Source organism: Rutidosis leptorrhynchoides, chromosome 8 (genome assembly GCF_046630445.1).
Source record: "Rutidosis leptorrhynchoides isolate AG116_Rl617_1_P2 chromosome 8, CSIRO_AGI_Rlap_v1, whole genome shotgun sequence".
In the NCBI taxonomy this organism is placed as follows: Eukaryota; Viridiplantae; Streptophyta; class Magnoliopsida; order Asterales; family Asteraceae; genus Rutidosis; species Rutidosis leptorrhynchoides.
The window spans coordinates 154,783,480-154,855,568 of record NC_092340.1 but is presented as its reverse complement, the minus strand read 5'-3'; positions in this window follow the sequence as shown (position 1 = coordinate 154,855,568).

Genomic DNA, 72,089 nt, shown 5'->3' with positions numbered 1-72,089 from the left:
ACCATCTATGAGAAACCCATATCTCTCAGGAGGATTGCTAATCCTACCAGATCTACGAATGCCTTGTGTATTTTGATCATTCATTTGATCACTATCAACATTTTCATGTTGAGTGCTAGTGTCAACCAATTGTGTATCATCTACTTGATCTTGAACCTCTTCAAGATCTATCTTCCTTTCACTATTTCCTTCCATTAGGAACTTAGTTTCAAGGAATTCCGCCTTTCGAGCAACAAATACATTCTGCTCGTATGGATCATAGAAATAGTATCCCATATCATCCTTGGGATATCCTATGAAGATACACTTCGTGGATCGTGCATTCAACTTATTAGGGACGTAACGCTTAGGATAAGCTTCACATCCCCATACCTTTAAGTATGATAGAGAAGGAGGTTTTCCAAACCACATCTCATGAGGAGTTCGTTCCACTTTCTTGGTTGGGGCCATATTTAAAATACGAGCCGCGGAGCTTAGACAATAACCCCAAAATGACAGAGGTAACGAGCTTCTTGCCATCATAGATCGAACCATATCCATTAGGGTTCGGTTTCTCCTTTCGGAAACTCCATTAAGTTGGGGTGTTCCGGGTGGAGTAAGTTGTGAGATAATCCCACAACTCCTAAGATGATCTTGGAAGGCATCGCTTAGGTATTCACCTCCTCTATCGGTACGTAGTACCTTAATTGTCTTATTGAGTTGATTTTGTACTTCGTTTTGATATTCTTTGAATGCTTCAAACGTTTCGTCCTTGTGTCTTAATAAGTAGACATATCCGAAACGACTAAAGTCATCAATGAAAGTAACAAAGTATCTTTCACCTTTCCTAGTCATGGGTTTAAAGGGTCCACATACATCCGAATGTATTAATCCCAATAAATCTTTAGCCCTTTCATAGGTCCCTTTGAAAGGTGCTTTAGTCATCTTGCCTTGTAAACAAGATTCACATACTTCAAACGAATCCATTTCATTTGATTTCAAAAGTCCATTCTTTTGAAGTGTATGTATTCGGTTCTTGTTTATGTGACCAAGGCGACAATGCCATAAGTAGGAATCACTCAAATCCCTTTTGAGTTTCTTGGTGCTTGTATGGTACATTGAGCTACTAGATGATGTGTCATCATGAACCAATTCATAAATTCCATTTGAAGGCGAAGCCTTGAAATAGAATACATTATCTTTAGAAACATGAATATCATCATCAATAAAATTAACAACGTAACCACATTGTTTTAAGCGAGAAATAGAAATAATGTTTCTACACAAATCCGGAGCATACAAAACATTTTCTAAAATAAGTTCCAATCCGCTTGGAAGCTCCAAAATAAAATCTCCTTGAGCTTTAACATGCACCTTTGCACCATTGCCTATATAGAGACTTGATGTTCCCGCCTTATGATCACTTCTTTTGAACCCCTGCAAAGAATTGCAAATATGAGTTCCACATCCAGTGTCTAATACCCATGTATTAGAAGAAGTAATACTTAGCTCTATATATACCATATATATATTACCTGAGGTTTGCCCTGCATTCCTCTTGTCCTTCAACTCCTTAAGGTAGACCGGACAGTTTCGTTTCCAATGACCCATCTCACCGCAACCGAAACATGGGTCTTCCTTGGGGTTTGCCTTCTCGGTGACCTTTTGCTTCTTGGCCTTGTTGATGGTTGTGGTAACCATCTTCCCCTTCCCTTTGCCTTGATAGGCGGGTGCTTTTCTCTTAGCCACCTTTGGCTTAGAGGTGTTACCCTTGGACCCACCTTGATCGATTGCTAACACGGGTAAAGCCCTTTTACCCATGCTAGTTTCCGCCGTTCTAAGCATACCGTGAAGCTCACCTATGCTCTTATCCATCCCATTCATATTGTAATTAATTACAAATTGATCAAACCTTTTTGATAGGGAATTAAGGATAAGATCGGTGGCTAACTCATTTGATATGTTTAGGTTAAGACGGTTAGCACGATCAATAAGGCTCTTCATTTTGAGGACATAAGAGGAGACGGATTGGGTGTCATCCATACGACATGCATGTAGCGCTCGAACCGTTTCGAAGCGCTCGACACGTGCTTGTTGAAGGAACATCTCCTTCAATTGCGTAATCATGTCATATGCACTATGATGTTCGAAATCCTTTTGGAGTTCGGGTATCATAGTCCCAAGCATTAGACAAGCGACTTGCACCGAATCGGCGCAATACTTGTCATAATAAGCCATGCCCTCTATATCTTCCTCATCCGGTTGGTCGGGAATAGGGTCCTCCAACACATACGCTTTGTCCTCAAGTTTGAGGACAATCCTAAGATTACGGAACCAATCCATAAAGTTCGTATGGTTGAGTTTGTCTTTCTCGAGGAGAGACCTTAATGATAGGTTGTTTAGGTTAAGTGGTGCATTTTGCATGTTGTTGTTATTTGCGGCCATCTACAAAATTTAACAAAGTCCTTTTAAGTATCGATTTTAAATTTAATAAACAATACCCTTTTATTTTTAATTGTTTTATTAAATCTTAGAATCCAACGGTAAATTAAATTTCGGTTAGGTGACCTTTATCCCGTTATTTGATTTAGCTAGGTAGTCATTTATGTGACAATTGCAATCCTTTTGCAACTTCTAAGTTATGGGATCATGCAATCCTTTTGCATGGCATATTTATCCCATCAACGCCTATTTGTTCATCATGCTTCGGTGACCCTAAGTTCATGATTCCCAAATCAAGTCGTCCTACTTGTGTAAACATGTAGACTTAACATACAAGTGGTTAGGTGACCTTTATCCCACATGTATGCGAAGTGCACCTTATTCATATTAGTTCGCTCATGACGGTTAGGTGACCTTTATCCCATCAAGAGTTTCCTAATACGTCTAAGTGTTTCCACAAAAGGATGGCGTTTAACTTGTTTACCTTGTTTTAGTTAAGGGATTTTAAGTTTTCATAAATTCTAGTTTAAGAAAACATTTGCCATACACCAACATGCATTTGGTGTATAGTTCATTATGAAAAGCCAATTTCATGTCTATAAACCATTTTATATATATGATCCTAATCATGATCTTAATAACCGTTTATTAATGTCCTTTTAGCCATTTTTAATTTAACCATTTAAATTGACGTTTTGCATGTCGTTAATAATGTCAATTTTAACCAATTTAAATTGCCATTTTAGATTGTTGTTAACTTGTGTGATTAACTTGTAGCATACAAACATACAATCCACATAATCATACAAAACAACCACGCATGCAAAATCATATGTTCACAATCAAGCCATTTTTGGTAGACATTTGTTTAGCCGAAAACAAATGCCACCGGTTAAGGGTAATTACACAAAGTAGGAGATTTCAAATCTCCCACTTAACCTTGCATCCAAATGCTTCTTCATGTGTTCTTCAAGTCTTCATCATTCTTCATCATTTTACAAAATATATCCTAATACATTTTGTCTAAAAAATGAAATTACAACCTAATCTATTTTACATACCAAATATAAAATAAATTACATAACCAAATGAATTATTACATGCCAAATGAATAAATATTATTACAAACCAATTGAATAAATATCAATCAACCATGCATGCAACCAAACACAAGGTCAAGGCTTAGATTGTGAACATCATCAACATAAGTGACAGGCAATACAGAATCACAAGTGATTGGAAACACAGAATCACAAGTGATCTGCAACACAGAATCACAAGTGATCGGAAACACAGAATCACAAGTGATCGGCAACACAGAATCACAAGTGATTTGCAGTACAGAATGCAGAATCACAAGTGATTTTGGCCAAAATGACAACCACCCAAAACCGAAAATTTTACATTCTACTTCATGCATGTTCATAGAATGCAAAATTATAGTGGGTTTAATAACCATCTCGAAGCATATTTCAACAACTTCGGCTCTAGATACCATTGAAGGGATTTAACAAGTTCCATTATACTTAAAACCATTTAAGAATCAATTAAAAACGGAAGCGTGTAATTATGAAATTTCACTTGTTATCTTTAAACCAATTTAAAGTTAATTCCCACAAGGATCAAGTTGTTAAATATACTCTCAAATTAAAGAGAAGGAGAGAGTTTATACCTCCTCAAAATGGATTTTGAGGGCTGTTTGGATGGAGCAGAAAATGGATGAAGATGATGAAGAAATAGGCTCCTAACTTGAACTTTCAAGTAAGCAAAACCCTAGCCTTTGATTCACCAACAACACCCTTGAGCTTGCTAATGTTTAAGACCCTTAAACACCTTAAACACTAGCTTGAAACCCTCCTGTACCTGCTGGAAAATTCGACCAGCTGCTACCTTAAAAGGATGGAGAATGCAAGTTCTAAAAGTATAGAACCTCAAGGGATAATACCCCAAACTTTGCCCAACACCTAATACAATGGTTAGGATTTATTGACACTTGAAAATAAGCATTCAAACAAGCTCAAGAACACTCCCTTTGCCCCAAAACTTTCGGCCAGACTGCAGCAAGAAAAGAATTGGAGTGGTTTTTCTTGTATCTTGATATTTGAATCCATGTTAGTTTCTCTTGTTACTTGAGTCAAACCTAGGTAAACATGTAGAGCATGCACCTTTGAAGTTGTGTCATCTTGGAGTTGCAACTAAGCATGGGAGACATCCTTTTGTTCCCCCCAAAACCGCCACCCTTGAAGGGTTTTATTAAATATGTGTTATTTTTATAAGACTTGTTAATTTGCTTAGTTACTTTTGTTTTATAAATCATTTTATAGAATGACACAACTTAATTATTTAAAACTTGTAAATAATCAAATCCTTATTATTTAAATTATCCAAGTAATTGATCTCAAGTAATAATATTTTAGAAAACCGATTTTCTAAAATCCAAGTGTCGCGTATTTGCTTAATGAACCAATCGTTAAGATCAAATACTTTTAAGGTGTCGGTAAGCTTGTTATTGGGTATGACCCGACTTGGATCATAACATATCAGCCACATTGATTTAATATGTCTCTCGGGCATACGAAATACCTTCAATATTATCATGATATTATGATATATTAATATATCTTAATATGATATATATACATTTAAATGTTGTTACAATGATAATCGTTACATATATGTCTCTTTTCGAAATCATTAAGTTAGTAGTCTTGTTTTTACATATGTAGTTCATCGTTAATATACTTAATGATATTTTTACTTATCATAATATCATGTTATATATATATATATATATATATATATATATATATATATATATATATATATATATATATATATATATATATCCATATATATGACATCATATAGTTTTTACACGTTTTAACGTTCGTGAATCACCGGTCAACTTGGGTGGTCAATTGTCTATATGAAACCTATTTCAATTAATCAAGTCTTAACAAATTTAATTGCTTAACATGTTGGAAACACTTAATTATGTAAATAACCAATTCATTTAATATATATAAACATGGAAAAGTTCGGGTCACTATAGTACCTACCCGTTAAATAAATTTCGTCCCGAAATTTTAAGCAGTTGGAGGTGTTGATGTATCTTCTGGAAATAAGTGCGGGTATTTCTTCTTCATCTGATCTTCTCATTCCCAGGTGAACTCGGGTCCTCTACGAGCATTCCATTGAACCTTAACAATTGGTATCTTGTTTTTCTTAAGTCTTTTAACCTCACGATCCATTATTTCGTCGGGTTCTTCGATGAATTGAAGTTTTTCGTTGATTTGGATTTTGTCTAACGGAATAGTGAGATCTTCTTTAGCAAAACATTTCTTCAAATTTGAGACGTGGAAAGTGTTATGTACAGGCGCGAGTTGTTGATGTAACTCAAGTCGGTAAGCTACTGGTCCGACACGATCAATAATCTTGAATGGTCCAATATACCTTGGATTTAATTTCCCTCGTTAACCAAATCGAACAATGCCTTTCCAAGGTGTAACTTTAAGCATGACCATCTCTCCAATTTCAAATTCTATATCTTTTCTTTTAATGTCAGCATAGCTCTTTTGTCGACTTTGGGCGGTTTTCAACCGTTGTTGAATTTGGATGATCTTCTCGGTAGTTTCTTATATTATCTCTGGACCCATAATCTGTCTATCCCCCACTTCACTCCAACAAATTAGAGACCTGCACTTTCTACCATAAAGTGCTTCAAATGGCGCCATCTCAATGCTTGAATGGTAGCTATTGTTGTAGGAAAATTCTGCTAACGGTAGGTGTCGATCCCAACTGTTTCCGAAATAAATAACACATGCTCGTAGTATGTCTTCAAGCGTTTGTATCGTCCTTTCGCTCTGCCCATCAGTTTGTTGATGATAGGCAGTACTCATGTCTTGACGAGTTCCTAATGCTTGCTGTAATGTCTGACAGAATCTTGAAATAAATCTGCCATCCCTATCAGAGATAATAGAGATTGGTATTCCATGTCTGGAGACGACTTCCTTCAAATACAGTCATGCTAATTTGTCCATCTTGTCATCTTCTCTTATTGGCAGGAAGTGTGCTGATTTGGTGAGATGATCAACTATTAGACAAATAGTATCAAAACCACTTGCAGTCCTTGGCAATTTAGTGATGAAATCCATGGTAATATTTTCCCATTTCCATTCCGGGATTACAGGTTGTTGAAGTAGACCTGATGGTTTCTGATGCTCAGATTTGACCCTAGAACACGTCAAACATAATCCTACGTATTTAGCAACATCGGCTTTCATACTCGGCCACCAAAAATGTTGCTTGAGATCCTTGTACATCTTCCCCGTTCTAGGATGTATTGATTATCTGGTTTTATGAACTACTCTAAGTACCATTTCTCTCATATCTCCAAATTTTGGTACCCAAGTTCTTTCAGCCTTATACCGGGTTCCGTCTTCCCGAATATTAAGATGCTTCTCCGATCCTTTGGGTATTTCATCCTTTAAATTTCCTTCTTTTAAAACTCCTTGTTGCGCCTCCTTTATTTGGGTAGTAAGTTTATTGTGAATCATTATATTCATAGATTTTACTCGAATGGGTTCTCTGTCCTTTCTGCTCAAGGCGTCGGCTACCACATTTGCCTTCTCCGGGTGGTAACGAATCTCAAAATCGTAATCATTTAACAATTCAATCCACCTGCATTGTCTCATGTTCAGTTGTTTCTGATTAAATATGTGTGGAAGACTTTTGTGGTCGGTATATATAATACTTTTGACCCCATATAAGTAGTGCCTCCAAGTCTTTAATGCAAAATCAACCGCGCCTAATTCCAAATTATGCGTCGTATAATTCTGCTCGTGAATCTTCAATTTTCTAGAAGCATAAGCATTTACCTTCGTGTGACAACCCGAAAATTTCCGAGTTAATTTAAACAAAAACTTTATATGATTTCATTAAACTTCGACTGTTTTCGACGATTCACGAATAACTGGTTATAAAAGATATGTAAATATAATTGTGTGTGTATATACATCATTATTATTATCAAGTATTATAATTATTAGTATTATTATTACTAATATTATTGTTATATACTTATTATCATTATTATTGATATTATTATTACTATTTATTAATATTATTATTAATTATTATTATTAGCATTAGTATATTTATCAATTAATATTATTAGGTAAAAATAATACAGATATATAAAAAAAATGATGATGATCGACATATACCAGAAATAGGTCTTCTGTATATTATTTTATTGATTGTGAATTGCTTTTATATTTTTTTTATATTTATCTGCCTTTAATTTATATTTTTTTCTGTTTAATTGCTTGATCGTGATTCATCCTCATCAATCCATTATCATTAAACAACGAAAATTTCTGCTTTACACGTTTGAATTACAACATCATTAGTGTTATATAATAGCTGAAGATCTCTGCAAATTGGAAATCAAAACAGAAAAACCATAAAGAAATAAAAAAAAGCCGTCGGTCTGTGTTTGTTCCATTTTTTCAAAAGCATCAAAACGAATCCCATTTTAAAATCTATAATTGCAGTCTTGTTAGGATTCCTCTAAGAAAACTTCCTGTAAAGTCTTAGCTCCCAATTTCTAATATCGAGTTCTAATTTTCGAGTCAAATTTAATTTTAAAAAAGTCAACTGTTTCTTCTTCCTTCGAATTCACGAATTAGAGGATGTTTCAGGTTCAATTGATAACGCTATCGTATTCTAATGATCCATTGGAAGATATTTCATGAAGATATCAAGGTCTCAAAACCTCTAAATTTCAAAATCAAATATTAAGTTCTTATTTGTTTTTATTTTTTTCGACACAGCAGGTTTTATTGTTCTTAATTTTTTTTCCTCTTTCATGACTGTTAAATTTACATTTACGTTTGTTTCTACTTCAAATCCATTACCAATTTAATCTGTAAAGCCTTGGATCGATCACTGGTCACCTAGTCGTTTTGAGAAGAAGAAAACAAAGAAAAAAAAAAGAAACAGGAAAAACAAATACGGGTTATATATATATAAAAACAAAATTCCATTAAAATTAGAAAAACATATATAGACTAGATGGTTGGGCGTGTTTGATTTAATCGAGAGGTCTCGGGTTCAATCCCGGGCAAGGACAGTCATTTTTTTTTTTGGAGCTTATTCTTTTAAAGGTAGACTTTTACTTTTATTATTATTATTATTATTATTATTATTATTATTATTATTATTATTATTATTATTATTATTATTATTATTATTATTATTATTATTATTATTATTATTATTATTATTATTATTATTATTGTTATTATAATTATTGTTACTAGTAGTAGTATTATTATTATTAAAAGTAGTATTATTAAGTAACACTAGTATTATCATTATTATTATTAATATTATCATTACTATGATTAAATAACATTAAGCACCATTATTATTAATATTACTATTAGAATTACCATTTAACATTAATGTTATTAATTATATGATTATTGAAATTAATATTAAAACTATCATTTTTATTTAAAATTATCATTTTTATTAAAAATTAACATTTCTATTATTACTACTATTATTTTATTTTATTTTCTATTATTACTACAAATAAAGTGACTAAGGATACTATCAAAATTATTATTTTCAATATCATTAGTAAATCTAATTATTAGTATTATTATCATTACTTTAGTATTATCATAATTACTATTTTAACAAACAAAAAATATTCATTACATATATCATAAGTATGTCAAATTTACTATGTTGATATGAAAATAACATATATAGATATATATAACATTTGAAATAACAAATACATACTAATTTAAATAAGTAACATATTATATAATTAATAAACTGGGTTGAATACCATTATATGCTCATTATATGTTTTAATATATATAAAACTGATATAGGTTCGTGAATCCGAGGACAACTCTGCACTTGTTCAGTGCCGCTCATAAGCTTAATTATTACGAAATACGAAATACAGTATCGTGAGTTCATCTGCTCCCTTTTTATCTATATTTTTGGGCTGAGAATACATGCACAACTTTTATAACTGTTTTACACATATCAACTATTAAACTGTAATATGTTGGGCTATGACCAGCAAGTCCCCAACCGACAAGTATAAACGATAACTTGTTACGGGGTAAACTTGAAAGTCTAGTCTAAATACAAGTACCAACTATTAAATTGTGATATGTTGGGCTATGACCAGCAAGTTCCCAACCGACAAGTATAAACGACAACTTGTTACGGGGCAAACTTGAAAGTCTAGTCTAAATATCAGTACCAACTATTAAAACTATGCTATACCCGGCTATGTCCGATTAAGTCCCTACAGTGATATTTTTAATTGCTGCGGCATTCTTAATTTTTGGGGATAGGCCTATCGAGAGTAACGTCCCAATACATTTGACTAAGTCTTTGTATTACTTGATAATAAAATTAAACGACAAGGACATAACAACTTGTCACGGGGCAAACAATGTTTAGTCTAAATATCACGCACTGGCATAACTTTTTGATCCTGCGGGAGATCAACTTGACTGGATCTGAGTGATCTACTTATGAAAACAAATCTTGTGGTCTAACACTATTACTGAAATCATTATTTATGACAAACCTATGAACTCACTCAACCTCGTGTTGACTTTTTAAGCATGTTTATTCTCAGGTACTTAAATATTGTTTCCGCTGTATATCTACTGCTTTGATGATGATTGCTTACTATGCTTCGAGTCTTCATTACATATCATATCAATTAAAGACATATTTATCTTCCGCTGCAAAACTCAACAAAACGTCTCATGTAGAGTCGTTCTCGTTTATACAACTGTGATTTGGTATAATTAGTCACAAATACCCCAGGCCCTATTTGAGGGTGTGATAGATTGGTATCAGAGCTGGTTTAACTGCGTCCAAAGCAACGACCGATTAACGTTCCCAATATTCGGGTTCGGTTAACGGTAACGACTTTGGGTGAGTTAGTCATAGAGGGGGCTCTCACAGTGTTACCTGTGACGAAGCATTGACTCTTACTCCTTGTGATCCTTTTATGGTTGGCCAAATAACTGCGGTGACGCGGGCTGTAAAATCAGAGTATGAGGTACGCTCAGTGGTCACTAGACACGGCACTGTTTGGGAATAAATCCCCAATCTGTTGTCACAGATTGGTATCAGAGCAGGTTATTGTAGAGAACCAGGATTGCATTTTATGTGTGCCTTATACAATTAGGTACCTTAGCAATGTAGGACTACAACTTTCCCTGACCATAGTGCCTTTAATTGTTGCCTTAAACTGTTAAATGCTATACTATACTTTAGAAACTTTACTTATCTTAGAATGCCGTGCCAATCTAAGAACTCTGCTCATTTTCCTAAATACTATCTAATTCCGCCACCACATTTAAATGCGACACCAAGATTTTTGAAATTCTTGACATTCCTATGTCATTTATCATGGTTTTATGTATTACATATATATTACATGAAATATTATCCATGATTTTTGAAACTCCTATATTTGTTACTATTCATACTCAAACGTATATAACTCCCTGTTATATCACGTACCTATATGCCTTATGCCTTTATGCATCGGTTAACGAACCGAAAAATGTCATTGGGTTATCAAGAATCTCAAAGACATTATAATGCCATCACTATTCATATTCATTACTTTCAACATCTTTGCTTTCTCGATATTTTGATCATTGAACTTTCTTGACGGATGACGTCTACGAAACTCTAAGATGGAAGGGTTTGGATTACCGATTTAAAGGATCCTATAGCTCAAACCTCTAGACATGAATAGGCCATTACGAATTTCTTCAAATCGAAAGATTATCTGATTACATACTTATCTCGACACGTCATACCGCCATTATTACATAAATGGAGTATAGACAAAAAATCATATCTTATCATATCTATCCCGACAGACTTTGTCTAACGCTTTTCCTAATTTCCCTCCGTAAATTACGAAAATCTTTTTGCTATAAATACGTATTTAAGGAGAAATCATTTAATATTCAACACCCATTTCATATCAAACCCTATTCCAAACACATAATATGAATTTCTCACCTGATTCCGCAAGTTCCTCTAGCTAAGAAGATAACGTGACGGGAGCACACCCACCGATCAATTACCGTAATTTCTTCAGAAAATGGGGATGGGTTCGCGAAATACTCACCCTATGGAGAAATGAAGAAGGTACTCCTTATCACGAGCCAAACTTACCACCAAACGTCGGAGTACTCGATCCGCTTACCGACGAACCTGTTCGTAATACCGTTTACACACTTTTGGCAAGGATTTTCTACCTCGAAGGTCGACTCGATGTAGCCCAAGATAGTATTCGTCCTCTACTCCCGAATTCTAACTAGATTGGGTTATTAGAAGAAGTTAGAAGACTTCGAACTAAATATCAAGAATTGACAAACCTTACTGAGGAATGGGTAGAACAAATCCATAGAGTCGAGCATAAAGTAGAAACCCTGGAAGAAACGGTGCACGATTTGGAAGCTAGGCTCACACCTACTACCCAAGTACCACAAGCAACACCAGTAGCATAACTTGCACCACCAGTACTAGTAATACCGCCAACATCACCAATACCACAAGCACTGAAGGCACCAGTATCAGCAACAGCAACACCAGTACCATCGGCACCATCAATATCACCACCAGCAGCATCAGCTTTATCAACAACAACATCCGCATCCCACGCCTCAACATCACACTCTGTACCTCGAATATCAACATCATACACCCCAAAGATACCAAGGAATATTAGCAATAATGAGTTAAGATGTATTGACTCATTCTTCAGTTATATATGTATACCTTATATATATATATGATTTGGAACAATAATAAATCTTGTCATACTAAGCAATTACGTGAGAATCTCAACTAGTATGTACTACTTGGTTAATTCATATCACTAATATGCTATGATGTACACCCTTCATTAATGACTTAACAATTGTTAATCACTGCTTTAACACAATAAACTCCATTTCATAATAAATCAAGTGTAACGATGAATGTATTCATTCATAACTTCATTAGCGAAATATTTCACGATAATTATGAAATCTCTAAGATTTTGGAGATTATTTACTCTCGTTCCAAACCGCAAATCAAATGAGTTTAATATATATTAACTCATTAAATCCATGATTACATCTGAAGAATACATATATGAACATATATCTTCATAAAGATTGTAAATTCTGTTGTACAAACTGTTAATTGTGAAAATATTTTCACGGGTAGGTAATACCCGAGAAATATTTACATCTCACATTAATACACTGTACATTCTTCAATTTTGATTCATAAATCATTAATTATACGCACTACCTTCACAATGATACACAATCATCTTCATACAAAATCAATTACACATTCTGAAATTAACATATCGGAATTCAAGTAAAGCTTTAGCAGGTGTTATCTTTCTAAAGATTACTACATTCATGAATTATATTCATTCGTATTCTGCAATGAATTATCACATCAAACCATCGAAATTATCATTCATTACTTTTGAAATCAACAACGCCTATTCGTTAACCATTAGATCCGTTAACGATTACAATCAGTGTTTAATCATCTAAAAAATAAAATTTCTTGAAACCATCTCGAATTGATAACCAATGATTCAGATATGATAGCATTAAATGCAGAGGAAATAGAAGAATTTTCCTAGTCATTGGATCTTAGGAATTCTAAGATATCACCGTATTTTTCGTTATAAATATCCTCTATATTTCTGAAGATATCTTCATAACGATTCTTGACCGCAATTAATTGTCTCCTTGCGATATCTTTATCACATCATAAAGGAAACTGTTTTAGTTTCTATATTATGTAAAATTCAAGTTTAAATTATGAATGATTTGAAGTAGTGTTGGGAATTGAAGAAGGAGTTAGTATAATATAATGACGTCAGGCCAACGTAATTATATTACAGTAAGTCATGCTAAATTTTTAATGGAAGATGATAATTCATATACTTTATAATCATCATTTGCCATGTTACATGACTCTTACATTCTATTTAAACTCTAAACATATCAAGAAAATATTTTTCTTGATTATTCGGTCTTTTTCGGATATTTTGGTAATTTGACAAATCAAATCGTGCTATTTCCTTTCCTTTCTACTTTATATATTATGATCATTTGAAACTTCATACCTACGAATTCCGGACCGTTACTTGCTTTACAAAAGCATGAAGCTTCGACATATAAGGGAAAATATAAAGCCCGATAACAACACCTAAATTACAAACCGTGTATATCAATGCGTATAGCAATATAAAGACACGGGAGAAATAAAAACACAATAAATCCTAGAGCATAATAGAAGTAAACAGACTCCTCTGGTGGGAGTTGGAAAAGAAGGAAGATTGTGGCGATAACCAATATAAGGTCAAGAACAAGAACTGGATTGAGCATATTAACAAATCTTTTGGAAGTATGAATTGAGGAAGAAAGTATAGAAGTGGTGAAGATAATGAAACGGAAGAAGCTAATTTATAGCGAAATTCCAGACACGTCAATCGAGACAATTTCAACGCATTTAATCAAAGAAAATCTCAATTTCCGTAATTACCGAAGAATCAAATCTTATACAGATTATGAAGATTTTCTTTAATCCCTTGAATTACGGAAATCAACTTTAACCATATCAAAAGTTAAAGCGAATATTTAATTTCCTCATTTCAATCTTTTGCAATAGCTTCGTTTATACTCTTTCTATAATCGAATCGTTTTATCCACATTATTCAAAGGTGATAAAACTCTATTTTTCAACTCATATTCATCATTACAATATCCATGTTGTAAACAATGACGATCTCTATCAAATTTCATGATTATGATTTTCATGAACTCATCTCTATTTTGTCTACCCTAATATTGTGGCATAAACGCTCAAGGTTTAAATAAGCTCACTATTATTCATAACACATTTCATGTATATTGAAATGCTTGTATAGCGTCATTATTTCTTTCTGAGAAAACCTAATAAATGACACTTTTGTTAAATCCTTTAGATAACCTCCGCATTAATAATAAAATGCACTTCATAAAATTTATGGATCGTAAGATTTAAACGCTAGAAACAAAACAATATTCTGTCATGTGGAATTCACGAAAGGCCCCGAGCATACCTGGGAACGTGAAGACCAAATAAAGCGAAAATATCCTCACCTGTTTACAAACAACGCCGACTGATGGCAACAACTAAAATTTCGGGACGAAATTTCTATTAACAGGGGGATACTGTGACAACCCGGAACCTTCCGAGTTAATTTAAACAAAAACTTTATATGATTTCATTAAACTTCGACTGTTTACGACGATTCACGAATAACTGGTTATAAAAGATATGTAAATATAATTGTGTGTGTATATACATCATTATTATTATCAAGTATTATAATTATTAGTATTATTATTACTAATATTATTGTTATATACTTATTATCATTATTATTGATATTATTATTACTAATTATTAATATTATTATTAATTATTATTATTAGTATTATTATATTTATCAATTAATATTATTAGGTAAAAATAATACAGATATATATAAAAAAAATGATGATGATCGATATATACCAGAATTAGGTCTTCTGTATATTATTTTATTGATTGTGAATTGCTTTTATATTTTTTTATATTTATCTGCCTTTAATTTATATTTTTTTCTGTTTAATTGCTTGATCGTGATTCATCCTCATCAATCCATTATCATTAAACAATGAAAATTTCTGCTTTACACATTTGAATTACAACGTCATTAGTGTTATATAATAGCTGAAGATCTCTGCAAATTGGAAATCAAAACAGAAAAACCATAAAGAAATAAAAAAAAGCCGTCGGTCTGTGTTTGTTCCATTTTTTCAAAAGCATCGAAACGAATCCCATTTTAAAATCTATAATTTCAGTCTTGTTAGGAATCCTCCAAGAAAACTTCCTGTAAAGTCTTAGCTCCCAATTTCTAATATCGAGTTCTAATTTTCGAGTCAAATTTAATTTTAAAAAAGTCAACTGTTTCTTCTTCCAAAGAATTCACAAATTAGAGGATGTTTCAGGTTCAATTGATAAGGCTATCGTATTCTAATGATCCATTGGAAGATGTTTCATGAAGATATCAAGGTCTCAAAACCTCTAAATTTCAAAATCAAATATTAAGTTCTTATTTGTTTTTATTTTTTCGACACAGCAGGTTTTACTGTTCTTAATTTTTTTCCCTCTTTCACGACTGTTAAATTTACATTTACATTTGTTTCTACTTCAAATCCATTACCAATTTAATCTGTAAAGCCTTAGGTCGATCACTGGTCACCTAGTCGTTTTGAGAAGAAGAAAACAAAGAAGAAAAAAAAGAAACAGGAAAAACAAATACGGGTTATATATATAAAAAAAATTCCATTAAAATTAGAAAAACAGATACAGACTAGATGGTTGGGCGTGTTTGATTTAATCAAGAGGTCTCGGGTTCAATCCCGGGCAAGGGCAGTCATTTTTTTTGGAGCTTATTCTTTTAAAGGTAGACTTATACTTTTATTATTATTATTATTATTATTATTATTATTATTATTATTATTATTATTATTATTATTATTATTATTATTATTATTATTATTATTATTATTATTATTATTATTATTGTTATTATAATTATTGTTACTAGTAGTATTATTATTATTATTAAAAGTAGTATTATTAAGTAATACTAGTATTATCATTATTATTATTAATATTATCATTACTATGATTAAATAACATTGAGCATCATTATTATTAATATTACTATTAGAATTACCATTTAACATTAATGTTATTAATTATATGATTAATGAAATTAATATTAAAACTATCATTTTTATTTAAAATTATCATTTTTATTAAAAATTAACATTTCTATTATTACTACTATTATTTTATTTTATTTTCTATTATTACTACAAATAAAGTGACTAAGGATACTATCAAAATTATTATTTTCAATATCATTAGTAAATCTAATTATTAGTATTATTATCATTACTTTAGTATTATCATAATTACTATTTTAACAAACAAAAAATATTTATTACATATATCATAAGTATGTCAAATTTACTATGTTGATATGAAAAATAACATATATAGATATATATAACATTTGAAATAACAAATACATACTAATTTAAATAAGTAACATATTATATAATTAATAAACTGGGTTGAATACCATTATATGCTCATTATATGTTTTAGTATATATATAATTGATATAGGTTCGTGAATTCGAGGAAAATTCTGCACTTGTTCAATGCCGCTCATAAGCTTAATTATTACGAAATACGAAATACAGTATCGTGGGTTCATCTGCTCCCTTTTTATCTATATTTTTGGGCTGAGAATACATGCGCAACTTTTATAACTGTTTTACACGTATCAACTATTAAACTGTAATATGTTGGGCTATGACCAGCAAGTCCACAACCGACAAGTATAAACGATAACTTGTTACGGGGCAAACTTGATGTAGTGACCCGAACTTTTCCATGTTTATATATATTAATTGAGATTGATATTTACATGATTAAATGTTTCCAACATGTTAAGCAATCAAACTTGTTAAGACTTGATTAATTGAAATATGTTTCATATAGATAATTGACCACCCAAGTTGACCGGCGATTCACGAACGTTAAAACTTGTAAAAATGACATGACGATATATATATAGATATACATATGGTTAACATGAGATTATGATAAGTAAGTATCTCCATAAGTATATTAACAATGAGTTATATACATATAAACAAGACTACTAACTTAAGGATTTCGAAACGAGACATATATGTAACGATTATCGTTGTAACGACATTTAAATGTATATATATCATATTAAGATATATTAATATATCATAATATCATGATAATATAATAATTTAACATCTCATTAGATATAATAAACAATGGGTTAACAACATTAATTGAGATCGCTAACTTAAAGGTTTCAAAACAACACTTACATGTAACGACTAACGATGACTTAACGACTCAGTTAAAATGTATATACATGTAGTGTATTTAGATGTATTAAAATACTTTTGGAAGACTTCAAGACATATATCAAAACACTCATACTTAACAAAAATGGTTACAGTTACTTTTCCATTCTTTTCTTTCATCAAGAATTCTAGTCGTATTCTTACCCGTATTATACACAGCTTCAAAACGTACTTACTATGAGTATATACCAATAGGAACTAGCATGGGATTCCACTCTTGATTATGTCATGTATGACTAATCAATTTTAACTTCTACCATGAGCTAGTCAACTAACTAGAACTCCTTTTAACCCCACTCACCACTCACCAATTACCACTCATCATTCACTCCATTTCACTTCCAATTCTCTTTCTAATTCTCTCTCAACACACACACACTATTATGAACGTATTTTTCCAGTACTTAATCATCATCTTCATCAAAAATCACTTCAAGAATCAAGCTATAATCATCATAGGAAGAACACTTCAAGAACACTTCAAAAATCCCTTCAAGTTTACTAATTTACTTCCAAGCTTTATAATCCATTCCAAATAATCATCTAAGATCAAGAAACCTTTGTTATATATAGTAGGTTATCTTTCTTATTCAAGGTAATATTCATATTCAAACTTTGATTCAATTTCTATAACTATAAACTATCTTAATTCGAGTAAAAATCTTACTTGAACTTGTTTTTGTGTCATGATCCTACTTCAAGAACTTTCAAGCCATCCAAGATCCTTTGAAGCTAGATCATTTCTTGTCACTTCCAGTAGGTTTACCTACTAATTTTGAGGTAGTAATGATGTTCATAACATCATTCGATTCATATATATAAAACTATCTTATTCGAAGGTTTAAACTCGTAATCACTAGAACATAGTTTAGTTAATTCTAAACTTGTTCGCAAACAAAAGTTAATCCTTCTAACTTGACTTTTAAAATTAACTACACACATGTTCTATATCTATATGATATGCTAACTTAATGATCTAAAACCTGGAAACACGAAAAACACCGTAAAACCGGATTTACGCCGTCGTAGTAACACCGCGGGCTGTTTTGGGTTAGTTAATTAAAAACTATGATAAACTTTGATTTAAAAGTTGTTATTCTGAGAAAATGATTTTTATTATGAACATGAAACTATATCCAAAAATTATGGTTAAACTCAAAGTGGAAGTATGTTTTCTAAAATGGTCATCTAGACGTCGTTCTTTCGACTGAAATAACTACCTTTACAAAAATGACTTGTAACTTATTTTTCCGACTATAAACCTATACTTTTTCTGTTTAGATTCATAAAATATAGTTCAATATGAAACCATAGCATTTTGATTCACTCAAAACGGATTTAAAATGAAGAAGTTATGGGTAAAACAAGATTGGATAATTTTTCTCATTTTAGCTACGTGAAAATTGGTAACAAATCTATTCCAACCATAACTTAATCAACTTGTATTGTATATTATGCAATCTTGAGATACCATAGACACGTATACAATGTTTCGATCTATCATGTCGACACATCTATATATATTTCGGAACAACCATAGACACTCTATATGTAAATGTTGGAGTTAGCTATACAGGGTTGAGGTTGATTCCAAAATATATATAGTTTGAGTTGTGATCAATAATGAGATACGTATACACTGGGTCGTGGATTGATTCAAGATAATATTTATCGATTTATTTCTGTACATCTAACTGTGGACAACTAGTTGTAGGTTACTAACGAGGACAGCTGACTTAATAAACTTAAAACATCAAAATATATTAAAAGTGTTGTAAATATATTTTAAACATACTTTGATATATATGTATATAATGTTATAGGTTTGTGAATCAACCAGTGGCCAAGTCTTACTTCCCGACGAAGTAAAAATTTGTGAAAGTGAGTTATAGTCCCACTTTTAAAATCTAATATTTTTGGGATGAGAATACATGCAGGTTTTATAAATGATTTACAAAATAGACACAAGTACCTGAAACTACATTCTATGGTTGAATTATCGAAATCGAATATGCCCTTTTTTATTAAGTCTGGTAATCTAAGAATTAGGGAACAGACACCCTAATTGACGCGAATCCTAAAGATAGATCTATTGGGCCTAACAAACCCCATCCAAAGTACCGGATGCTTTAGTACTTCGAAATTTATATCATATCCGAAGGGTGTCCCGGAATGATGGGGATATTCTTATATATATGCATCTTGTTAATGTCGGTTACCAGGTGTTCACCATATGAATGATTTTTATCTCTATGTATGGGATGTGTATTGAAATATGAAATCTTGTGGTCTATTGTTACGATTTGATACATATAGGTTAAACCTATAACTCACCAACATTTTTGTTGACGTTTAAAGCATGTTTATTCTCAGGTGAATACTAAGAGCTTCCGCTGTTGCATACTAAAATAAGGACAAGATTTGGAGTCCATGTTTGTATGATATTGTGTAAAAACTGCATTCAAGAAACTGATTTCGATGTAACATATTTGTATTGTAAACCATTATGTAATGGTCGTGTGTAAACAGGATATTTTAGATTATCATTATTTGATAATCTACGTAAAGCTTTTAAACCTTTATTTATGAAATAAAGGTTATGGTTTGTTTTAAAAATGAATGCAGTCTTTGAAAAACGTCTCATATAGAGGTCAAAACCTCGCAACAAAATCAATTAATATGGAAAGTTTTTAATCAATAAGAACGGGACATTTCAGTTGGTATCAGAGCGTTGGTCTTAGAGAACCAGAAAATTTGCATTAGTGTGTCTTATCGAGTTTGTTAGGATGCATTAGTGAGTCTGGACTTCGACCGTGTTTTCTTTAAAAATGATTGCTTAACATTTTTGTTGGAAACTATATATTTTTAACATATGAATATTATGTGATATATTAATCTCTTAACGTGTTTGATATTATGTGATAGATGTCTACCTCTATAACAAGTCCCATTGACTCACCTAATAATAATGAAGAGTCAAATGTAAATTGGAATGATTCGTAGACTGATTCACAAGTTCCCGAAGAGGAACCGGAAGAAGAATCGGAACCGGAAGAAGAATCGGAACCGGAAGAAGAAATAGAACCGGTGGGGGAAATAATAAAACGGTTAAGTAAAAGAGAATCCTCAACCAACCGACCAAGGTTAATTATGGTCAATGGTGTTTCCGCCAAGGAAGCAAAATATTGGGAGGATTACCAATTCTCCGATGAATCGGATTCCGACGAGAATTCCGATGATGTTATAGAAATTACCCCAACTGAATTTAAAAAGGTAAAAGAAAATAATAAGGGAAAGGGCATAAAAATAGAGAAATCTAATTCCAACTCCGATGAACTTTATATGTATCGTCAACCCCCGAAGTCCTCAAGTTGTAACAATGACCCGGGAACCTCTAAACCACCAGGTTTTTCTAAACCAATGTGGACAACGACAGCTCGTATTAGGGGAACATCATATATCCCTAGAAACTTGGCAAAACGAACCAAAACCGAACAAGAAGAAACGAGCGAGTCGGAATAAGATAGTTGTATTCGTGTGGTGTAATATATGTAATATAGTGTGCTTATGCTTTATGATATATGTAAAAATTGCTTGTATTAAAAAGTATTTTTTTTATGAATCTAACTCTTGTCTATTTTACAGTATAAAAACACAAAATGGATAGACAACCCAATATTTTAAGAGACCTACCCGGAGACATGATTGATGAAATCTTGTCTAGAGTCGGTCAGAATTCCTCGGCACAACTATTTAAGGCGAGATCAGTTTGTAAGACATTCGAAGAACGTTCCAAGAATGCCTTGGTTTATAAAAGGCTTTCGTTTGAAAGATGGGGGATATCACATTGGGAAATCCATAAGTTACGATGTGTTTACTTTGACGCATATATTGCGGGGAACCCAAATGCTATTTTACGCAACGGGTTAAGAAATTATTTTGACTCAGTATATCCGAATATAGGACTTCGTGATTTAGAAAAAGCGGCTAACATGCAACATAAAGAAGCATGTTATGCTTACGGATTAGTAATGTTCGCTTCTCACCAAAGTGAGAACAAGAACATCGGGCTACAACTATTAAACAAAACGTTCTCACAAGTGACGGAGTCGGTAATTGGGGTAAGAAATGAGGTTTTTAGATTGTTACGGGACTGTTGGACATTACGTAACCCTCGTCCCTTTGACGACGTTACAACACGCTGTCTTATCAACGGCCATAACGGTTATGTTCCACAAGACCAAGGATGGGAAGTAATCCTAGTAAAACCAGAATGCATGACTTGTTTCTGGACGTATGAATTACATGTCTTTAGTGCCTTTGCTGAACGACTTGTGTACTAGCTAGAATTATCTTCACAACCATCTTGTATCAAATTTATTGTGTGCTATATTTCATGCTATATGTAAATTAAGCGGTATTGTAAGTTTGTAAAATATTGTGTAAAAGTTTGAACGCGAAATATTATTGCAATCAGTTTTTCATATAGAATTGTAGTAGTTGAATTGTATATTAGCTACTAAGTATGAACTTAACGGGTAGGTACTACCCGAATTTAAACTTATAAAACGCTAATATGAAGAAAAAGCTTTTATAAATGAGTTCATATTATGCTACGAAATACTATTAACTACTCTTAATATTCTGTATGATTAACTTGTTCCATTTGACTATTTTGAAGGAAATGGCACCGACTACTCGACACACCGTGAATATGAATGAAGAGGAATTCCGTACTTTTCTAGCTTCAAACATAGCCGCAGTACAGGCTGCGCTACATACCAACAATAAACTTGGATCTGGCAGTACAGGAAATCGTGTAGGATGCACCTACAAAGAATTCACTGCCTGCAAACCTTTGGAATTTGATGGAACCGAAGGACCGATCGGATTGAAACGGTGGACCGAGAAGGTCGAATCGGTGTTTGCCATAAGTAAGTGTACTGAAGAGGACAAAGTGAAGTACGCTACGCATACCTTCACAGGTTCTGCGTTAACATGGTGTGTCACGACCCTACTTTTTCAGTTATCTTTTTCCGTTAATTATTTAACGACCGTTAACTGTTAGTGTGCCACGTCATTTCTATGACCTATATTATTATTTTTGTAATAATATATATATAATAATTATTATGTGTTATATGAATATATGTATTCATATTTTAATTTATACGTTTCTACGTCTCGCGGATTTCTATCCGGCGAATCTTTTCGATTTTAAAACCAACGGTCGAGCTTTCGGGATTTTTAAATCCTAAATATTTTAAATATGATATTTTATGATCATATTATTATTAGGTGTATTTATATTTATTTTTCGTCGCGCGTTTGTTATCTTTCCGGATTTTTAATCGCGTAAGCGTGTTTTCGCGTTTCGGGATTCGTTCGGGCTTTCGGGCCATCAGACTTTAAGCACTTAGCAAATTTGGCCCACCTTGGGGCCCACCCTACCCATTTTCCGCCGAAGCCACAAGGGAGGGGGGATACACTCCCTTGTTTTCCCATATTTTGATTTATTTTATTTTTACAAAATCTTATCTAAACCTAAAACCTAATTTGTTTGCTTTCTTCCTCCCTTTCTCTCTTTTGGGCGACGACCACCACCACCATAAACATCATCACCATCAATCAAAATATTACTTGGATCATCAAATCGTTTATACAATCGTGTTCCTCTCTTCGTTCTCTACGCGATCATATACTTTGATTCTCAATTTGGGTATAAACCCTAACCCTAGCTTTTTGATTTTTCATATATATTACTGATTTTATATGTTATATTATTAGTATGATGTATATTAGTTGTTGTAATGTTGTTTGGATGCGTAGAATTACTCGTTTGGTTATGATTTCGGTTTGTAAATTTTGGACAGCAGCATAATTCGTATTTTCTGACATTGTAACTGATATGAATGTTAAAATAAAGTACATAAATGAGTTCCTCTCATTAAGACATTAATTTTAGACTCCGGATTCATGTCGTTTCGATTCCCGGAGCCCTAGATATGCTTAATTTGATTTTTGGTTAAAGATTGAAAGGTGTTCTTGGCATGAACAAGGTTGGGTCCGACTTTGTGACCATCCTTGGTGTCTTTAGGGTGTGTCATTTGGTTAGGACTGATGGTGGGACAAATTTTCATGTTCGGGTCACCTAAATCCGAGCCACGGTTCACCCGTTGTGCCTAAATTACTGTTTTGAGTAAATTGATTTTCCCAAGTGTGGTCATGGCTGATATCCACTACCTAGGGACTGTTCTTGGAGTGTTCTTGAGTTCATAATTGTGTTGGGTGGTTTGATTAGGCGGAAATGCATATGTGGCTCGCCCGAAACCGACACCCGGGGCTCAAGATACGACCCGATGAACTTTTAAACTTAAAACTTATGGTTAATGATTAAACTTATATTAAAATTAATGGATTTCATTATTAATTAATTACTTATGATAAAAAGAAGTAATTATTATTATTTAAAACTTATGATATAAATATTTATTATATCATTTAATTATTAATTATGATTTAATTAACATTTTAATTAAACTTATGATTAATAATACTTTTATTATTAAAGGAAAATACTTATGATAAGTATTAAATTTGTTTTTGAGAAATTATTAAAAGACTTATAATAAGGATTAAATAATTATTTAATTATTATAAGACTTAATTATTATTTAATTATGATTTAATTATTAAATACTTATGATTTAATAATTTTAATTAGAAACTTATGATATGATTAATAATTCATTATTAATTAAAAATACTTATGATATAATTTAAAAATTATTATTATTAATAATACTTATATTATGATTAGTATTTAATTAATTTATTTAAATACTTATGTCGTACTAATTATAACATTTCAACTTATATTAACTTTAATAATTCATTTTATTTAATTAAACTTATGTTAAGACATTATTATACACTTTTGACTTTAAATAACATTATAACCTATGTTATTATTATAACTTACACATTTAAAATTAATGTTGACCATGTTTGACCAAGGTTGACTTTTGAGTTGACTTTCGGTTGACTTTGACTTTCAGTTGACTTCTGTTGACTTTCTAAATAAGGAAACTTTCCTAACTTCAAAACTTTCTAAAAATAGAAACTTTCCAAAAATAGAAACTTTCCAAAAATAGAAACTTTCCAAAAATAGAAACTTTCTAAAAATAGAAAGCGTGTGTCCTTATGCTGTACCAATCAAATCGATGCTTGCTGAGTAATGTTCTATGTCTACTTGCAACATGTACAATAGCTATCATACTAAGACTTGACCTAAGTTAGTTATTTATTTCGACCTGCTTTATTTATAGGTCGGCGTTGTGATCTTTCTTGATCACTTTACTTTACTTGCTGTTCGCTTGTTTGTGAGATTTCTTCAGTTGCTATTTAAGGTGAGTTCTAGTCCCGTTTTTACATACTCTTCAAAGTATACTTTTTGGGATGTGATTACATGCATATTTTTATTTACGGTTAGACACAAGTAACAGTTAAATTTAATTATTCATTGTGAGTTGGACAAAAATATTCCCTAGTCTGGTAACTGTAATCATTGGTTTCTACCGGTGAACGCGAATCCTACGGATAGATCTATCGGGTTTGACAACCCCATTTCGAGCTAGTCGCGCTAGCAATTTATAATCGGAATGTTTAGTACTTCGTAATTTGTTGTGGATACACTGTCCAAGTGTATATTTTTATTGTGTTTGGCAAGGGTAAATAAAGGGTTAAGTGGTTACCAGGTGGCTCATTGATAATGGAATAATGTTTAATGTTTTCTAACATTTTTAAATCTTGTGGTCTTAAGTTTACTTATTTATTTAAACCTATAATTCACTACCTTTGTGTTGACAGTTTACTTGCATGTTTTCACAGGTACTTGAGTTATTTGGTGCTTCCGCTGTCGTTAGAAGAGTCTGCATGCATTTGGGCAGATTTTATGAATCTATTTATGAAACTTAAGTTTGCATTCTATTTTGGATAATTTAAATTGTGGGTTTGTTGGTAATGTTTTGTGTCAACTTTTGGTTCATTACTATGGTTGGTTGATTTTAAACTACTTAATTGGGTTTGTTTCCTTTTTGGGCAACATTTTGAAATAAAAGAATGCAACTTTGTTTATTTAATTCATTTAAGTCCGATCAAGCTATGGGACCAACTGACGGATCCGTTAAGTGTTTTGACGGGGTCGTCACATGTGGTATCAAAGCTCTGGTTGTAGGGAACTAGGCGGTCTTAATGTGGTCAACCCGTGGTTATTAGGGTGCATTAGAGTCTAGTCTACAGCCCGACCTTTTTGCTATAGCATTATTATGCATTTCATTTCGTATAAGTTATATTATTAGCTTTCATATCTTTTTAGTATGTGGTTTGCGGTTTTGCTGTTTGCAGATGTCGACTTCGAGCGATAACTCTGTTGCTGCTCCTGCTCCACCGTCTCCTGCTAGACGTCGTGCTAATCAACCAGAGATCGATGATCCTGTTCATTACTATTTTTCTACCATTACTCATATGAACCGGGCTTATAATGAGGTGACACGTATTAACGCCCTTAGTGATTGTTTGCGCACTTTGCCACATAATGAAGTTATGGACGAGATCCGTGCCGACATGGGTAACTTTATCACTTTCAAGCATAGGGTTGAGGATGCGAACCGTAAGCGTGATCGAGAAGTTAATGCTAAGTTCGAGGCTCTCGAGAGCACTGTTCGTGTGTTGAAGGAAGAGTTGGATGTTGTGAAAGGGAAGTTGCGTAAGTATGAGGATCCTGCTGAGACTCATGCTGGACCAGCTTATCACACCCGCTCTAAGCGAATGTGATATGATTATTCATTTTGATTATCTATTTCATCAGACTTAATGTCCTTTTCATACATACATTTTGGGTTATGTACGGCGTTTTGCCGAGGATTTTATTAAGATTTTGTTATGGGATATTTTTTTTCATTATGTATGGATGGTTATTTTTATGACGTCTATTATCATGTTTTATTTCTGATATTATGGCTCTTGGCATGTTATATTATGCGTAATATATGTTCATGTATGTTAGGTGCTATGTATGTTGTATGATGTTATCATAAAATATGTATGCATGTGATGGTTATATCTATAACAATCATAACTATCATGTTATTACTCATAGTGTTAGTTGACTAATATCTTAATGGTTAGTCTTTTCGTGTTTTGATCTATTCCTTTATGACACTAGTATTATTCTTTGTACTAACGGATGTGTTATTCTATTTTGAAGATCATGCCTCCAAGAGAGTCCAATGAAGCGCGTATGCAACGCCTAATCAATGAGGGAATTGCTGCTGCTATGGCAGCAAATGCTAATGTTAACGCCAATGTGAACAACAACGTGGGATGCTCCCACAAAACTTTTATGGCTGGTCGACCCCAAGAATTCAGTGGTACGGAAGGACCAATAGGGCTTACTCGTTGGTTCGAGAAAATCGAATCTATTTTCAGGGTCAGTCGGGTCCGTGAAGAGGACAAAGTTAGTTTTGCTAGTTGCACTCTCAAGGATAGTGCCTTGGCATGGTGGAACAATCTGGTTAGTAGTTTGGGAAGCGATGTAGCTTATGGTTTGGCCTGGAATGATTTTAAGGAAAGATTGATCATCCACTATAGACCTCGGGGTGAGCTTAAGAAGCTAGAGGTTGAGCTCAAGAATTTGAAAATGCATGGCACCGAGTTAGATGCCTATGAACGAAGGTTTTTTGAGTTAACTTTGCTGTGTCCTAGGGTTTATGCGGATGAGGACCGCAAAATTGAGGCTTACATTGATGGTTTGTCCGAGAAGATTGAACACGGGGTTGAGTCCAGTGAACCCCAGACTATTGAGGCAGCTATGTCTATGGCCCACAAACTTAATGACAAGGTGTTGAGAAGAAGCAAGACTACAGTTGTTGAAAGTAGTGAGGAGGTTGTCAAGAAGGCTGACAATGGGAAACGAAAGTGGGATAACAACCGCAATCAAAACCAGGGTCAGCAGAAGAAACAGGATACCTCAGGTGCTAATAACAGAAATCAGCGTGTGTGTCCTCGTTGCTATAAAGCTCATGATGGTTACTGCACAGTTACTTGTAAGAGGTGCTCTAAGCAAGGGCACATTGCTAAAGATTGTACAGTGCTTTTGCCGGGGTGTGCTACTCCCGCGACTGGTGGTAATAATAATAATGTTGGTAATAGAGGTGGTAACGGTAATGGTAATGGAAAGTCTAATAATGGAGGTAATCCAAGGGTTTGTTATGAGTGTGGGAAGCCGGGGCATTTCCGAGATGCTTGTCCCAACAAGAAGACTGCAGAGACTGCACGCGGCCGAGCGTTCAACATTAATGCTAAGGATGCGGAGGAAGATCCTAAGCTTGTTACTGGTACGTTCTCAGTCAACGATTTATCAGTTTATGTGTTATTTGATTCAGGGGCTGATTTAAGTTTCGTGTCGAGTAAATTAAGTCCGAGAATCAAAACGCCGTTAACTCTCTTAGACAATACTTATGTTGTTGAAGTAGCTAATGGTAAAGAACTTACTGCTAAGACTGTACACCGTAAATGTAACATTAATTTGGGTGGTAGGGATTTTGACATAGATTTGATACCGATTGAACTTGGTAGTTTTGATGTTGTTATTGGTATGGATTGGTTGTCCGCGAACCGTGCCGAGATCGTCTGTTATGATAAGGCTATTCGTGTTACTGATGTTATTGGAGAGCCACTGATGGTCTATGGAGATAAGAAATGCGCACAGTTAAACCTTATTAGTTGTATGAAAGTTCGTAAACATCTCCGTAAGGGCTGTCATGCTATTCTTGCTCATGTTGTTGATCCTAGTAAAGAAGTGAAGAACGTTGATGATGTTCCCATTGTTAGGGATTTTCCCGAGGTGTTTCCCGATGATTTACCTGGCCTTCCGCCGCAACGCGCGGTAGAATTCCAAATTGATCTTGTTCCCGGTGCTGCTCCTGTAGCACGTGCTCCTTATCGTTTTGCGCCTTTCGAACTTCAAGAATTGTCGAGTCAACTCCGTGAGTTGTTAGACAAAGGTTTTATTCGTCCGAGTTCGTCCCCTTGGGGAGCTCCTGTTCTGTTTGTTAAAAAGAAGGATGGTTCTTTTCGTTTATGCATTGATTATCGTGAACTGAATAAGCTCACTGTTAAAAATCGTTATCCTCTTCCGAGAATTGATGATCTGTTCGATCAGCTTCAGGGTTCTTCTGTTTATTCAAAAATTGATCTTCGTTCTGGCTATCATCAGTTGCGTGTTAAAGAATCTGATGTTTCAAAAACTGCTTTTCGCACCCGTTACGGTCACTTTGAATTTCTTGTTATGCCGTTCGGATTGACAAATGCACCTGCTGTGTTCATGGACCTCATGAACCGTGTGTGTAGACCCTATCTGGACAAGTTCGTTATAGTTTTCATCGATGACATTCTTATCTATTCTAAGAGTGATGAAGAGCACGAAGAACATTTGAGGTTAGTGCTTGATTTGTTAAAGAAAGAAGAGTTGTACGCTAAGTTTTCTAAGTGTGCATTTTGGTTAAAAGAAGTTCAGTTCCTTGGTCACATTGTTAGCAAACAAGGAATACAAGTTGATCCTGCTAAAATTGAGGCGATTGAAAAGTGGGAAACTCCGAAAACTCCTACTCAAATTCGTCAGTTCTTAGGATTGGCAGGTTACTATCGAAGGTTCATCCAGGATTTCTCTCGTATAGCGAAACCTCTGACTGCTTTAACGCATAAGGGGAAAAAGTATGAGTGGAAGGATGAACAGGAGAATGCTTTTCAGATTTTGAAGAAGAAACTGACTACCGCTCCGATATTGTCTCTACCGGAGGGTAATGATGATTTTGTTGTTTATTGCGATGCATCACGACAAGGCTATGGTTGCGTTTTGATGCAACGAAAGAAGGTTATTGCGTATGCGTCACGTCAGTTGAAGGTTCACGAACAGAACTATACAACTCATGATTTAGAGTTGGGAGCTGTTATTTTTGCACTGAAGATTTGGAGACACTATCTTTTAGGTGTTAAGAGTACTGTGTACACCGATCATAAGAGTCTTCAACATATTCTCGATCAAAAACATTTGAACATGAGACAACGAAGATGGATTGAGACGTTGAATGATTATGATTGTGACCTTTTGTATCATCCGGGTAAAGCCAATGTTGTGGCTGATGCTTTGAGTCGTAAAGAAAGGGCTGAACCACGAAGGGTTAGAGCTTTGAATCTGACAGTTAGATCAAACCTCGTTAGGCAGATTCTTGAGGCACAACAAGAAGCCTTAAAGGAGGAGAATTTCGTGAAAGAGAATGTAGCCAAAGTAGCTAAGAAGTTTGAAGTTCGAGTTGATGGAACTAGATACTTTGCGAGACGTCTTTGGGTTCCGAAGTTTGGAGGTCTTCGACAGTTGATTTTAGATGAGGCTCATAAGTCTAGATACTCTATTCATCCTGGTTCAGGGAAGATGTATCAGGATCTTAAGGAGCTGTATTGGTGGCATAATTTGAAGGGTGACATAGCTAAGTATGTGTCTAAGTGTTTGACCTGTTCTAAGGTCAAAGCTGAACATCAAAAACCGTCCGGATTGTTGGTACAACCAGAAATTCCCGAGTGGAAGTGGGAAGGTATCACTATGGATTTTATCACTAAGTTACCAAGAGTTTCGGGTGGTTATGATGCGATTTGGGTGATTGTAGATCGACTCACTAAGTCGGCTCACTTTTTGCCGATTTGGGAAACCGATTCTATGGAGAAACTCACCCGTTTGTATTTGAAAGAGATTGTTTCGAGGCATGGTGTTCCCGTTTTTATTATTTCCGACAGAGATAGTCGATTTGTATCGAGATTTTGGCAATCGTTGCAAGAAGCCTTGGGCACTAGATTGGATATGAGCACCGCTTATCATCCTCAAACGGATGGTCAAAGTGAGAGGACCATTCAGACATTAGAAGATATGTTGCGAGCTTGTGTGATTGATTTTGGGAATGGGTGCGATAAGTATTTGCCGTTAGCTGAGTTTTCTTATAACAACAGTTATCACGCAAGTATTAAAGCCGCACCGTTTGAAGCTTTGTACGGTAGGAAATGTAGGTCTCCTATTTGTTGGAATGAGGTTGGGGATGCTCAACTTACAGGTCCAGAGATTATTCACGAGACTACTGAGAAGATTGTGCAAATTAAAGAAAGGTTGAGAACTGCTAGAAGTCGGCAAAAGAGTTATTCCGACAAAGGAAGGAAAGATGTTGAATTTCAAGTTGGTGATCATGTTATGTTAAAAGTTTCGCCTTGGAAGGGTGTTATTCGTTTTGGTAAAAGAGGGAAGTTAAGTCCTCGTTTCGTGGGACCGTTTGAGATCATTGAAAGAGTTGGACCGGTGGCTTATCGTTTGAAGTTACCACAAGAACTCAGTGCTGTTCACGATGTTTTCCATATTTCGAACTTAAAGAAGTGTTTGGCTGAATTTGATCAGACTATTGCTTTGGAGGAACTTCAAGTTGACAAGCAATTGCATTTTATTGAGGAGCCAGTTGAGATCATGGACCGAGAGGTTAAGACTCTTAAACAGAGCAGAATTCCTATTGTTCGGGTCCGATGGAACGCTAGACGCGGTCCCGAGTTCACTTGGGAGCGTGAAGACCAAATGAAGCAGAAGTACCCGCATTTGTTCTCAGATGCCGAGTCAACCCCTGCGCCTGCTTAAATTTCGGGACGAAATTTCCGTAATGGGGAGGTACTGTCACGACCCTACTTTTTCCGTTATCTTTTTCTGTTAATTATTTAACGACCGTTAACTGTTAGTGTGCCACGTCATTTCTATGACCTATATTATTATTTTTGTAATAATATATATATAATAATTATTATGTGTTATATGAATATATGTATTCATATTTTAATTTATACGTTTCTAAGTCTCGCGGATTTCTATCCGGCGAATCTTTTCGGTTTTAAAACCAACGGTCGAGCTTTCAGGATTTTTAAATCCTAAATATTTTAAATATGATATTTTATGATCATATTATTATTAGGTGTATTTATATTTATTTTTCGTCGCGCGTTTGTTATCTTTCCGGATTTTTAATCGCGTAAGCGTGTTTTCGCGTTTCGGGATTCGTTCGGGCTTTCGGGCCATCAGACTTTAAGCACTTAGCAAATTTGGCCCACCTTGGGGCCCACCCTACCCATTTTCGGCCGAAGCCACAAGGGAGGGGGGATACACTCCCTTGTTTTCCCATATTTTGATTTATTTTATTTTTACAAAATCTTATCTAAACCTAAAACCTAATTTTTTTGCTTTCTTCCTCCCTTTCTCTCTTTTGGGCGACGTCCACCACCACCATAAACATCATCACCATCAATCAAAATATTACTTGGATCATCAAATCGTTTATACAATCGTGTTCCTCTCTTCGTTCTCTACGCGATCATATACTTTGATTCTCGATTTGGGTATAAACCCTAACCCTAGCTTTTTGATTTTTCATATATATTACTGATTTTGTATGTTATATTATTAGTATGATGTATATTAGTTGTTGTAATGTTGTTTGGATGCGTAGAATTACTCGTTTGCTTATGATTTCGGTTTGTAAATTTTGGACAGCTGCATAATTCGTATTTTCTGACTTTGTAACTGATATGAATGTTAAAATAAAGTACATAAATGAGTTCCTCTCATCAAGACATTAATTTTAGACTCCGGATTCATGTCGTTTCGATTCCCGGAGCCCTAGATATGCTTAATTTGATTTTTGGTTAAAGATTGAAAGGTGTTCTTGGCATGAACAAGGTTGGGTCCGACTTTGTGACCATCCCTGGTGTATTTAGGGTGTGTCATTTGGTTAGGACTGATGGTGGGACGAATTTTCATGTTCGGGTCACCTAAATCCGAGCCACGGTTCACCCGTTGTGCCTAAATTACTGTTTTGAGTAAATTGATTTTCCCAAGTGTGGTCATGGCTGATATCCACGACCTAGGGACTGTTCTTGGAGTGTTCTTGAGTTCATAATTGTGTTGGGTGGTTTGAGTAGGCGGAAATGCATATGTGGCTCGCCCGAAACCGACACCCGGGGCTCAAGATACGACCCGATGAACTTTTAAAGTTAAAACTTATGGTTAATGATTAAACTTATATTAAAATTAATGGATTTCATTATTAATTAATTACTTATGATAAAAGAAGTAATTATTATTATTTAAAACTTATGATATAAATATTTATTATATCATTTAATTATTAATTATGATTTAATTAACATTTTAATTAAACTTATGATTAATAATACTTTTATTATTAAAGGAAAATACTTATGATAAGTATTAAATTTGTTTTTGAGAAATTATTAAAAGACTTATAATAAGGATTAAATAATTATTTAATTATTATAAGACTTAATTATTATTTAATTATGATTTAATTATTAAATACTTATGATTTAATAATTTTAATTAGAAACTTATGATATGATTAATAATTCATTATTAATTAAAAATACTTATGATATAATTTAAAAATTATTATTATTAATAATACTTATATTATGATTAGTATTTAATTAATTTATTTAAATACTTATGTCGTACTAATTATAACATTTCAACTTATATTAACTTTAATAATTCATTTTATTTAATTAAACTTATGTTAAGACATTATTATACACTTTTGACTTTAAATAACATTATAACCTATGTTATTATTATAACTTACACATTTAAAATTAATGTTGACCATGTTTGACCAAGGTTGACTTTTGAGTTGACTTTCGGTTGACTTTGACTTTCAGTTGACTTCTGTTGACTTTCTAAATAAGGAAACTTTCCTAACTTCAAAACTTTCTAAAAATAGAAACTTTCCAAAAATAGAAACTTTCAAAAAATAGAAACTTTCCAAAAATAGAAACTTCCTAAAAATAGAAAGCGTGTGTCCTTATGCTGTTCCAATCAAATCGATGCTTGCTGAGTAATGTTCTATGTCTACTTGCAACATGTACAATAGCTATCATACTAAGACTTGACCTAAGTTAGTTATTTATTTCGACCTGCTTTATTTATAGGTCGGCGTTGTGATCTTTCTTGATCACTTTACTTTACTTGCTGTTCGCTTGTTTGTGAGATTTCTTCAGTTGCTATTTAAGGTGAGTTATAGTCCCGTTTTTACATACTCTTCAAAGTATACTTTTTGGGATGTGATTACATGCATATTTTTATTTACGGTTAGACACAAGTAACAGTTAAATTTAATTATTCATTATGAGTTGGACAAAAATATTCCCTAGTCTGGTAACTGTAATCATTGGTTTCTACCGGTGAACGCGAATCCTACGGATAGATCTATCGGGTTTGACAACCCCATTTCGAGCTAGTCGTGCTAGCAATTTATAATCGGAATGTTTAGTACTTCGTAATTTGTTGTAGATACACTGTCCAAGTGTATATTTTTATTGTGTTTGGCAAGGGTAAATAAAGGGTTAAGTGGTTACCAGGTGGCTCATTGATAATGGAATAATGTTTAATGTTTTCTAACATTTTTAAATCTTGTGGTCTAAAGTTTATTTATTTATTTAAACCTATAATTCACTCAACCTTTGTGTTGACAGTTTACTTGCATGTTTTCACAGGTACTTGAGTTATTTGGTGCTTCCGCTGTCGTTAGAAGAGTCTGCATGCATTTGGGCAGATTTTATGAATCTATTTATGAAACTTAAGTTTGCATTCTATTTTGGATAATTTAAATTGTGGGTTTGTTGGCAATGTTTTGTGTCAACTTTTGGTTCATTACTATGGTTGGTTGATTTTAAACTACTTAATTGGGTTTGTTTCCTTTTTGGGCAACATTTTGAAATAAAAGAATGCAACTTTGTTTATTTAATTCATTTAAGTCCGATCAAGCTATGGGACCAACTGACGGATCCGTTAAGTGTTTTGACGGGGTCGTCACATGGTGGAATACCTATCTAGAGCAAGTGGGACAAGATGATGCGTACACACTACCGTGGTCAGCATTCAAGCACTTGATGAACGAGAAGTACCGTCCCAGAACCGAGGTCAATAAGCTCAAGACAGAACTTAGAGGGTTACGAACCCAAGGATTTGATATTACCATGTACGAAAGACGATTCACAGAATTGTGCCTATTGTGTCCGGGAGCATTCGAAGATGAGGAAGAGAAGATCGACGCGTTTGTGAAAGGATTACCGGAAAGAATCCAAGAAGATATAAGTTCACACGAGCCCGCCTCCATACAACAGGCATGTAGAATGGCTCACAAACTAGTGAACCAGATTGAAGAAAGAATTAAAGAACAGACTGCTGAAGAGGCCAATGTGAAGCAAGTCAAAAGAAAGTGGGAGGAAAACGGTGATAAGAATCACCAATACAACAACAACATCAATTACAACAATAATCGCAACAATTATCCCAACAATCGCAACATCAATCGCAACTACAACAAACAGCCCAACAACAACAACAACAACAACAGCAACTACAACAATCATCCCGACAACAATAATAGCAGAAACAACAACAACAATCAGAAGCAGCTATGCCAACGGTGTGAAAAGTATCACTCGTGGTTCTGCACCAAATTTTGCAACAAGTGTAAAAGAAATGGTCATAGCGCGGCGAAGTGTGAGGTCTACGGACCAGGGGTTAATAGAACGAAAGGAACAAATGGTGTCGGAACGAGTAATGGCGGAGCAAGTAGTGTCGGAGCAAGTTATGCCAATGTAGTTTGTTATAAATGTGGAAAACCGGGCCACATTATTAGAAATTGCCCGAACCAGGAGAACATGAATGGACAAGGCCGCGGAAGAGTTTTCAATATTAATGCGGCAGAGGCACAGGAAGACCCGGAGCTTGTTACGGGTACGTTTCTTATTGACAATAAATCTGCTTACGTTTTATTTGATTCGGGTGCGGATAGAAGCTATATGAGTAGAGATTTTTGTGCTAAATTAAGTTGTCCATTGACGCCTTTGGATAGTAAATTTTTACTCGAATTATCAAATGGTAAATTAATTTCAGCAGATAATATATGTCGGAATCGAGAAATTAAACTGGTTAGCGAAACATTTAAGATTGATTTGATACCAGTAGAGTTAGGGAGTTTTGATGTGATAATCGGTATGGACTGGTTGAAAGAAGTGAAAGCAGAGATCGTTTGTTACAAAAATGCAATTCACATTATACGAGAAAAAGGAAAACCCTTAATGGTGTACGGAGAAAAGGGCAACACGAAGCTACATCTTATTAGTAATTTGAAGGCACAAAAACTAATAAGAAAAGGTTGCTATGCTGTTCTAGCACACGTCGAGAAAGTACAAACTGAAGAAAAGAGCATCAATGATGTTCCCATTGCAAAAGAATTTTCCGATGTATTTCCGAAAGAATTACCGGGATTACCCCCACATCGATCCGTTGAATTTCAAATAGATCTTGTACCAGGAGCTGCACCAATAGCTTGTGCTCCTTACAGACTCGCACCCAGCAAGATGAAAGAACTACAAAGCCAATTACAAGAACTTTTAGAGCGTGGTTTCATTCGACCAAGCACATCACCGTGGGGAGCTCCTGTTTTGTTTGTCAAGAAGAAAGATGGTACATTCAGGTTGTGTATCGACTACCGAGAGTTGAACAAACTTACCATCAAGAACCGCTACCCACTACCGAGAATCGATGACTTATTTGATCAACTACAAGGCTCGTCTGTTTATTCAACGATTGACTTACGTTCCGGGTATCATCAAATGCGGGTGAAAGAAGATGATATTCTAAAGACTGCTTTCAGAACACGTTACGGTCATTACGAGTTTATGTTCATGCCGTTTGGTTTAACTAATGCACCAGCTGTGTTTATGGACCTTATGAACCGAGTGTGTGGACCATACCTTGACAAGTTTGTCATTGTTTTCATTGATGACATACTTATTTACTCAAAGAATGACCAAGAACACGGTGAACATTTGAGAAAGGTGTTAGAAGTATTGAGGAAGGAAGAATTGTACGCTAAGTTTTCAAAGTGTGCATTTTGGTTGGAAGAAGTTCAATTCCTCGGTCACATAGTGAACAAAGAAGGTATTAAGGTGGATCCGGCAAAGATAGAAACTGTTGAAAAGTGGGAAACCCCGAAAACTCCGAAACACATACGCCAGTTTTTAGGACTAGTTGGTTACTACAGAAGGTTCATCCAAGACTTTTCCAGAATAGCAAAACCCTTGACTGCATTAACGCATAAAGGGAAGAAATATGAATGGAATGATGAACAAGAGAAAGCGTTTCAGTTATTGAAGAAAAAGCTAACTACGGCACCTATATTGTCATTGCCTGAAGGGAATGATGATTTTGTGATTTATTGTGACGCATCAAAGCAAGGTCTCGGTTGTGTATTAATGCAATGAACGAAGGTGATTGCTTATGCGTCTAGACAATTGAAGATTCACGAACATAATTATACGACGCATGATTTGGAATTAGGCGCGGTTGTTTTTGCATTAAAGACTTGGAGGCACTACTTATATGGGGTCAAAAGTATTATATATACCGACCACAAAAGTCTTCAACACATATTTAATCAGAAACAACTGAATATGAGGCAGCGTAGGTGGATTCAATTATTGAATGATTACGACTTTGAGATTCATTACCACCCGGGGAAGGCAAATGTGGTAGCCGATGCCTTGAGCAGGAAGGACAGAGAACCCATTTGAGTAAAATCTATGAATATAATGATTCATAATAACCTTACTACTCAAATAAAGGAGGCGTAACAAGGATTTTTAAAAGAGGGAAATTTAAAGGATGAAATACCCAAAGGATTAGAGAAACATCTTAATATTCGGGAAGACGGAACCCGGTATAGGGCTGAAAGGATTTGGGTACCAAAATTTGGAGATATGAGAGAAATGGTACTTAGAGAAGCTCATAAAACCAGATACTCAATACATCCTGGAACGGGGAAGATGTACAAGGATCTCAGGAAATATTTTTGGTGGCCTGGTATGAAAGCCGATGTTGCTAAATACGTAGGAGAATGTTTGACGTGTTCTAAGGTCAAATCTGAGCATCAGAAACCATCAGGTCTACTTCAATAACCCGAAATCCCGGAATGGAAATGGGAAAACATTACCATGGATTTCATCACTAAATTGCCAAGGACTGCAAGTGGTTTTGATACTATTTGGGTAATAGTTGATCGTCTCACCAAATCAGCAAATTTCCTGCCAATAAGAGAAGATGACAAGATGGAGAAGTTAGCACGACTGTATTTGAAGGAAGTCGTCTCCAGACATGGAATACCAATCTCTATTATCTCTGATAGGGATGGCAGATTTATTTCAAGATTCTGGCAGACATTACAGCAAGCATTAGGAACTCGTCTAGACATGAGTACTGCCTATCATCTACAAACTGATGGGCAGAGCGAAAGGATGATACAAACGCTTGAATACATGCTACGAGCATGTGTTATTGATTTCGGAAACAGTTGGGATCGACATCTACCATTAGCAGAATTTTCCTACAACAGCAGCTACCATTCAAGCATTGAGATGGCACCGTTTGAAGCACTTTATGGTAGAAAGTGCAGGTCTCCGATTTGTTGGAGTGAAGTGGGGGATAGACAGATTACGGGTCTGGAGATTATACAAGAAACTACAGAGAAGATCATCCAAATTCAACAACGGTTGAAAACCACCAAAGTCGACAAAAGGGCTACGCTGACATTAAAAGAAAAGATATAGAATTTGAAATTGGAGAGATGGTCATGCTTAAAGTTGCACCTTGGAAAGGCGTTGTTCGATTTGGTAAACGAGGGAAATTAAATCCAAGGTATATTGGACCATTCAAGATTATTGATCGTGTCGGACCAGTAGCTTACCGACTTGAGTTACCTCAACAACTCGCGGCTGTACATAACGCTTTCCACGTCTCGAATTTGAAGAAATATTTTGCTAAAGAAGATCTCACTATTCCGTTAGATGAAATCCAAATCAACGAAAAACTCCAATTCATCGAAGAACCCGTCGAAATAATGGATCGTGAGGTTAAAAGACTTAAGCAAAACAAGATACCAATTGTTAAGGTTTGATGGAATGCTCGTAGAGGACCCGAGTTTACCTGGGAGTGTGAAGATCAGATGAAAAAGAAATACCCGCATCTATTTCCAGAAGATTCGTCAACACCTTCAACAGCTTAAAATTTCGGGACGAAATTTATTTAACGGGTAGGTACTGTAGTGACCCAAACTTTTCCATGTTTATATATTAATTGAGATTGATATTTACATGATTAAATGTTTCCAACATGTTAAGCAATCAAACTTGTTAAGACTTGATTAATTGAAATATGTTTCATATAGACAATTGACCACCCAAGTTGACCGGCGATTCACGAACGTTAAAACTTGTAAAAACGACATGACGATATATATATGGATATACATATGGTTAACATGAGATTATGATAAGTAAGTATCTCCATAAGTATATTAACAATGAGTTATATACATATAAACAAGACTACTAACTTAAGGATTTCGAAACGAGACATATATGTAACGATTATCGTTGTAACGACATTTAAATGTATATATATCATATTAAGATATATTAATATATCATAATATCATGATAATATAATAATTTAACATCTCATTAGATATAATAAACAATGGGTTTACAACATTAATTGAGATCGTTAACTTAAAGGTTTCAAAACAACACTTACATGTAACGACTAACGATGACTTAACGACTCAGTTAAAATGTATATACATGTAGTGTATTTAGATGTATTAAAATACTTTTGGAAGACTTCAAGACATATATCAAAACACTCATACTTAACAAAAATGGTTACAGTTACTTTTCCATTCTTTTCTTTCATCAAGAATTCTAGTCGTATTCTTACCCGTATTATACACAGCTTCAAAATGTACTTACTATGAGTATATACCAATAGGAACTAGCATGGGATTCCACTCTTGATTATGTCATGTATGACTAATCAATTTTAACTTCTACCATGAGCTAGTCAACTAACTAGAACTCCTTTTAACCCCACTCACCACTCACCAATTACCACTCATCATTCACTCCATTTCACTTCCAAATCTCTTTCTAATTCTCTCTCAACACACACACTATTATGAACGTATTTTTCCAGTACTTAATCATCATCTTCATCAAAAATCACTTCAAGAATCAAGCTATAATCATCATAGGAAGAACACTTCAAGAACACTTCAAAAATCCCTTCAAGTTTACTAATTTACTTCCAAGCTTTCTAATCCATTCCAAATAATCATCTAAGATCAAGAAACCTTTGTTATATATAGTAGGTTATCTTTCTTATTCAAGGTAATATTCATATTCAAACTTTGATTCAATTTCTATAACTATAAACTATCTTAATTCGAGTAAAAATCTTACTTGAACTTGTTTTTGTGTCATGATCCTACTTCAAGAACTTTCAAGCTATCCAAGATCCTTTGAAGCTAGATCATTTCTTGTCACTTCCAGTAGGTTTACCTACTAAACTTGAGGTAGTAATGATGTTCATAACATCATTCGATTCATATATATAAAACTATCTTATTCGAAGGTTTAAACTCGTAATCACTAGAACATAGTTTAGTTAATTCTAAACTTGTTCGCAAACAAAAGTTAATCCTTCTAACTTGACTTTTAAAATTAACTACACACATGTTCTATATCTATATGATATGCTAACTTAATGATTTAAAACCTGGAAACACGAAAAACACCGTAAAACCGGATTTACGCCGTCGTAGTAACACCGCAGGCTGTTTTGGGTTAGTTAATTAAAAACTATGATAAACTTTGATTTAAAAGTTGTTATTATGAGAAAATGATTTTTATTATGAACATGAAACTATATCCAAAAATTATGGTTAAACTCAAAGTGGAAGTATGTTTTTCTAAAATGGTCATCTAGACGTCGTTCTTTCGACTGAAATAACTACCTTTACAAAAATGACTTGTAACTTATTTTTCCAACTATAAACCTATACTTTTTCTGTTTAGATTCATAAAATATAGTTCAATATGAAACCATAGCAATTTGATTCACTCAAAACGGATTTAAAATGAAGAAGTTATGGGCAAAACAAGATTGGATAATTTTTCTCATTTTAGCTACGTGAAAATTGGTAACAAATCTATTCCAACCATAACTTAATCAACTTGTATTGTATATTATGTAATCTTGAGATACCATAGACACGTATACAATGTTTCGACCTATCATGTCGACACATCTATATATATTTCGGAACAACCATAGACACTCTATATGTGAATGTTGGAGTTAGCTATACAGGGTTGAGGTTGATTCCAAAATATATATAGTTTGAGTTGTGATCAATACTGAGATACGTATACACTGGGTCGTGGATTGATTCAAGATAATATTTATCGATTTATTTCTGTACATCTAACTGTGGACAACTAGTTGTAGGTTACTAACGAGGACAGCTGACTTAATAAACTTAAAACATCAAAATATATTAAAAGTGTTGTAAATATATTTTAAACATACTTTGATATATATGTATATATTGTTATAGGTTCTTGAATCAACCAGTGGCCAAGTCTTACTTCCCGACGAAGTAAAAATCTGTGAAAGTGAGTTATAGTCCCACTTTTAAAATCTAATATTTTTGGGATGAGAATACATGCAGGTTTTATAAATGATTTAAAAAATAGACACAAGTACCTGAAACTACATTCTATGGTTGAATTATCGAAATCGAATATGCCCCTTTTTATTAAGTCTGGTAATCTAAGAATTAGGGAACAGACACCCTAATTGACGCGAATCCTAAAGATAGATCTATTGGGCCTAACAAACCCCATCCAAAGTACCGGATGCTTTAGTACTTCGAAATTTATATCATATCCGAAGGGTGTCCCGGAATGATGGGGATATTCTTATATATATGCATCTTGTTAATGTCGGTTACCAGGTGTTCACCATATGAATGATCTTTATCTCTATGTATGGGATGTGTATTGAAATATGAAATCTTGTGGTCTATTGTTACGATTTGATACATATAGGTTAAACCTATAACTCACCAACATTTTTGTTGACGTTTAAAGCATGTTTATTCTCAGGTGAATACTAAGAGCTTTCGCTGTTGCATACTAAAATAAGGACAAGATTTGGAGTCCATGTTTGTATGATATTGTGTAAAAACTGCATTCAAGAAACTGATTTCGATGTAACATATTTGTATTGTAAACCATTATGTAATGGTCGTGTGTAAACAGGATATTTTAGATTATCATTATTTGATAATCTACGTAAAGCTTTTAAACCTTTATTTATGAAATAAAGGTTATGGTTTATTTTAAAAATGAATGCAGTCTTTGAAAAACGTCTCATATAGAGGTCAAAACCTCGCAACGAAATCAATTAATATGGAACATTTTTAATCAATAAGAACGGGACATTTCACTTGAAAGTCTAGTCTAAATACAAGTACCAACTATTAAACTGTGATATGTTGGGCTATGACCAGCAAGTTCCCAACCGACAAGTATAAACGATAACTTGTTACGGGGCAAACTTGAAAGTCTAGTCTAAATATCAGTACCAACTGTTAAAACTATGCTATACCCGGCTATGTCCGACTAAGTCCCTACAATGATATTTTTAATTGCTGCGGCATTCTTAATTATTGGGGATAGGCCTATCGGGAGTAACGTCCCCGATACATTTGACTAAGTCTTTGTATTACTTGATAATGAAATTAAACGACAAGGACAGAACAACTTGTCACGGGGCAAACAACGTTTAGTCTAAATATCACGCACTGGCATAATTTTTTGATCCTGCGGAAAATCAACTTGACTGGATCTGAGTGATCTACTTATGAAAACAAATCTTGTGGTCTAACACTCTTACTGAAATCATTATTTATGACAAACCTATGAACTCACTCAACCTCGTGTTGACTTTTTAAGCATGTTTATTCTCAGGTACTTAAATATTGCTTCCGCTGTATATCTACTGCTTTGATGATGATTGCTTGCTATGCTTGGAGTCTTCATTACATATCATATCAATTAAAGACATATTTATCTTCCGCTGCAAAACTCAACAAAATATCTCATGTAGAGTCATTCTCGTTTATACAACTGTGATTTGGTATAATTAGTCACAAATATCCCAGGCCCTATTTGGGGGTGTGATACTTCGTTTATTGCATTAATACACAACCGAGACCTTGCTTTGAGGCATCACAATATATCACAAAATCGTCATTCCCTTCAGGTAATGACAATATAGGTGACGTAGTTAACTTTTTCTTCAACAATTGAAACGCTTTCTCCTGCTCATCCTTCCATTCAAATTTCTTCCCTTTATGCGTTAATGCAGTCAAGGGTTTTGCTATTTTGGAAAAATCTTGGATAAACCTTCTATAGTAACCAGCTAGTTCTAAAAATTGGAGTATATGCTTTGAAGTTTTCGGGGTTTCCCACTTTTCAACGGTTTCAATCTTTGCTGGATCCACCTGAATACCTTCTTTGTTCACTATTTGACCGAGGAATTGAACTTCTTCCAACCAAAATGCACACTTTGAAAACTTAGAGTACAGTTTTTCTTTCCTTAACAACTCTAGCACTTTTCTCAAATGTTCTTCGTGCTCTTGGTCATTCTTTGAGTAAATAAGTATGTCATCGATGAAAACAATGACAAACTTGTCAAGATATGGCCCACATACTCAGTTCATGAGATCCATGAACACAGCTGGTGCGTTAGTCAATCCAAACGGCATAACCATAAACTCGTAATGACCGTAACGCGTCCTAAAAGCAGTCTTTGGAATATCATCCTCCTTCACCGCATTTGATGATATCCAGAACGTAAATCGATTTTTGAATAAACTGACGAGCCTTGTAGTTGATCAAATAAGTCGTCGATTCTCGGTAATGGGTAACGGTTCTTGATGGTAAGTTTGTTCAATTCTCGATAGTCGATACACAACCTGAATGTATCATTTTTCTTCTAGACAAATAGAATAGGAGCTCCCCATGGTGATGTACTTGGTCGAATGAAACCACGCTCTAAAAGTTCCTGTAACTGACTTTGTAATTCTTTCATTTCGCTGGGTGCGAGTCTGTATGGAGCACGAGCTATTGGTGCATCTCCTGGTACAAGATCTATTTGAAATTCAACGGATCGATGTGGGGTTAATCCTGGTAATTCTTTTGGAAATACATCGGGAAATCCTTTTGAGACGGAACATCACTGATGTTCTTTTCTTCAGGTTTAACTTCCTTGATGTGTGCTAGAATGACGTAACAACCTTTTCTTATTAGTTTTTGCGCCTTTAAACTACTAATAAGATTTAATTTCGCGTTGTTCTTTTCTCCGTACACCATTAAAGGTTTTCCTTTTTCACGCATAATGCGAATCACATTTTTGTAACAAACGACCTCTGCTCTCACCTTTTTCAACCAGTCCATGCCAATTATTACATCAAAACTCCCTAACTCAACTGTATTAAATCAATTTTAAACATTTCATCCCCCAGTTTAATTTCTCTATCCCGTCATATATTATCTGCTGAAATTAATTTACCGTTTGCTAATTCGAGTAAAAATTTACTATCCAAAGGCGTCAATGGGCAACTTAATTTAGCACAAAAATCTCTACTCATATAGCTTCTATCCGTACCCGAATCAAATAAAACATAAGCAGATGTATTGTCAATAAGAAACATACCTGTAACAAGCTCTGGGTCTTCCTGCGCTTCTGCCGCATTAATATTAAAAACTCTTCCGCGGCCTTGCCCATTAGTATTCCCTTGGTTTGGGAAATTTCTAATAATGTGGCCTGATTTTCCACATTTATAACAAACTACGTCGGCATTATTTGTTCTGACCATATTTGTTTCTTTATTTTTGTTGTTCTTTGGTCCGTAAACCTCTCATTTTGCCGCGCCATGACCACTTCTCTTACACTTGGTGCAAACTGTTGTGCAAAACGCATTCGGATGGTACTCTGCACACCTGAAGCATGGTTGTTTCTTTTGTTTGTTGTTATTGAGGTTGTTGTTGAGATTGTTATTGTTGTTGAAACAGTTGTTGTAGTTGTTGTTGTTGTTGTTGTTGTTGTTGTTGTTGTTGTTGTTGTTGTTGTTGGGACGTTTGTTGTAGTTATTGTTAAGATTGTGGTTATTGTTGCGATTGTTGTTGCGGTTGCGGTTGTGGTTGTAATTGTTAGTGTTGTTGTACTGGTGACTCTTGTCACCGTTTTCCTCCCACTTCCTCTTGAGTTGTTTTGTGTTGGCTTCTTCAGTCGCCTGTTCTTTAATTCTCCCCTCAATCTGATTTATGAGTTTATGAGCCATTCGACTTGCTTTCTATATGGAAGTGGGCTCGTGTGAACTCACATCTTCTTGAATCCATACTGGTAACCCTTTTACAAATGTGTCGATCTTCTCTTCTTCATCTTCGAACGCTCCCAGACACAATAGGCACAACTCTGTGAATCGTCATTCATACGTGGTAATGTCGAACCCTTGTGTTCGTAACTCTCTAAGCTCTACCTTGAGCTTATTGACTTCGTTTCTAGGACGGTACTGCTCGTTCATCAATTGCTTGAATGCCGACCACGATAGTGCGTAAGCAGCATTTTGTCCTACCTGTTCAAGATAGGTGTTCCACCACGTTAACGCAGTACCTGTGAAGGTATGCGTAGCGTACTTAACTTTATCCTCTTCAGTATACTTACTTATGGCAAACATCGATTCGACCTTCTCGGTCCACCGTTTCAATCCAATTGGTCCTTCGGTTCCATCAAATTCCAAAGGTTTGCAGGCAGTGAATTCTTTGTAGGAGCATCCTACACGATTTCTTGTGGAATTAGTTCCACTGCTAGAACCAGAGTTATTGTTGTTATTTTGCATTGCGGCCTGCACTGCGGCTATGTTCGCAGCAAGGAAAACACGGAAGTCTTCCTCGCTCATGTTCAAGTTCTGATGAGTCGTCGATGCCATTTCCTTCAAAAATATCCAAAAGAATTAAGTTAATCATATAGAATTTTAAGAGTAGTCAATAGTATTTCGTAGCATAGTATGAGCTCATTTATAAAAGCTTTTTCTTCATATTAGTGTTTTATAGTTTTAATTCGGGTAGTACCTACCTATTAAGTTCATACTTAGTAGCTAATATACAATTCAACTACTACAATTCTATATGAAAAAACTGATTATAATAAAATTTCGCGTTCAAATTTTATACAAAATTTTACAAACTTACAATACCACTATTATACATATAGGATGAAATATAGCACATAATAACTTTGCTACTCGGCAGCTATAAAGGTAATTCTAATTAATACGCAAGTTGTTCAGCAAGGGCAATAAAGACACGAAATTCATAAGTCCAGAAACATGTCATGCATTCTGGTTTTACTAAAACGACTTCCCATCCTTGGTCTTGTGGAAAGTAACCGTTATGACCATTGGCTAGGCAGCATGTTGTAATGTCTTCAAAAGGATGAGGGTTTCGTAATGCCCAACAGCCTCGTAGCAATCTAAAAACCTTGTTTCTTACACCAACTACTGAGTCCGTCACTTGTGGGAATGTTTCATTTAATAGTTGTAATCCGATGTTCTTTTTATCACTTTGGTAAGAAGCGAACATCACTAACCCGTAAGCATAACATGCTTCTTTATGTTGTATGTTAGAAGCTCTTTCTAATTCACGAAATCCTATGTTGGGATATGTTGAGTCAAAATAGGTTCTTAACCCATAGCGAAAAATTGCGTTTGGGTTCCCCGTATTTAACGCTTTAAAGAAAACACGGCGTAACTTACAGTCTCCCCAATGTGATATACCCCACCTATCAAAGGAAAGCCTTTTATAAACTAAGGCATTTCTGAAAAGTCTTTCAAATGTTTAACAAGTTAATTTCGCTATAACTAATTGTGCTGATGAATTCTGACCGACTCTAGACAAGATTTCCTCAATCATATCCTCTGGTAGGTCTTCTAAAATATTCGGTTGTCTACCCTTAACGTCCATTTTGTTTTTATACTGTAAAACAGACAAGGATTAGATTTTTAAAAGATAATTAACAAACAATACAAGCAATTTTTACATAAAACATAAAAGTACAAGCACACTACAATACATATAATACACAACATGATTACAACCCTCTAATCTGAATCACTAGTTTCTTCTTCTTCCGACTTGGTTCGTTTTCCTAATTTTCTAGGGATATATGATGTTCCTCTAATACGAGCCGTCATTTTCCACAATGGTTTAGAAAAGCCTGGTGGTTCAGAGGTTCCCGGGTTATTGTTACAATATAGGAAATACGGACGTTGCCGATACATATAAAGTTCATCGGGGTTGGAATCAGGTTTCTCTATTTTTATACCTTTTTCCTTATTATTTTATTTTGCTATATTAAATTGGGTCGTGGTAATTTCTATCACATCACCGGAATCCTCATCGGGATCCGATTCATTGAAAAATTGGTAATCTTCCCAATATTTTGCTTCCTCGGCGGAAACACCATTGACCATTATTGACTTTGGTCCGTTGGTTGAGGATTTTCTTTTATTAAACCGATTTACTATAGGTATCAATATTTCTTCCTCCGGAACTTCTTCTTCTTCCGGTTCTTCCTCTTTCGGTTCCTCCTCTTCCGGTTCGTCTTCTTCCGGTTCCTCCTCTTCCGGTTCCTCTTCTTATATGCATTTTTACTTATCATAATATCATTATTAAGTATATTAACGTGATATGGATATATATCCATATATCCATATCACATAATATACTTAATATATGTCCGATGGATGTCCCGAAATCATAGGGGATATTCTTATATGCACCTTGTTAATGTCGGTTACGAGGTGTTCTCCATATAAATGATTTTTATCTCTGTGTATGGGATGTATATTGAAATATGAAATCTTTTGGTCTATTATTACGATTTAATATATATAGGTTAAACCTATAACTCACCAACATTTTTGTTCACGTTTAAAGCATGTTTATTCTCAGGTGATTATTAAGAGTTTCCGCTATTGCATGCAAAAATATGGACAAGATTTGGTATCAGCATGCTTGTATAATATTGTTTAAAACTGCATTCGAGATTTACTTTGTTGTAACATATTAATATTGTAAACCAATATGTATTGGTAGTGTGTAAGTGTGATATTTTTAGATTATCATTTCTTGATAATCTAGGTGGTGTCCTTTTAACCTTGTCGATAAAATAAAGGTTATGGTTTGTTTTAAAAACGAATGCAGTCTTTGAAAAATGTCTCATATAGAGGTCAAAACCTCGCAAAAAGATCAATTAATATGAAACGTTTATAATCGATATGAACGGGACATTTCAGTAGGTATCCGAGCGTTGGTCTTAGAGAACCAGAAATTTGTATTAGTGTGTCTTATTGAGTTTGTTAGGATACATTAGTGAGTCTGAACTTCGACTGTGTTTTTTCTTTAAAAACGATTGCTTAACACTTTTGTTGGAAACTATATATTATTAACATGAAAATATTATGTGATATATTAATCTCTTAACATGTTTGATATTGTGTGATAGATGTCTACCTCTAGTACAAATCCCATTAACTCGCCTAATAATAATGAAGAGTCGAATATATTTTGGGAAGATTCACAAATTCCCGAGGAAGAACCGGAAGAGGAGGAACCGGAAGAGGAGGAACCGGAAGAGGAGGAACCGGAAGAGGAGGAACCGAAAGAAGAGGAACCGGAAGAAGAGGAGGTTTCGAAGGAAGAAATATTAATAACTACAGAAAAACGGTTAAATAAAAGAAAATCTTCAACCAATGGTCCAAAATTAATAATGGTCAATGGTGTTTCCGCCGAGGAAGCAAAATATTGGGAAGATTACCAATTTTTCGAGGAATCGGATCTCGATGAGGATTCCGATGATGTTATAGAAATTACCCCGACCCAATTTTAAAAAACAAAAGAAAACCGTAAGGGAAAAGGTATCAAAATAGAAAAACCTGATTTCAACCCCGATGAACTATATATGTATCGTCAACATCCGTACTTCTTAAATTGTAACAATAACCTGGGAACCTCTAAGCCACCAGTTTTTTTCTAAACCATTTGTGAAAATGACTGCTCGTATTAGAGGAACATCATATATCCCTAGAAAATTAGGAAAACGAACCAAGTTCGAAGAAGAAGAAACCAGTGATTCAGATTAGAGGGTTGTTATCATGTTGTGTAATATATGTATTGTAGTGTGCTTGTACTTTAATGTTCTATGTAAAAATTTCTTGTATTGTCTGTTAATTATCTTTTACGAATCTAATCCTTGTTTATTTTACAGTATAAAAAAACAAAATGGACATTAAGGATAGACGACCAAATATTTTAGAAGATCTACCAGGGGATATGATTGATGAAATCTTATATAGAGTTGGTCAGAATTCATCAGCTATTTATGGCAAAATTAGTTTGTCAAACATTTGAAAGATGTTCCATGAATGCCTTAGTTAATAAAAGGCTTTCCTTTGATAGATGGGGTATATCACATTGGGGAGACCATAAGTTGCGCCGTATTTTCTTTAAGGCATTAAATGCGGGAAACCCAGAAGCAATTTTACGCTACGGGTTGAGAACCTATTTTGACTCTACTTATCCCAACATAGGAATTCGTGCTTTAGAAAGAGCTTCTAACATGCAACATAAAGAAGCATGTTATGCTTACGGGTTAGTGATGTTCGCTTCTCACCAAAGTGAGAAAAAGAACATCGGATTACAACTATTAAATGAAACATTCCCACAAGTGAGGGACTCAGTAGTTGGGGTGAGAAATAAGGTTTTTAGATTGTTACGAGGCTGTTGGGCATTATGTAACCTTCGTCCTTTTGACGACATTGCAACATGTTGTCTAGCCAACGGTCATAACGGTTACTTCCCACAAGACCAAGGATGGGAAGTCGTCTTAGTAAAACCAGAATGAATGACTTGTTTCTGGATTTATGAATTACGTGTCTTTATTGCCTTTGCTGAACGACTTGCGTATTAACTAGATTTATCTTCAAAACTGTCTTGTATCAAAATTATTGTGTGCTATGTTCCATGCTATATGTAAAATAACGGTATTGTAAGTTTGTAAGATATTGAATAAAAGTTGAACACGAAATATTATGATCAGTTTTCATATAGAATTGTAGTAGTTGAATTGTATATTAGCTACTAAGTATGAACTTAACGGGTAGATATTACCCGAATTATAAATTATAAAATGCTAATACGAAGAAAAAGCTTTTATAAACGAGTTCATATTATGCTATGAAATACTATTGACTACTCTTAATATTCTGTATGAATAACTTGATTCATTGACTATTTGAAGGAAATGACACCGACTACTAGACACACCTTGAATATGAGCGAAGAGGATTTTCGTACCTTTCTTGTTGCAAACATAGCCGCAGTACAGGCTGCGCTACATACCAACAATAACTCTAAATCTAGCAATGCAGCTAACGGCGCAAGAAATCGTGTAGGATGCTCCTACAAAGAATTCACTACCTGCAAACCTTTAGAATTTGATGGAACCGAAGGACCGATCGGATTGAAACGGTGGACCGAGAAGGTCAAATCGGTGTTTGCCATAAGTAAATTTACTGAAGAGGACAAAGTTAAGTACGCTACACATACCTTCACAGGTACTGCGTTAACATGGTGGAACACCTATCTTGAACAGGTAGGACAAAATGCTGCTTACGCACTACCGTGGTTAGTATTCAAGCAATTGATGAATGAGCAGTACCGTCCTAGAAACGAAGTCAATAAGCTCAAGGTAGAGCTTAGAGAGTTACGAACACAAGGGTTCGACATTACCACATATGAACAACGATTCACAGGGTTGTGCCTATTGTGTCCGGGAGCGTTCAAAGATGAAGAAGAAAAGATCAACGCGTTTGTAAAAGGGTTACCAGTAAGGATTCAAGAAGATGTGAGTTCACACGAGCCCGCTTCCATACAAAAGGCAAGTCGAATGGCTCATAAACTCATAAATCAGATTGAGGGAAGAATTAAAGAGCAGGCGGCCGAAGAAGCCAACACGAAACAACTCAAGAGGAAGTGGGAGGAAAACGGTAACAAGAGTCACCAGTACAACAACAACAACAATTACAACCACAATCGCAACAACTATCTCAACAACCGCAACAACAATTGCAACAATAACCGCAATCCTAACAATAACTACAACAAACGTCCCAACAATAACAACAACTACAACAACTATTTCAACAACAATAACAATCCCAACAACAACCTAAATAACAACAACGACAACAAAAACCAAAAACAGCCATGTCAACGGTGTGAAGAAAATCACTCGGGGTTTTTCATGACATTTTGTAACAGGTGTAAAAGAAATGGTCATAGCGCGATAAAGTGTGAGTTCTAAGGACTAAGGTTTAACAGAACTAAAGGAACAAATAGTGTCAGAACAAGTAATGCTGGAACGAATAGTGTCAGAGCAAGTAATACCAACGCTGTTTGTTATAAATTTGGAAAACTGGGCCACATTATTAGAAATTGGCTAAATCAGGGGAATACTAATGGGCAGGGCCGTGGAAGGGTTTTCAATATTAATGTGGCAGAAGCACAGGAAGACCCGGAGCTTGTTACGGGTACGTTTCTTATTGAAGATAAATCTGCTTATGTTTTATTTGATTCGGGTGCGGATAGAAGCTATATGAGTAGAGATTTTTGTGCTAAATTAAGTTGCCCATTGATGCCTTTAGATAATAAATTTTTACTCGAATTAGCAAATGGTAAATTAATTTCAGCAGATAATATATGTCGGGATAGAGAAATTAAACTGGATGATGAAACGTTTAAGATTGATTTAATACCAGTCGAGTTAGGGAGTTTTGATGTAATAATTGGCATGGACTGGTTGAAAAAGGTGAGAGCAGAGGTCATTTGTTACAAAAATGTGATTCGCATTATGCGTGAAAAAGGAAAACCTTTAATGGTGTACGGAGAAAAGAACAACGCGAAGTTAAATCTTATTAGTAGTTTGAAGGCGCAAAAACTAATAAGAAAAGGTTATTACGTCATTCTAGCACACATCGAGGAAGTTAAACCTGAAGAAAAGAACATCAGTGATGTTCCCGTCGCAAAAGAATTTCCCGATGTATTTCCGAAAGAATTACCGGGATTACCCCCACATCGATCTGTTGAATTTCAAATAGACCTTGTACTAGGAGCTGCACCAATAGCTCGTGCTCCATACAGACTCGCACCTAGCGAAATTAAAGAATTACAAAGCCAGTTACAGGAACTATTAGAGCGTGGTTTCATTCGACCAAGTACATCACCATGGGGAGCTCCTGTTCTGTTTGTTAAGAAGAAAGATGGTACATTCAGGTTATGTATCGACTACCGAGAGTTGAACAAACTTACCATCAAGAACCGCTACCCATTACCGAGAATCGACGACTTATTTGATCAACTACAAGGCTCGTCAGTTTATTCGAAGATCGATTTACGTTCTGGATATCATCAAATGCGGGTGAAGGAGGATGATATTCCGAAGACTGCTTTTAGGACACATTACGATCATTACGAGTTTATGGTTATGCCGTTTGGATTGACTAACGCACCAGCTGTGTTCATGGACCTCGTGAACCGAGTGTGTGGGCCATATCTTGACAAGTTTGTCATTGTTTTCATCGGTGACATACTTATTTACTCGAGGAATGATCAAGAGCACGAAGAACATTTGAGAAAAGTGATAGAGTTACTGAGAAAAGAAAAACTGTACGCTAAGTTTTCAAAGTGTGCATTTTGGTTGGAAGAAGTTCAATTCCTCGGTCACATAGTGAACAAAGAAGGTATTCAGGTGGATCCAGCAAAGATTGAAACCATTGAAAAGTGGGAAACCCCGAAAACTTCGAAATACATACGCCAATTTTTAGGGCTGGCTGGTTATTACAGGAGATTCATCCAAGATTTTTCCAAAATAGCAAAACCCTTGACTGCATTAACGCATAAAGGGAAGAAATTTGAATGGAAGGATGAACAAGAGAAAGCGTTTCAATTGTTGAAGAAAAAGTTAACTACGGCACCTATATTGTCATTACCTGAAGGGAATGATGATTTTGTGATATATTGTGACGCCTCAAAGCAAGGTCTCGGTTGTGTATTAATGCAACGAATGAAGGTAATTGCTTATGCATCTAGACAATTGAAGATTCACGAGCAGAATTATACGACGCATGATTTGGAATTAGGCGCGGTTGTTTTTGCATTAAAGACTTGGAGGCACTACTTATATGGGGTCAAAATTATTATATATACCGACCACAAAAGTCTTCAACACATATTTAATCAGAAACAACTGAACATGAGGCAGCGTAAGTGGATTGAATTGTTGAATGATTATGACTTTGATATTCGCTACCACCCGGGGAAGGCGAATGTGGTAGCCGATGCTTTGAGTAGAAAAGACAGAGAACCTATACGAGTAAAAGCTATGAATATAATTATTCGTACTAACCTTACTACTCAAATAAAGGAGGCGCAACAGGGAGTTATAAAAGGAGGAAAGTTGAAGAATGAAATACCCAAAGGATCGGAGAAACATCTTAATATTCAGGAAGACGGAACCCAGTATAGAGCTGAAAGAATTTGGGTACCAAAGTTTGGAGATGTGAGAGAAATGATACTTGGGGAAGCACATAAAACCAGATACTCAATACATTCCGGAGCAGGAAAGATATACAAGGACCTCAAGAAACATTTTTGGTGGCCGGGTATAAAAGCCGATATTGCTAAATATGTAGGATAATGTTTGACGTGTTCTAAGGTCAAAGCTGAACATCAGAAACCATCAGGTCTACTTCAACAACCTGAAATCCCGGAATGGAAATGGAAAAATATTACCATGGATTTCATCACTAAATTGCCAAGGACTGCAAGTGATTTTGATACTATTTGGGTAATAGTCGATCGTCTCACCAAGTCAGCACACTTCCTGCCAATGAGAGAAGATGATAAAATAGAGAAGTTGGCGCGATTATATTTGAAGGAAGTCGTTACCAGACATGTGTAAGATCCTATTTGCTCAGGTGGTTGGGACGCTGTCCAAGTGTGAAGGACTGGATGCCATCCAGGGAGTTTGGACGCCGTCCAAATGGTCTGGCTGGCCAGCTGTCTTGTTTTAGATATTTAAATGGGTATCTTGGTAAATTCACATGGGGGCCGAATTTAAAGCCCTAGATCAGTTTTGGAGCATCATTTACTCCATTTACAACCACCAAACCTCTTCCACTTAAATTCTAGAGAGAGAGAGTGTGATTCTTGTGTGAGAAAGCTTAAATCGAAGAGGAAGAAGCTTGTTTCGGGTTAGAGCTCGAGTATTAAAGTTGTTCATCTCCTCACTAGCTACATTATTATTGTAGTGGTAAGTCTTAACCTTGATTTACTTGTTTTAATTGTTTGAGGGTTAGGGTTTAGGTTATAGATGAACATAAAACCCATTTGTTAGCGATTTAGGGGTTTTGGGGTAAGTATGGTCATGGGGACTCAAAGACGACTAACCTAGGGTTTTGAAATGTTAAGTTGTGTTTATAGGTCTTAAATGTTAGTAAATCACTAGCACATTTAGTGTTTAAAGTGAATGGGTGTATTTGGGTTTGTTAGTAACCCAAATGAGCGTGTTAACCTTGAAATGGGTGAAATGAGTATTTGATGACCTAAGTGGGTTAATGGGTGTGAAAATGTGATAACCTTGTGTTAAAAGGTGTATTAAGACCATAATTGAAGTATTGGTAAGGGTTTGACATAATCCTGACCTAGTGTTAGAATAAATGGTGCAAATGGGTCACGTTTGCACTATGGGCCGAATGGCACTAGAATGATGGATAAGTTGGTTGACCAACTTGAATGAATGATTGATTATATGTATAATGAAATAGGTACGTTACCTTGAAGTTGCGAGCTTGGTTATCGATTCACCGAAGGCATAAGGTGAGTGGGATAAGTATACATGTACCTATATGATGTGTTTATTTGTATGAATGGATATGCGTTGTCCAAGTTAGTGGTATATGCGTTGTACTCTAACAAATTATGAATGGATATGCGTTGTCCAAGTTAGTGGTATATGCATTGTACTCTAACAAATTATGAATGGACATGCATTATCCAAGTTAGTGGTATATGCGTCGTACTCTAACGAATTGTGAACGGATATGTGTTGTCCAAGGGTTAGTGATATATGTTGTTGTACACTAACGGTTGTTATGAACACCGATGGAAAATTCGAGTACCATTCTCTAGTACGATTGGTTAACCATGGTTGTATGAATTTTGTATTAGCATATTTAATTGTGAACTATATGCTATTGATATTGCTAGCTCATTGTGAATTGCGTATATTGGTATATGCATAATGTTTTGCATGTTTGTCAAATTGCTAGCTTGTGTACGATATTGTGTAAGTATTGCGAGTAAGTAGGTTATATATGTATATGTATAACTATTGCACTCACTAAGCTTTAGCTTACCCTCTCATTGTTTTTCTTTTTAGGCTCGAGCTTGGATAAAGGCAAGGGCATTCAATTGGATTAGTGGTCCCCCGCTTGTTTTGATAGGGGATACTTTTGGGTGATTAACTTTTGAAGTTTGACCGAGATTGGGTAGTTTAACCCCAAACACCGTGCTCTAGGTGTCATTTGGAATTTAAACTCTTATGGTCGAAACTTATATTTTTGAACGAAATTAGTAAAAACGGGACATTGTGGGCCCGGTAATGTAAAACTTGTTTTGATGATGAAAACCTCTTAGTTTAACATATTATGTTATGTTGGGAAAAGGTTTTCGTTTAAAAGTGCCGGGAAGCGGGATTTCCGCTCATGTAATTTGGACCCGGTCAGCAGAACCTAGTAGTTCATTGGGACGCCGTCCCAAAAGGTTGGACGACGTCCAAGCCTTCTGTACTGGACGCCGTCCAGAAATCTAGACGCCTTCCAGATGTACTGAGTCAGAAAATGTTTTTGTCACATTTTTGAAATAACTCGGGTTGTTACAAGTGGTATGAGAGCATGGTCTAAGGGATTTATGCGACTTGAGATAGGTGCCTAGACTTAGACTTTATAGTGTGTGCACTTTATGCGGAACTTGTAGGACTTTGGGTCGGATCGGAAATTGTTAGTGCTTAGGTTTATGTGATCTAACCTTGCGCTAATTGTTCTGTGTTGCGTTAGCAATCATCAAGCGAGATAGACGTTGTACTAGCAAGTTAATGCGACGTGCTCGCGTAACAATGATTAACTACCATTGTTACGGGTTCAAGTCATGTCAAACAAGTGATGTACGACGATTGTTGAGCAAGATGGAACGGTGAGGTGAAAATGTATAGGTGTCATGTCTTTTCATTCGTTGTTTAACCTATTTCAGTTTTATAGAATGAAGATGAGAAATGGACACGACACCAATGACGGAAGTACGAGCGAGGACGTTGAGTTCACGCCAAAGTTGAGGCCATCTTTAAATGTCAAAAAGTGGAGTTTCTCGAAGACATTAAAAAGATGTTTCTAGATACGATCGACGAGCAACTAGTTAATGTGGTTAGGGAACAAGTTAAGCTTGTTCTACAAGAGGATAATGTGGGGAGACGGGACTTCTTTTATAAGAATTTTAAGGACTCTCAACCTCCCACCTTCGATGGTGAACGGGACCCACTTAAGAGTGCCCGTTAGATCTCCAATATGGAGGGGGCTTTTCGTACATGTGAATGCCCTCTCGATAAAAAGACGAGGTATGGTTGTAGCATGTTAAGAGGTGATGCAAAATTGTGGTGGGATGCGAAGATCCAACTTTATGGCGAAGAACAATGCATGGAATTCACTTGGGATGAATTCAAGAAGGAGTTTTTTGATGAATACCAAACTTCGGCTGATCTTACTAGACTCAAGGACGAGTTGCGTTCCTTGAGGCAAGGGTCGATGGATTTGAACACTCTCAAATCCGTTTTCTTGTCAAAGACCCAATTTTTCCCGGAGTATGTCGGGAATGATAAAATGTTGAAAGAAGATTTTTACCGAATCTTGAACGATAACTATCAAGAAAAGATTAGTGTAAGTGTATTAAAAAGCTTTGATGAATTGTTCAACATGGCAAAGGGTTTTGAGGTGCTCATTTTGAGAAAGAGTGGCTTTACTTTCGGCAAAAGAAAGTTTGAGGGTTCGAGTCATTCGAACTTTTCAAACAAGAATAGCAAGAAGGGCCCTGAAAGCGTTGGTAGTGTGAAGAGGGGAAATTCCAGTGGTGACGTGGTCACTTGCTACAATTGTGGGCATAAAGGTCACATCTCTCGTGATTGCCCGAAATTATCATCTACAACCAAGCTCACTTGTTATAATTGTGGTAAAGAAGGGCACAAGAGGCCGAAATGTCCCGATTTGAATAATGACCATGTAAATAAGTTAGAGAAGGTGGCGGGTACGCTAGGTGTAGTGACCCGAACTTTTCCATGTTTATATATATTAATTGAGATTGATATTTACATGATTAAATGTTTCTAACATGTTAAGCAATCAAACTTGTTAAGACTTGATTAATTGAAATATGTTTCATATAGACAATTGACCACCCAAGTTGACCGGTGATTCACGAACGTTAAAACTTGTAAAAACTATATGATGACATATATATGGATATATATATAGTTAACATGATACTATGATAAGTAAACATATCATTAAGTATATTAACAATGAACTACATATGTAAAAACAAGACTACTAACTTAATGATTTTTAAACGAGACATATATGTAACGATTATCGTTGTAAAGACATTTAATGTATATATATCATATTAAGAGATACTAATACATGATAATATCATGATAATATAATAATTTAAAATCTCATTTGATATTATAAACATTGGGTTAACAACATTTAACAAGATCGTTAACCTAAAGGTTTCAAAACAACACTTACATGTAACGACTAACGATGACTTAACGACTCAGTTAAAATGTATATACATGTAGTGTTTTAATATGTATTTATACACTTTTGAAAGACTTCAATACACTTATCAAAATACTTCTACTTAACAAAAATGCTTACAATTACATCCTCGTTCAGTTTCATCAACAATTCTACTCGTATGCACCCGTATTCGTACTCGTACAATACACAGCTTTTAGATGTATGTACTATTGGTATATACACTCCAATGATCAGCTCTTAGCAGCCCATGTGAGTCACCTAACACATGTGGGAACCATCATTTGGCAACTAGCATGAAATATCTCATAAAATTACAAAAATATGAGTAATCATTCATGACTTATTTACATGAAAACAAAATTACATATCCTTTATATTTAATCCATACACCAACGACCAAAAACACCTACAAACACTTTCATTCTTCAATTTTCTTCATCTAATTGATCTCTCTCAAGTTCTATCTTCAAGTTCTAAGTGTTCTTCATATATTCTACAAGTTCTAGTTACATAAAATCAAGAATACTTTCAAGTTTGCTAGCTCACTTCCAATCTTGTAAGGTGATCATCCAACCTCAAGAAATCTTTGTTTCTTACAGTAGGTTATCATTATAATACAAGGTAATAATCATATTCAAACTTTGGTTCAATTTCTATAACTATAACAATCTTATTTCAAGTGATGATCGTACTTGAACTTGTTTTCGTGTCATGATTCTGCTTCAAGAACTTCGAGCCATCCAAGGATCCGTTGAAGCTAGATCCATTTTTCTCTTTTCCAGTAGGTTTATCCAAGGAACTTAAGGTATTAATGATGTTCATAACATCATTCGATTCATACATATAAAGCTATCTTATTCGAAGGTTTAAATTTGTAATCACTAGAACATAGTTTAGTTAATTCTAAACTTGTTCGCAAACAAAAGTTAATCCTTCTAACTTGACTTTTAAAATCAACTAAACACATGTTCTATATCTATATGATATGCTAACATAATGATTTAAAACCTGGAAACACGAAAAACACCGTAAAACCGGATTTACGCCGTCGTAGTAACACCGCGGGCTGTTTTGGGTTAGTTAATTAAAAACTATGGTAAACTTTGATTTAAAAGTTGTTATTATGAGAAAATGATTTTTATTATGAACATGAAACTATATCCAAAAATTATGGTTAAACTCAAAGTGGAAGTATGTTTTCTAAAATGGTCATCTAGACGTCGTTCTTTCGACTGAAATGACTACCTTTACAAAAACGACTTGTAACTTATTTTTCTGACTATAAACCTATACTTTTTCTGTTTAGATTCATAAAATAGAGTTCAATATGAAACCATAGCAATTTGATTCACTCAAAACAGATTTAAAATGAAGAAGTTATGGGTAAAACAAGATTGGATAATTTTTCTCATTTTAGCTACGTGAAAATTGGTAACAAATCTATTCCAACCATAACTTAATCAACTTGTATTGTATATTATGTAATCTTGAGATACCATAGACACGTATACAATGTTTCGACCTATCATGTCGACACATCTATATATATTTCGGAACAACCATAGACACTCTATATGTGAATGTTGGAGTTAGCTATACAGGGTTGAGGTTGATTCCAAAATATATATAGTTTGAGTTGTGATCAATACTGAGATACATATACACTGGGTCGTGGATTGATTCAAGATAATATTTATCGATTTATTTCTGTACATCTAACTGTGAACAACTAGTTGTAGGTTACTAACGAGGACAGCTGACTTAATAAACTTAAAACATCAAAATATATTAAAAGTGTTGTAAATATATTTTGAACATACTTTGATATATATGTATATATTGTTATAGGTTTGTGAATCAACCAGTGGCCAAGTCTTACTTCCCGACGAAGTAAAAATCTGTGAAAGTGAGTTATAGTCCCACTTTTAAAATCTAATATTTTTGGGATGAGAATACATGCAGGTTTTATAAATGATTTACAAAATAGACACAAGTACGTGAAACTACATTCTATGGTTGAATTATCGAAATCGAATATGCCCCTTTTTATTAAGTCTGGTAATCTAAGAATTAGGGAACAGACACCCTAATTGACGCGAATCCTAAAGATAGATCTATTGGGCCTTACAAACCCCATCCAAAGTACCGGATGCTTTAGTACTTCGAAATTTATATCATATCCGAAGGGTGTCCCGGAATGATGGGGATATTCTTATATATGCATCTTGTTAATGTCGGTTACCAGGTGTTCACCATATGAATGATTTTTATCTCTATGTATGGGATGTGTATTGAAATATGAAATCTTGTGGTCTATTATTATGATTTGATATATATAGGTTAAACCTATAACTCACCAACATTTTTGTTGACGTTTTAAGCATGTTTATTCTCAGGTGATTATTAAGAGCTTCCGCTGTCGCATACTTAAATAAGGACGAGATTTGGAGTCCATGCTTGTATGATATTGTGTAAAAACTGCATTCAAGAAACTTATTTTGTTGTAACATATTTGTATTGTAAACCATTATGTAATGGTCGTGTGTAAACAGGATATTTTAGATTATCATTATTTGATAATCTACGTAAAGCTTTTAAAACCTTTATTGATGAAATAAAGGTTATGGTTTGTTTTAAAATGAATGCAGTCTTTGAAAAACGTCTCATATAGAGGTCAAAACCTCGCAACGAAATCAATTAATATGGAACGTTTTTAATCAATAAGAACGGGACATTTCAGTTGGTATCTGAGCGTTGGTCTTAGAGAACCAGAATTTTGCATTAGTGTGTCTTATCGAGTTTGTTAGGATGCATTAGTGAGTCTGGACTTCGACCGTGTTTTCTTTAAAAATGATTGCTTAACATTTTTGTTGGAAACTATATATTTTTAACATATGAATATTATGTGATATATTAATCTCTTAACGTGTTTGATATTATGTGATAGATGTCTACCTCTAGAACAAGTCCCATTGACTCACCTAATAATAATGAAGAGTCAAATGTAAATTGGAATGATTCGTGGACTGATTCACAAGTTCCCGAAGGGGAACCGGAAGAAGAGTCGGAACCGGAAGAAGAATCGGAACCGGAAGAAGAATCGGAACCGGAAGAAGAAATAGAACCGGTGGGGGAAATAATAAAACGGTTAAGTAAAAGAGAATCCTCAACCAACCGACCAAAGTTAATTATGGTCAATGGTGTTTCCGCCAAGGAAGCAAAATATTGGGAGGATTACCAATTCTCCGATGAATCGGATTCTGACGAGAATTCCGATGATGTTATAGAAATTACCCCAACTGAATTTAAAAAGGCAAAAGAAAATAATAAGGGAAAGGGCATAAAAATAGAGAAATCTAATTCCAACCCCGATGAACTTTATATGTATCGTCAACCCCCGAAGTCCTTAAGTTGTAACAATGACCCGGGAACCTCTAAACCACCAGGTTTTTCTAAACCAATGTGGACAACGACGGCTCGTATTAGGGGAACATCATATATCCCTAGAAACTTGGCAAAACGAACCAAAACCGAACAAGAAGAAACGAGCGAGTCAGAATAAGATAGTTGTATTCGTGTGGTGTAATATATGTAATATAGTGTGCTTATGCTTTATGATATATGTAAAAATTTCTTGTATTAATAAGTATTTTTGTTATGAATCTAACTCTTGTCTATTTTACAGTATAAAAACACAAAATGGATAGACAACCCAATATTTTAAGAGACCTACCCGGAGACATGATTGATGAAATCTTGTCTAGAGTCGGTCAGAATTCCTCGGCACAACTATTTAAGGCGAGATCAGTTTGTAAGACATTCGAAGAATGTTCCAAGAATGCCTTAGTTTATAAAAGGCTTTCGTTCAAAAGATGGGGGATATCACATTGGGAAATCCATAAGTTACGATGTGTTTACTTTGACGCATATATTGCGGGGAACCCAAATGCTATTTTACGCAACGGGTTAAGAAATTATTTTGACTCAGTATATCCGAATATAGGACTTCGTGATTTAGAAAAAGCGGCTAACATGCAACATAAAGAAGCATGTTATGCTTACGGGTTAGTAATGTTCGCTTCTCACCAAAGTGAGAACAAGAACATCGGACTACAACTATTAAACAAAACGTTCCCACAAGTGACGGAGTCGGTAATTGGGGTAAGAAATGAGGTTTTTAGATTGTTACGGGACTGTTGGACATTACGTAACCCTCGTCCCTTTGACGACGTTACAACACGCTGTCTTATCAACGGCCATAACGGTTATGTTCCACAAGACCAAGGATGGGAAGTAGTTCTAGTAAAACCAGAATGTATGACTTGTTTCTGGACGTATGAATTACGTGTCTTTATTGCCTTTGCTGAATGACTTATGTACTAGCTAGAATTATCTTCACAACTATCTTGTATCAAAGTTATTGTGTGCTATATTTCATGCTCTATGTAAAATAAGCGGTATTGTAAGTTTGTAAAATATTGTATAAAAGTTTGAACGCGAAATATTATTACAATCAGTTTTTCATATAGAATTGTATTAGTTGAATTGTATATTAGCTACTAAGTATGAACTTAACGGGTAGGTACTACCCGAATTTAAACTTATAAAACGCTAATATGAAGAAAAAGCTTTTATAAATGAGTTCATATTATGCTACGAAATACTATTAACTACTCTTAATATTCTGTATGATTAACTTGTTCCATTTGACTATTTTGAAGGAAATGGCACCAACTACTCGACACACCGTGAATATGAATGAAGAGGAATTCCGTACTTTTCTAGCTTCAAACATAGCCGCAGTACAGGCTGCGCTACATACCAACAATAACCTTGGATCTGGCAGTACAGGAAATCGTGTAGGATGCACCTACAAAGAATTCACCGCCTGCAAACCTTTGGAATTTGATGGAACCGAAGGACCGATCGGATTGAAACGGTGGACCGATAAGGTCGAATCGGTGTTTGCCATAAGTAAGTGTACTGAAGAGGACAAAGTAAAGTACGCTACGCATACCTTCATAGGTTCTGCGTTAACATGGTGGAATACCTATCTAGAGCAAGTGGGACAAGATGATGCGTACGCACTACCGTGGTCAGCATTCAAGCACTTGATGAACGAGAAGTACCGTCCCAGAACCGAGGTCAATAAGCTCAAGACAGAACTTAGAGGGTTACGAACCCAAGGATTTGATATTACCACGTACGAAAGACAATTCACAGAATTGTGCCTATTGTGTCCGGGAGCATTCGAAGATGAGGAAGAGAAGATCGACGCGTTTGTGAAAGGATTACCGGAAAGAATCCAAGAAGATATAAGTTCACACGAGCCCGCCTCCATACAACAGGCATGTAGAATGGCTCACAAACTAGTGAACCAGATTGAAGAAAGAATTAAAGAACAGACTGCTGAAGAGGCCAATGTGAAGCAAGTCAAAAGAAAGTGGGAGGAAAACGGTGATAAGAATCACCAATACAACAACAACAGCAATCGCAACAATTATCCCAACAATCGCAACATCAATCGCAACTACAACAAACGGCCCAACAACAACAACAACAACAACAACAGCAACAGCAACTACAACAATCATCTCAACAACAATAATAACCGCAACAACAACAACAATCAGAAGCAGCTATGCCAAAGGTGTGAAAAGTATCACTCGGGGTTCTGCACCAAATTTTGCAATAAGTGTAAAAGAAATGGTCATAGCGCGGCGAAGTGTGAGGTCTACGGACCATTTGTTAATAGAACGAAAGGAACAAATGGTGTCGGAACGAGTAATGGCGGAGCAAGTAGTGTCGGAGCAAGTTAAGCTAATGTAGTTTGTTATAAATGTGGAAAACCGGGCCACATTATTAGAAATTGCCCGAACCAGGAGAACACAAATGGACAAGGCCGCGAAAGAGTTTTCAATATTAATGCGGCAGAGGCACAGGAAGACCCGGAGCTTGTTACGGGTACGTTTCTTATTAACAATAAATCTGCTTACGTTTTATTTGATTCGGGTGCGGATAGAAGCTATATGAGTAGAGATTTTTGTGCTAAATTAAGTTGTCCATTGACGCCTTTGGATAGTAAATTTTTACTCGAATTAGCAAATGGTAAATTAATTTCAGCAGATAATATATGTCGGAATCGAGATATTAAACTGGTTAGCGAAACATTTAAGATTGATTTGATACCAGTAGAGTTAGGGAGTTTTGATGTGATAATCGGTATGGACTGGTTGAAAGAAGTTGTGACGACCCCGTCAAAACACTTAACGGTTCCGTCAGTTGGTCCCACAGCTTGATCGGACTTAAATGAATTAAATAAACAAGGTTGCATTCTTTTATTTCAAAAGTTTTCCCAAAAAGGAAACAAACCAAATTATGTAGTTTAAAACAACCAAACATATTAAATAACAAAAGTTGACACAAAACATTGTCAACAACCCACAAGTTTAAATTATCCGAAAATAGAATGCAAACTTAAGTTTCATAATTGTTTCATAAAAATCTGCCCAAATGCATGCAGACTCTTCTAAACACAGCGGAAGCATCACATAAACTCAAGTACCTGTGAAAACATGCGAGTAAACTGTCAACACAAAGGTTGAGTGAATTATAGGTTTAAATAAATAAGTAAACTTTAGACCACAAGATTTAAAATGTTAGAAAACATTAAACATTATTCCATTATCAATGAGCCGCCTGGTAACCACTTAACCCTTTATTTACCCTTGCCAAACACAATAAAAATATACACTTGGACAGTGTATCTACAACAAATTACGAAGTACTAAACATTTCGATTATAAATTGCTAGCGCGACTAGCTCGAAATGGGGTTGTCAAACCCGATAGATCTATCCGTAGGATTCGCGTTCACCGGTAGAAACCAATGATTACAGTTACCAGACTAGGGAATATTTTTGTCCAACTCACAATGAATAATTAAATTTAACTGTTACTTGTGTCTAAACGTAAGTAAAAATGCATGTAATCACATCCCAAAAAGTATACTTTCAAAAGTATGTAAAAACGGGACTATAACTCACCTCGATAGCACAGTAAGAATATCACACGAATGTGATAGTTAACATAATCGCAGTTGATCGAAATACCCAACCTAGAGATACAAGTTGGTCAATATTCGTACAACACTTTTATAGGTTATCTTTATATGTATATATTTTTTTTACAATATATATATATACATTTTAATTATATTCCTTTTAAAAATTTTATATAGTTCAAGGACTTAACAAGTACTTATAGTCTTCTGATATATTATTATGTAATATAATAGATATTTCGAGAAATAAACTCGAAATTTTAAAATGTCAGTTCAAATGAAATTGTAAATTCTTACGACTCTAAATAGAAATTGTGTGTTTGACATTTTGTTTATTATATGTAATGTAATATATAGTTCAGGGTTTGAATACATAGATATAACATATTGCAAACTTAAAATTGTAAAAAGATCATACCTTAAGGACTAAAAGTGAAAAATCATAACATGACACCAATTTCTTAATTCCATGTATTGATACGTACAGAATAGTTTTAGTCTCAATCTTCTCATACATATATATATATACATATATACATATATATATATACATATATATATATATATATATATATATATATATATATATATATATTTCAATCTTTTATACATATATATATATATACATATATACATATATATATATACATATATATATATATATATATATATATTTCAATCTTTTATACATATATATATATATATATATATATATATATATATATATATATATATATATATATATATATATATATATATATATATATATATATATATTTCAATCTTTTAATTCAATAGTTTTTAACCACCCATATCCCCCATAATAATAACAATAGATGATAAAGTACTAATATGAGTTTGTTGGTACCGATTCACTATATATTTTGGGACCGCAAAAGTTTTCAATATAACCACTCAAACAATGATAATTTGATTTGATGAACAATTATATAAACCCTTTTAATGAAAAGAGAATACCAACAAGTTAATGGGTTTGGTTAAGAGTTACCTTTGAAACGAAAATGAGAAAATTTGTATCGACTTAATTTGACTGAAAATGCTCTTTATCCGTTCAACTGATCGGCCTTCTTTTTGGTATGTGGTTGTAGTCAAAGTATCTTATTGATAGAGTATCTTATTATGTGTTAGAGACACCACTATATATAAATATAAATGAAATTGTTTTGGAAAAGATATCAATGCGTATTTATGGGATTTTCATTTATCACCATATAATGAAACAAAAGTCAAAAAAATTGTGAAGGAAGATGGAGTAGAATTCAGCCGAAGGAGGGAGCAAGTGAGGTTTCATTTTTTTAGTTCCTTTTTAGTTGTTGATTGTTGAATTACTCACTATATGTTAAGATAAGAAGACAATTCACAAATCTAATCACTTTAAATTTTGTCAACTCAGGTATGCGATATTAAAATTTAAAATATTGTATCTATATTATGCCTATAAATAAGCCTACATAGCACATAGAAATATACTCCGTAAATTAAAATAAAAAGGGTTTAATAAATTTTAAAATGAAAAAAAAAAAAAGAAGTTGAAAGTGGTCGTCCCATATTTTGATATATTTTTTTTTATATAAAAATAATAATAACAATCTTATCCTTTTATTCAACATTATTATTATTAATATTACTATATATTAACTAATTTACTAGTCAAATGATATTAGGATATTATAATCATTCTGTATAAGTTATTATGGTCAACAGCTAATATCTAACACTTAATATAACCAACATATATAATCACTTACGATTTATTATCTAGTTCATATGTCGATTTACATATATAAGTCACAATATTAAATTAACGAACACAATATTAGCCTTTTATTAGGATGCATATATGAAAATATATGAATTAAGTAACAATTAAAATCTTGGAAGTACTACGGGCATTAATCTTATTATTATACAATAAATATAATAATTGTATAAACATTTGGGCTATAATAACATATCCACTTAAAATGACTTTACTAATTGGCCCGAATGATTAAACGAACGCAATCCGATAAAGTATTGTTACGCGATTAAATTACGCGAGAAGGATGAAATCCCATGAAATAAAATATAGGAATATTTTATAAACTCATGCGACATTGGAATGTCGTATATAGATAAATTAGGATTTGAAAATCACGAAAATATAATCGTTGGTATGGAAGCAGAGACGATTCATCGAATATAAACATTATACGCTATAACATAATAACACGAAATCACATATTTTCATTTAACAAATAATACTAGAATATTATTTAATTTATATAGAATAAAATCAAGTCACAAAAAAATATGACATGGTAAGGATACTATTTAACCAAAGTTAAATACTTAAATAAATAAATAAAAAAAACATAACGGAAAAAGTAGGGTCGTGACAGTACTTGCCTGTTAAAGAAATTTCGTCCCGAAATTTAAGCAGTAGTAGATGTTGACGCATCATTCGGAAATAAATGCGGATATTTCTGCTTCATCTGATCTTCACGCTCCCAAGTAAACTCGGGACCGCGTCTAGCGTTCCATCTGACCCGGACAATAGGAATTCTGCTCTGTTTAAGAGTCTTAACCTCTCGGTCCATGATTTCAACAGGTTCCTCAATAAAATGCAATTGCTTATCAACTTGGAGTTCTTCCAAAGAAATAGTCTGATCAAATTCAGCCAAACACTTCTTTAAGTTCGAAATATGGAAAACATCGTGAACAGCACTGAGTTCTTGTGGCAGCTTCAAACGATAAGCCACTGGTCCAACTCTTTCAATGATCTCAAACGGTCCCACGAAACGAGGACTTAACTTTCCCCTTTTACCAAAACGGATCACACCCTTCCAAGGCGAAACCTTTAACATAACACGATCACCAACTTGAAATTCAACATCTTTCCTTCCTTTATCGGCATAACTCTTTTGCCGACTTCTAGCAGTTCTCAACCTTTCTTTAATTTGCACAATCTTCTCAGTAGTCTCGTGAATAATCTCTGGACCTGTAAGTTGAGCATCCCCAACCTCATTCCAACAAATAGGAGACCTACATTTTCTACCGTACAAAGCTTCAAACGGTGCGACTTTAATACTTGCGTGATAACTGTTGTTATAAGAAAACTCAGCTAACGGCAAATATTTATCCCACCCATTTCCAAAATCAATCACACATGCTCGCAACATATCTTCTAATGTTTGAATCGTCCTCTCACTTTGACCATCCGTTTGAGGATGATAAGCGGTGCTCATATCCAATCTGGTACCCAAGGATTCTTGTAAAGATCGCCAAAACCTTGATACAAATCGACTGTCTCGGTCAGAAATAATGGACACGGGAACACCATGCCTAGAAACAATCTCTTTTAAATACAAACGGGTGAGTTTCTCCATCGAATCGGTTTCCCTAATCGGCAAAAAGTGAGCCGACTTAGTGAGTCGATCTACAATCACCCAAATCGCATCATAGCCACCCGAAACTCTTGGTAACTTAGTAATAAAATCCATAGTGATACCTTCCCACTTCCACTCGGGAATTTCTGGTTGCACCAAAAGTCCAGACGGTTTTTGATGTTCAGCTTTGACCTTAGCACAGGTCAAACACTTAGACACATACTTAGCTATATCACCTTTCAAATTATGCCACCAATACAGCTCCTTAAGATCCTGATACATCTTTCCTGAACCAGGATGAATAGAGTACCTAGATTTATGAGCCTCGTCTAAAACGAGTTGTCGAAGACCTCCAAATTTTGGAACCCAAAGACGTCCCGCAAAATACCTAGTACCATCAGCTCGTACATCAAACTTCTTAGCCACCTTTTCAATATTCTCCTTCCCGAAATTCTCCTCCTTTAAGGCTTCTTGTTGTGCCTCAAGAATCTGCCTAACGAGGTTTGATCTAACCGTCATGTTCAAAGCTCTAACCCTGCGAGGTTCGGTCCTTTCTTTACGACTCAAAGCGTCAGCCACAACATTGGCCTTACCCGGGTGATATAAAAGGTCACAATTATAATCATTCAACGTCTCAATCCATCTTCGTTGTCTCATGTTCAACTGTTTCTGGTCGAGGATATGTTGAAGACTCTTGTGATCTGTGTACACTGTACTCTTAACTCCATAAAGATAGTGTCTCCAAATCTTAAGTGCAAAAACAACAGCCCCCAACTCTAAATCATGAGTTGTATAGTTCTGTTCGTGAATCTTCAACTGTCGTGACGCGTACGCAATAACTTTCTTTCGTTGCATCAAAACGCAACCAAAGCCTTGACGTGATGCATCGCAATAAACAACAAAATCGTCATTACCCTCCGGTAGGGACAATATCGGAGCGGTAGTCAACTTCTTCTTCAAAATCTGAAAAGCTTTCTCTTGTTCATCCTTCCACTCATACTTCTTCCCCTTATGCGTTAAAGCAGTCAGAGGTTTCGCTATACGAGAGAAATCCTGAATGAACCTTCGATAGTAACCTGCCAACCCTAAGAACTGACGAATCTGAGTAGGAGTTTTCGGAGTTTCCCACTTTTCAATCGCCTCAATTTTAGCAGGATCAACTTGTATCCCCTGTTTACTAACAATGTGACCAAGGAACTGAACTTCTCTTAACCAAAAAGCACACTTAGAGAACTTAGCGTATAACTCTTCTTTCTTTAACAAATCAAGCACTAACCTCAAATGTTCTTCGTGCTCTTCATCACTCTTAGAATAAATAAGGATGTCGTCGATGAAAACAATAACGAAATTGTCCAGATAGGGTCTACACACACTGTTCATGAGGTCCATGAACACAGCAGGTGCATTTGTCAATCCGAACGGCATAACAAGAAATTCAAAGTGACCGTAACGGGTGCGAAAAGCAGTTTTCGAAACATCAGATTCTTTAACACGCAACTGATGATAGCTAGAACGAAGATCGATTTTTGAATAAACAGATGAACCCTGAAGTTGATCGAACAGATCATCAATTCTCGGAAGAGGATAACTATTTTTAATAGTAAGCTTGTTCAATTCACGATAGTCAATACATAAACGAAAAGAACCATCTTTCTTCTTAACAAACAGAACAGGAGCTCCCCAAGGGGACGAACTGGGACGAATAAAACCCTTGTCCAACAAATCACGGAGTTGACTCGACAATTCCTGAAGTTCAGAAGGCGCAAGACGATAAGGAGCACGTGCTACATGAGCAGCACCGGGAACAAGATCAATTTGAAATTCTACCACGCGTTGCGGCGGAAGGCCAGGTAAGTCATCGGGAAATACCTCGGGAAAATCTCTAACAATGTGAATGTCGCCAACGTTCTTCACTTCCTTACTAGGATCAACGACATGAGCAAGAATAGCATGACAGCCTTTGCGAAGATGTTTTCGAACTTTCATACAGCTAATAAGATTTAACTGTGTGCATTTCTTATCTCCAAAGACCATCAGTGGCTCTCCAATCACATCAGTAATACGAATAGCTTTATCATAACATACGATCTCAGCACGATTCGCAGATAACCAATCCATGCCAATAACAATATCAAAACTACCAAGTTCAATCGGTATCAAATCTATCTCAAAATCCCTACCACCCAGATTAATGTTACATTTACGATGTACAGTCTTAGCAGTAAGTTCTTTACCATTAGCTACTTCAACAACATAAGTATTGTCTAAGGGAGTTACCGGTGTTTTGATTTTTGAACTTAATTTACTCGACACAAAACTCAAATCAGCCCCAGAATCAAATAGTACATAAACTGATAAATCGTTGACTGAGAACGTACCAGTAACAAGCTTAGGATCTTCCTCAGCATCCTTAGCATTTATGTTGAACACTCGGCCGCGTGCGGTTTCAGCAGTCTTCTTGTTGGGACAAGCATCTCGGAAATGCCCCGGCTTCCCGCACTCATAGCAAACCCTTTGATTACCTCCATTATTCAATTTCCCATTACCATTACCGTTACCACCTCTATTACCAACATTATTATTATTACCACCCGCAGCTGGAGTAGCAGAACCCAACAAAAGCACTGTACAATCTTTAGCAATGTGCCCTTGCTTGGAGCACCTCTTACAAGTAACTGTGCAGTAACCCCCGTGAGCCTTATAACAACGAGGACAAACACGCTGGTTACGATTAGTAGCACCCGAAGTATCCTGTTTCTTCTGCTGACCCTGGTTTTGATTGCGGTTGTTATCCCACTTTCTTTTCCCACTGTCAGCCTTCTTAACAATTTCTTCACTAGTTTCAGTAACAGTAGCCTTGCTTCTTCTCAACACCTTATCATTAAGTTTGTGGGCCATAGGCATAGCTGCCTCAATAGTCTGGGGTTTACTAGACTCAACCCCGTGTTCAATCTTCTCAGACAACCCATCAATGTAAGCCTCAATCTTGCGGTCCTCATCCGCATAAACCCTAGGACACAACAAAGTTAACTCGAAAAACCTTCGCTCATAGGCATCTAACTCGGTGCCATTCATTTTCAAATTTTTGAGTTCAACCTCTAGCTTCTTAAGCTCACCCCGAGGTCTATAGCGGGTGATCAATCTTTCCTTAAAATCATTCCAGGCCAAACCATAAGCTACATCGTTCCCCAAACTACTAACTAGATTGTTCCACCAAGTCAAAGCACTATCCTTGAGAGTGCAACTAGCAAAACTAACTTTGTCCTCTTCACGGACCCGACTAACCCTGAAAATTGATTCGATCTTCTCGAACCATCGAGTGAGCCCTATTGGTCCTTCCGTACCACTGAATTCTTGGGGTCGACCAGCCATAAAAGTTTTATGGGAGCATCCCACCTGGTTGTTGTTGTTGTTGTTGTTCGCATTGGCATTAACATTAGCATTCGCTGCCATAGCAGCAGCAATCCCTTCAGAAATCAAGCGTTGCATACGAGCTTCAGTGGACTCTCTTGGAGGCATGATCTTCAAAAATAGAATAACACATTCGTTAGTACCAGAAATTATACTAGTGTTATAAAGAAATAGATCAAACACAAAAAGACTAACCATTAAGATATTAGTCAACTAACACTATGAGTAATAACATGACAGTTATGATTGTTATAGAAATAACCATCACATGCATACATATTTTATGATAACATCATACAACATACATAGCACCTAACATACATGAACATATATTACGCATAATATAACATGCCAAGAGCCACAACATCAGAAATAAAACATGATAGTGATAATAGATATCATAAAAATAACCATCCATACATAATGAAAATATCCCATAACAAAAACCTTAATAAAATCCTCGACAAAACGCCGTACATAACTCAAAATGTATGTATAAAAGGACATTAAGTCTTATGGAATAGATAATCAATATGAATAATCACATCACATTCGTTTAGAGCGGGTGTGATAAGCTGGTCCAGCATGAGTCTCGGCAGGAGCCTCATACTTATGCAACTTTCCTTTCACAACATCCAACTC